Source organism: Lactuca saligna, chromosome 3, assembly GCF_052625555.1.
Source record: "Lactuca saligna cultivar CGN05327 chromosome 3, ASM5262555v1, whole genome shotgun sequence".
Taxonomy (NCBI): Eukaryota; Viridiplantae; Streptophyta; class Magnoliopsida; order Asterales; family Asteraceae; genus Lactuca; species Lactuca saligna.
In genome coordinates this window covers 202,168,022-202,240,110 of record NC_136419.1, presented here as the reverse complement: position 1 = coordinate 202,240,110, position 72,089 = coordinate 202,168,022, and the positions used below count along the sequence as shown (strand labels likewise).

The window sequence follows — 72,089 nt, the reverse complement described above, 5'->3', positions numbered from 1 at the left end:
ACTAAGAATATTTACATATGTTTGGAAGCATAGTTTGTATACATCAAAATTTAACAAAAGATAAAGACCAAACTCCAAATTTCTCCGTGTTCTTTAAAAGCTGGCGAAGGTACCTATCCATTGCTGCGCTGAGAATACAAGCGATTTTGAAAACGTATCAGCATAAAGCTGGTGAGTTCGTAAGCTTCTTTTTGTATTGAAAACTAGTCACTAAATTTGTACAAATCGTTTCTTTTCATTATAAGTTAAATGTTGTTTGTATCGAAAACCATTATTATCAAGGTCTGAAATATGTATGCATGCTTTCCAAGAAAATTCAATATTTTCTAACATGTTTGTTGATTACTGTATGAAACGTATGTTCTGTTTGAAAACCCTAGCTACCACCAGTATGTAGTGTATGTTCTGTTCGAAAACCCTGGCTAGCGCTACTAGTTAATGTATGATCTGTTTGAAAACCCTGGCTACCACCAGTATGTAGTGTATGTTCTATTCGATAACCCTGGCTACCACCAGTATGTAATGTATGATCTGTTTGAAAACCCTGGCTACCACCAGTATATATAGTAGTTTTATTACTTAAAATAAAACCAAAGGTTGGATCCCTAAATTACCCTCCAGTGTAGTAAGTAGGTAGACTTATTAATTAAAATAAAAATATTGAATAAGAAATCCCGTAAACAAAGGTTAGTTGATACTATTGTGAGTTCGTATAACCATGCTAATATGACTGATGAGCTCATTAACGTTTCTCTAAGCGTCGTACGATTATAGAAATTTTCACCCTAGGCGTGCCCGCCTAACTGTAGCTAACAGTTTAGGTGTGGGATTGTCGATCCCGAATAGATCTATTCACAAATTTCACGCTCTCCCTCTAGGAGATTTTGGTTATACTAAAGGTGAGGATTTACTAGTACCCCGATGGGCATAACGAAGATAGGTCTCACAATCCTGTATTAACTAGTTTACGTGTGGTTCGATTGTTCTCGAGTTCGAAATCGTTTGTAACTATGTAGATTATAAATAATTATATGCAAGTTTATGGTCGAAAGGCAGTTTACGACGGTGAACTAGGGTTTACGATCGTAAACTGAGTTTATGGTCCTTGAAAATTTGACCGTAAACGGGTTTACGGTCTGTAAAGACTGGCCGTTTACAGTCTATGAAGATTGACGGTTTACAGTCTATGAAGATTGACCATTTACGGTCTATGAAGATTGACCATAAACTCAAGAACAATGATGTTGGTTTCGATTAAAACATGTTTTAGATGCTCCTACACTACCTCCAGGAGTGTTTCCTATGGTTTTCCAAGAGAAATGGGGGTGTTTCAGAGTTTACGGTCAGCGGTTCTAGAGAGAGGATGAGAGAGTTTCCGGTCCAAAGTGTGCAAATGAGGGTGGGGGTCTCATATTTATAAGGGATTTTGTGGTCGGTGAGTGGGGTGCACCTGACTCCAACCATAAACAGGGTTTACGGTCATAAACGAGTTTACAACCGTAAACTCGTCCTGGTCCGTGAAATCGGCGTTTGTCAAGGAAGTTCAAGTTTTTTCGCGTGATTTCCGATTTATTCCGACTCGTAAAAAATAGATATTATTTATTTAAAACGTAAAGTCTTTCCCAAACTAAGAAATTTGAAGTATTTTAATAAAAACCCAAATTTTATTAACAAAAACTTGGTAAGGATAACGGAAAAAGTTTCGGGTGGTCACATTTGAAAGGGAAGGGACCAGCTTGATCACAATGCATCCACCCATGTTTCCACAACTTTATGAATTTGAAATTGTAAGTTGATAAATATTATTACCTTGATATACTTTTGAAGGATTGAAATTGATAATTGGTGTTTATGGTTGAATTAACAATGAAATTTTTACCTTATAACTTTTTAGACATTATTAGTTGGTATCAAAGCCTTTGTTTGAGGGATTCAAGCAAACTCTTGGGTATGTACGAACTCAAACTAAGGAATTGGTAATCTTTTGAATGAAAATAAGTTTCAAATTTTTTTTCTAAAGAAAATAAGTTTCTGAAAAGATTTTTATAAAGAAAAAAGGGGTGTGATGCATGCAATCAGCCGAGATCAAGTAAGTGATTTCCATAATACGCATACATGTTGATATGATATATGATATGAATGTTTACATGCTAGGATAAGTCTATAGATACTTTCAGGAATTGCAGGATAGATCGGCCTGATACGTGATGTCTTGTAGCTTAGGAGAATTAGATGATATGTTAGATTTGGAATCTATATTAATAAAAGTGATTGCTAAGTGTATGCTTTAAAAATTCTATAGTATTAGGATCATATTACCTATATTTTGTTTAAGTTGCATGCATAAGGCAACCGACAATGAGAGTGGAAGTTCCTAGCATAGGTTGTAGTAAGTGAGCTTGGGATTTTCTTTGTTTGTTCTATGGCTTGGAGTGTTACTGGATGGATTCTACATGCTTTGTGCTTTTTCGAACTCATATTAGTGTGAGCTAATTACTTCATGAATATGTTAACTTCAATGCTGAAAAGGTTAAATAATCTTAGAGTGATAGATTTGACCCTATTAGACAGCTCTTTCCTGAATCCAACCATTCTAGGGTTGAGTACGTTACTCGAAGGATTATCTAAGCATTATGGCATGTGTTCATATTCGTGAGGTAGTTAGCTGAACTTAGTAGGAGTTCTTCAGTAGTTGATGGCAGGGTGAGGTCATAACATAGAAGAGCCTAGGTAGTATTTTAGTGGGTTTAGATGTGCTTTTTAGCGAGTACTTGGAGTACCAATTTGAGAAGTTAACTTACATGATTCAGGATAACTCTTGAGGAAAGTACGGATATGTATTGAAGGTAGTATTGGGCCCGTACTACTGAAAGCACAGGATCCATACTCGAATCGATGAGAGTCATGGAGAATTAAGGAAGCCTCTGGATGAGGATTTTTGGGTATGTTCAGATGTTGTCTGGTTGTTTCTCAATATGGTGATGAGCACTCGTGGCAGAGGATTTGTTTCAGGCTCAAGTACTGCAATTGAGTCAATTAATGAGACGATGCAGGAGTTCATCTCATCGGAGATCACCTGCAGTATTTTGGAGCAGACACATGTGATATTCGTTTCAATCAAAGAGGGGACCATGGAGATTTTAGATGAGCATCTGGGCACGTTCCACACTAAGACTATAACCATTATGGGAGCTATAACTCTTTCCTTCCGCGAGTTCTATGCTTGTGGAGCTTTCGAGATCTTTGGGGAGAAGGACCCCATTTCTAGTAGGAGGTGGTTAGCGGATATGGTGAACGATTTCTGAATGAGTTTATACCTTGAGGGGGTCAAAGGTTAGATTTTCTTTCTGTCTTCTGAAAGGCAGAGCTCAAGATTGGTGGGAGGAGGAAGATTTTGCTTTGGGAGGCGAAACCGTTGAGATGATGACTTAGAATGAGTTTGTTACCCCGTTTAGGGAAAAATTTTCCCCAACCTATAAGGTGAAACAGTTGGCGAGGGAGTTTCAGGACCTTCGCCAAACGACTGAGACTATGGCGGAGATCACCACCAAGTTTAGGGAGAGGGGTCTTGTTGAGCTGGATTTAGATGGTCAGGTAGTTTGTTGTCGGCCATTAATGGAAACAATTTAGCAGTATCGCTTGGAAGATCAGTAGTCAGGTTATCTTGATTATTACAATAACAAAGTCAGAGTTCTGAAGTGTTGAGTCTCTCAGTGCGAATGGCAATCATTTATTAAAGAAAATTTGGGTCCGGTTTACCGTTATAAGCGTAGAAGCGACAGCAAATGGATGATGATGGTGGTTGCATAGGATTGTTTAGGGATTGGAAGTGCTAAAGAAAACTCAAAATTGTATCGGTTGAAGATGGTTAGAATGCATAGATCATTCAGTAAGTGGGATGTTGGGTAGGTGATACGTCAATTCTAGAAAAAGGATTCGTTAATCGTTATTTCCAGTGAGTATGGAAATGAATATATAAATCCACGTGGGGGGAACCGTTCGGATTTCCAGGAATAGAATTAGGTGTGGAACCAGTGAGAGTTCCACAACCAAGACGAGAAGAAAGGCAATTCTAGTGGCAGTTTGGATAGAGGTTGTGTAAGGTTTGGGTTCAGAAACATACAACGATAGGTTGTCTCATTTTTTGTAATGCATTTCAGATGTGAGGTTGGATCTGGATTGTTGGTTGTGTTAGAGTCTCTCTGCATGTTCTTGTCTAATAAAGGCTTTGGGGTTTGAAGCATGGCTCGAACCCCTATTTGGGGTATAGTCGGATGCAGGTTCATATCATGATGATTATGGTTGATATGGTAGTTAGATAGCAAGACCATGAGTCGGGCTCATGGTTGATAGGGGAGTGTTTTAAGACTGTAGGGTAGCCATAACATACACTAGTACAATAGGTTTTCAGGGAAGTTTTGTAACCCTACAATGTAGTCATACCATTCACTATAATGTGGTAGGCCATTGTAGGAATGGTCGTTGGGCTGAAAAAGGATCAATGCATGCCTAGGTCGAGGAGGATAATATTGATGGAGGACTGTTCTTTTATTATTATGAGGATCGTTGGATCCAAGGCAATATTAGGCCAGATAACACCGATTTGGTGAGACCCATAGGCGAGGCTCATTCGATTGTGCAGACTGGGTGAGACCCTTAATCAAGGCTTATATGGTTATGATAAGAGTGGGCGAGACTTGGTAGAAATTGGTTGGGGCATGGTATTAGATTACATGTAGAGTGGGATGACCCTATGGTCAGTGAATTGTATTTATGTGATGTATAGGCTAGGGTAGCCTTATCAGTTAGAATCTTAGAAGGACCCTGGTGGTGGGACTAGGTGTGAAACTGTCAGTCTCCATGGTGGATTGGAAATTTTATATATCAATTTAGTGGAAGGTCGTCGTGGAATCAGAAGATTTCAGATAAAATATTAGTGTAAATTTCTGGATTTTGGGATGTAAGTTATGTTTCGGGATGGAAAATGGATTAGACTCGCATTAGGAGTCGTCTTTATTTGTATAAAGGATCTTTTCATCACCAAGTTATAGTCAAGGATTTTTCCTTCCAAGGGTATCGGTTGGATAATTCAGGATCGAAATGATTTCTTTCAGTTTAGTTTACATTGAGAGGTCCTAGTGATTGTGTTTTGGAATGGTTCAACCTATGTGGAGGTCAGGTCAAGTTTTGGGGGTTTCGGAATTAGTAGTGAACTACTCATTATTCCGTTAACGGATCAATAATATCTCCTCCATTAGGGTGTATGTGTCCTGTTAAGGTTGGGTTTCGATGCTAGCATTAGAAGGTCGTTGTGTGCATGAGTCAACCTTTTCATCAAAGCAGGGTTCAAGAGGAATTAATAGGATCGTCTGTTTGCCATGAAGGTTTATTATTCTCAAAGGGAATGACCCGGCTTGATTCCAGCGCATCCACCCATGTCTGCAACTTTAAGATTTTTAAATTATACTCTGATAAATATTTTTCCCTGATATACTTTTGAATGATTAAAATGGATAATTGGTGTTTACTATTGAGTTAAAAATAAAAACTTTACTTTATAATTTTTGAGACATTCAATTCTTTTAGAATATTTCAGGTATATCTAAAAAACGGTAATTTTTATTTATTTATTTATTTTTCAATAATCTAAATGAAGAAAATAATATTTTAATTTTTTATTCGAAAATTTTCTTTATTTTGCATTTAAATTTTATTTTTTGATCTCCAAAATTAGTTTTTAGAATTCCGTCCCCATGTCTCACAAAATACTTATGGTTTCAAATGAACCTAACATTATATATATATATATATATATATATATATATATATATATATATATATATATATATATATATAAATATGATTATTACTTCAATGATTTCAAAACTACAAAATATAAACCATCAAACACATGAAAGGGTTTTGAAATGATTATAGGCTATGTTTGATATATTAACTAAAAAGATGAGGAATGGAAAAAAAAATATTGACTTATAGGGGATAACTGGCATTGTGAAATTCCTCATTCGTGAGGATTTCTAAGATTGTTTATTTTGGAGTTGTAAAAGAACTGAAATGTAGAAACATATTTTCATCCATGTGTATGAGAGTGGTAATGGAGGTGTTCCGGTCGATCGAGACATAAGGAAACTTAATTGGTAAATGTCATACACATTTTTCAGGTTTTAATTTTGAAATGAAAAATACGATAGTTGGAGCTAGGAGTTATGTGGATTAAGTAGTTTCTTTATTTGTTTGTTAGACTATTTCTGGATCATTTATTGGATGTTCCTATTGACTAAGCTAGGTAGAATAATTATACCCCCATAGAATTTAATATTCTTGGGTGGCGATTTGATTAAGATATGTAGGCCATTTGGGCTAATATGGATCGAAGGGAGTTGATTGGCAATCAACTAGTGGGTTAAATGTGTTGGGTACTAAGAACAACTTGACAAATAAAACATGATAAATAAGATGCAAGTATTAAAAGAAAGAACACAAAGAGATTTAATATGGTTTACTTGATCAAAGTAATAAATTTATGTCCACATGCAAACCAGAGAGATTCTATTAATGATGATGTATTTTATACTATTCTTGTATTTATTACATTTGCGGTTGCTTGTAATTTAATTATCAACACTATATCTAAGGTTACTTACTATATGGTCAAACCTTATAATCTGATGAGTCAAACCTATGTCATGCTTCTTTACTCATCATCCCCATTAGTCGTTGATAAGCATTTGACTATAATGTGACTTTACTTTTGTTACAAATTTCTGATTCATTATCTTTGTGATAGGATCATCTTTAGTATTGTATATATCTTCTATAAATGGTAGTTATCTTTTGTAATTTTATCATTGGTATGCAGGGATTTGATTATAGAATAGTCGTTAACCTAGTATATAAGTTACAGTAGGTTATGATGTGAAAAAATTCTTGGTGCATTATCTCTTTGTGAGAGATACTTAATCGGAATTTGTTTTTGATTAATTTCCCTATTTGTTCTTGTTTCTATTCTATTCTTGTTTATATTATGTTCTAGCTTCTTATTGCTTGATACATTTAGTTTATTTTGATACTTCAATTGGTATCAAAGCAAGTCCCTTGTTATCAAGCAATGTCAACGTCATCTTCCTCTAGATCATAAATCTTTTATGACACTACATTAGGGAACAAGATTCTTCCAAATGATGAAAACAACTCTGTCGTGTGGAAGAGAAAATCCATGGTTGTTCTTCAAACCTTGGATCCCAATATGATGGACATCGTCAATAATGGTATTCAGTAAAAAATATGGTTTATACTTTACTTTTCTAGGAAAATGTATTTTTGTATCATGGACCGTAAACAGCATGGTGTTTACGACTGTCTAGTGTTTACGGTTGTGAACAGGTTTACGGTCGTAAACCCATTCACGACCCATATTCACCATGCCCATGTTTCTCATGTATAAATATATGTGTAAACGGTGATGAGTGATAGAATAAAGGAGCTTAAGTGTGTGCATTAGAAGGTGTTCTAGAGAGAGAGAGAGAGAAGAGTGTGTGTGAATCTTGTATCCGGATCTTCATTCACATCAATACATACAAGATTCATCATCTTCTTCTTCCCCTTCTCTTATATATGATCTAACATCATCCGTTTTGTGACAACCTGAATTTTATTCTGTCACTGTAACCCATTTCCGTTAATAAAACTTGTAAACCGTAAACCCCATTTCCAACGTCATTTCAAGTCCCAATCACTTCCTAAACCCTTGATTCAACCTTAGAACCTTCCCTTGTGCAATATAAGACCATTGAACACCCAAGAACACCCCACTCATGAGTTTACGGCCGTAAACTCATGGGGGATACAGTCTTTGGGCTGTAATCTCCCCTAAGGGTTTACTCTTGAAGAGTAAACTCCCTAGTTGGGCCATACACTCCTTAGATGCAACCCGTATCATTCCTGACACTTGAGATAAGGGGTTTTCGTGCATCAGAGTGTATTATCTTACTTAATTAGTGGTTCAATGTATAATTAGATACAATTATGTATCACTTCATGTTACGTAGGATCCTCGCGTGTGTTCAAGTCCTAAATTGGCACTTAGCATCCTACCTGGCACATTCTCGTCTGGTGAGTTCATACCCCTACACCTTTTTCTGTGTTTTTCATGTTTTCAAGTGGGGGGCATACAAGCAAAAGTACAAGGGAATCTTGTGTTGGATTAGTGTCCAAGTCCATAACCATTTTGGTATGTACTTGACCCGATGGTGCATGGTCCTTTTGGGTTGCCTTCACCAAAGCAACTTGATAGGATGAATTATGGAGAGAAAGGATTAAATATGATTTATTAATATATTATGAGAATAATATATTAAAGGAGAAATCATATTGTTTAATTAATATTAGTCAATAATTAATTGGTAATTAGTTTTGTGACTAAAAGAGATTAATTAAACTTAAGGGACTGGAATTGTAATTATAAGATAATTGCAATTTGGGCCATGGATTGCCATATATTAAGGAGTGGATGAATTCTATGGGGAAACCCATGAGAAATTGTCCAAGGCCTTAAGGAATGAAGTCCATGGGTTGCTTGGGGCTTAAGCATCCAAATTAGGGTTTCCTTGTTAGATAACCCTAATAGCCTAACTATATATACATCCCTTATGACCCAAAAACGTGGCTAAGCATCCTTCTAGGGTTTCACATGTTTTTGGGCAGCCTCCATCCTCTCTCCTCTTCATCCTCTTGCTCTTGGTGTTTGTGAACCATTAGAGGAGTGACATTTGTGACTCTAAGCTTTCTAAAGTCAATACAAGGAGGAATTGGGATTGTTATTGCTACATAACAATCAAGGTAATATCTTAAACCTAATTATATGTTAATATCGATTTCCATATGTTAGGATTAGGGTTTATAGTCTTGGATAACTTCCATGTACAATAGAGAAACCTAGATCCAAGCATTAGGGTTTGTATGAGCACATAGGATGTTCTTATGACCAAAACCCATCAGTGGTATCAGAGCCTAGATTGGTTTCTATTGTATTGATGCCTTGTATGCTGAAAAAATTCGATTTTTGTGGTTCTGCATGATGGACTCGGCGAGTCCCACTGTGGACTCGACGAGTTGCCCCCTACTCGGTGAGTCCATGGGGGTACTCGACGAGTTCGAGCGTCAGATGGAGCTATTTTCTGGATTTCTTGCTATTTATCTTTGAGATACTTGCCTTTATTATATTAGATCAATATAAATCCGATTTGATGATATATATGAGTATATTCTTGATCTAATTCAAGATAATTATCAATTAATAAAATATTTGTTTCCTTATGTGATAATTGATTAATTATTTTGATTAAATTTGGAAATTGTTTTTCAAGAAATCATTAAATAAATCAAATATGGATAATTATGTAATTAAATGTTAATTTAGATTATTTGTTATTTGATCCTTGTGTTATTAAAAGTTTCATATATTCCCCTTTAGGTTTTATAGTTTAAATTTGAACCCAAAAGTTTTGTTGTTTAGAAATTTAAATAGTTAAAACCCTCATGTTTTGAAAAAAGGTTTCAAAACTTGCCCTTAAGTTTTGGAATTTAAATTTTGATTAAAAGTTTAATTTTGATGTATATTTAAATTCTAACCCTAATGTTTTGTAATGTTTCAAAACTTACCCTCAAGTTTTGGAATTTAAAAGTTGATTAAAAGGTTTAATTAGGAATGTTAAATTCTAAAACCCTAGTAATGTTTTGAAAAGTTCAAATCACACCCTTGTAGTTTTATTAATTAATTAAGGTGTATAATTAAAAGAGGTTTAATAAATCCACAAAAGTATAGGTTTACAATTTAATTGAATTAAAAGTATAATTGTTAAATTTGACCACCTAGTATTTTAAAAGTGTAAAATACACCTTATACTATATATAACATTAAAAGTCTAACATTATATATATGAGTAAAAGTCAATCTTACCGTTAGTAGGCCTCATTCACGAAGCTGGTCTATGAGGGGTGTTTAAGGAAATTACCTATAAAATAGCGATTGAATGAGTATACACTCTTAGCCACCGCACTCTTGACTAGTGGAGGGTCGTTAGCCGAACGGGTAGGATAGGACGAAGCCTTCCATTATAAATATAATGAAATACAAAAGTAACTAAATGTTTTTACAAATTCCCAATCTTAGTTACTTAGGCAAAGTGAATTGATGCAATTCCATGAAATTACACTTCGTGCCCTTGCGAAGACGTTAGTCGAGCGTGTGTGGTTTACCGACACACTAAAAGGTTCTAAGCAAAGGTATCAAAGGGTGACTCAATGTTTGTCATAGTTCGGTGGAGCGTGTGTGGTTTACCGACACATCGAATAGGTGACTGTAACATGTGAGGGCACCATGTAAGTTTGCATGGTTATTCACACCCGCTTTGTGATCCTCGGCATCCCAGTCACAAACTAGAGGGGCATATCGAGATTTAAACATGCCATTGAAATGTTCAATGAATCTCAAAGGATCTAGGAGTTTTCATAGATTTAAAACTTAAATTTCTTTTTCGTTTTTCATGATGGAAATTAGTGAATCGTCATTCACTTACCTTCAAATATTCTGCAACTAGATTATGGAATCCCTTTTCTAGGTTGTAGCGTATTGTGTTGGGTCCTAGCCTTGTAATTTCATTTGGGTGATTTACCAAGGACTCAATCAATCAACTAACCTGAATTTGTTTCTCCGATTTTGTAGATGTCAAAGTTCGACAACTATGGTCTTCCCAAATCCTGTGGAACAAGCATTCCACATGGAGATGATATTCCACGATTCGATCAAGGAACAAGAAATCATGCTTCACTTCCTCCTCCTCCTCCAATTGTTCTCCCTAACCCACAAGATCGAAGAATTGAAAGGTTCAATATCACTAAAGCCCTATTGGAAATGAAACATGAAGATGGTAAACTCATGTGTGCCCACGTTCTAGGAATGAAATCACACATTGATAGGTTGATAATGTTGGGTGTGTCATTCCCAGATGAGTTGGCTATGAATTGGGTTTTGCAGTCACTTCCTGAATCATATAATGAGTTCAAAAGAAAGTATTATATGATGGATCATGACGACAACCTCATTGACCTAACTTACATGCTCATTGCTGCTGAATCAGAAATGATTTGGCGAAGCAATGGAGCGTATTTGTTGGGAAAGTCAACCGACCATGCTTCCGAGGATGTTCTAGGAGAACCGACCTGCGTTTGCTGCCAAAAGAAAGGGCGTTGGATACAAGTCTGCCCAAAGAACCTGAAGAGTCTAGAAGATGGGAGAGTCATAGAGTATGGCTGCACTTCAGGTAAAATCCACTATCTAACCCCGTTAAGTTCCTATTCATTGATTCTTAATACATGATGTGATAAGATTGCATTTGAATGTTTTGCAGGATCGGTCAAAAGAAAGGAAGCTTGGTGAAAGAGCAAGATGAATCTAATCACAAGGAATGGATCTTGATCGCATGGACTTAAAGATTAGATTTTGAGCTTAGATAGTTATGATAGAGTTGTTAGAAATTTTCCTTTTGAAATACATAGTTTTCAATGGATTTTCCATTATAAGGACAAATGTTTTCCGCTGCTTTTATAAATAAAATAAATTTTCGTTTGACTTATTTATTTATTTTTTTATTTCCTTGCAATGAAATCCTTATGAAAATTGGTGTTTGCATATTTCTACAACAAATGAATACGATTCTTATTTATGGTTTTTATGGAAAAGTCGAGAATTTACCAAATAAGGAGAGTTTCTCATCGCCCAAGTTTCAATTGGACAGAAATTTGGAATCATGCAACTTGGTTGCACGAAGGATGAGAAATTTCATATTTGGAAATCAGACTAATTCATTGACAAAGTGTTAAGTGAGGGACTAGGAGATCGAGTACACAAAGTTGTGTGTTCGTCAAAGTCCACCATAAGAGTAACAAGATATTCGTCATGGTTTACTAAAAGTTTAGTAAATATGATTATACTCATAAGATTAAGTGTAATTCTGAATTGATTGAAAAAGTTTAAATCAATAGCAAAACGAATAAGAAGAATCAAGTAGGCAGAAAGATAAAAGTTTCTCCATTCTAAGTAGAAGGGAGAGTACCTTTTATGATTTATGATAGGTCTTAATGATTAAGAACCATATCTCAATTGATCCTCTAAGTGAGTCTTAGTACAATTGTATGTCTAAGAAGAGGAATCAAGAATTGAAGAAATGGTTAAATCAAAAGGTCAATCATACTTCGTTCCAATAACAAGTCTTAAAGTTAAGATTGTGGCAATAAGTGACAAGTATTAAGAAGGTTTTTAACATTCATCAAATGTGGAAAGTTGTGATGTCTTGGATAAGACAAAGACCAACTAGGACCATTTTATGAAGTGTTATGATAAAAACTACACTAACTCTTGAATATTTGGTTGTCAAGAAATGTTTATTGACAAGAGAATCTTATATGTCAAGGATTCAGTGGGAGTCTTAATGGTCTTGAAAGGTTTCAAGAACAAATCAAATAAACCTTATCGATCATCACTAGCACACGAATTGAGTTTTACAACTTATCGTGTTGACACTATTTTGTTTTCTATGCCATTCCAATTGAGTTAATTGTGCATATGAGTCCTATGAGTTCTCAGTTAAGTACACAAAAGGCAAGGACATTGATCAATGGAAAGTACTCTGATAGGAAAAGGTGAACTGCTTAACTACTTGGAAGACATTGTGGGCAGCTGTGCTACCATAAGGCAAGAAATCAAGATTAAGAAAGTTCGGTCCATATGTGTTTGAATTTGTCGTAAACTTTGGTTTTAACAAATTCACATGGATAGGAACACATACACCGTTTAAATCTAAGTGTCATAAGATTTCCTCCTTCATGAAAATGATTGTGAGGAAATGCTTTCACTAAGAAAGATTTTAAAAAAGATACTGATTGTAAAATTGCATTCTCAAATTCGATTATGGTTACGGTATCCCTTTCCATGATTTGAGTTGTGAGGTTTGTCAATTAGTCTTAATTGTTTAGATACACATATGAACTATCTAAGGCAAAGGTGTATAAGTTGAAGAAGCTTTAATAAAAGATTATCAAAGTACTAAGTATTAGAAACATGGACTTAAGAAATTCAATAGGTATTGTTTTTCTGAAAGTTAAGATATTTGTGAACACATGTCGAAGCTAGTGGGAGCATAAGTGTTATGTTTTATAATAATCATCATGATAGTGGGAGCATAAATGTTATGATTGTATGATTATTAAGGAAAGTATTGCAAGTTGGCAATATTAATTATAGAAAACAAGAGTCATTCTTTGCAAAGTTGTAAGGATGGAATAGTTGTTTTACTATAATTAAGGGAGAGAATATTATGCTTCATTTTAAATCTAAAGGCTTAGGTTGTGGAATATTAATAAATTTAGTCAAAAGTACATAGTGTGTTCTTAAAATTTCGATTATGATTACGGCATTCCTCTTCACAATTCGAATTTTGAGAACATAGCAAATAAAACATTATGGCAAAAGATTGATAAAGTATCAAATCTTTATGTAAGACATTTTGCATCGTGTCCCAGACGCTTCGGGTACAGGATCGATTGCAAATGCTATAATAATTGACCATTCTAAAATTTTCCAAATGTTTAGCGCATTTAGAGGGAAAAAGGACTAGAATCGATTTTTGACCAAAATAATTAAACAACTATCAAAGGACAATCCAAAGTTCGCTGAGGATTGATCGCTTGTGAGTAGTTGGAAGTAGAGTATTGGAAAATATGGAAATGTTTCCATATTGGATGGACCATATCGACATTATTATAAATAGAAAAGATTCTATTAAGAATGAGTTGTCATATGGAAAATATGGAAACGTGTCCATATTGGGAATTGAATATTGAAAATCTAGATCTATATTAGAAACTTTTATGCAAAAGGATGTTCAAAGGAATGTACTTCAAGTGAGAGACATCATATCTAAGGAATTGTCTTGTAACAATTTTCGATAGAGGACTTTGTAATTTCAGTGACAATAGTCTTTGTGACTTTGGTGCAGTTACATTACGAAAGGATCATTGCATAAAATGTTAGAATCTAGCATATGCTATAAGTAGCAAGAATTTGATATTCTTTCACTTATGGAAAAGGGTTTGGAGTTGTGAAATGAGAATGATTGGAAATGTGTTCAATTTGATCTATTTCACAAAGAAAGAACCATAGGTAAACATTGTGTGCATGCTAGGAGCAAGGGACAAGTGTAATAATTCAAGTAAGAAGTCAATTACCTGAAGCGACAAATAATGAGTAATCAATATGGTGATAAATAAAAGGTGTTTTATTTATGCTCAAAGGTTTGAGGCCATATGGGATTAGTATTATTCTTGTGTTTCACTTTGCATGTTTTGACTTCCTGAATAACTTAATTGATTAAGAACAATCTAGTTATTCGAACGGGCCACAGTCGTTCATATGTTGGAAGTAGATATGAATGAAGATTGTCGTGAATTGGTGTGTGGATTGTCTAAAGAGAATTAGACATAAGCAAATGTTTGCTGCAACGTTCGTGAGTGCTTATGAATAAGATTTGATCATTGGATTAAACCCACACTCACTTGGATCACTCCATGAATTGTATCACGAGTGATTGGTGAGACGATAACATCTTATATTCTTGAAACTGAGATGTGTGAGTTGTATCTTGCTAAACGATTGCACATTGATAATATGTAAACACACTAGTAACTTGGTGTTATAAAACATATTGGTGTGTGTGATTCGGTGAGTGAGTGCAAGCAAGCATTGTATCAAAGTTTATCCGTTCCTTTTATCCAAAGAAGGATAAAAGCGATATCTTTGGGCCCCTCGATGATTTAGTAATGACAAACGTAAATGCTCTGCCGAACTAAGGCTAATTTTATTTGTTCAATTAGTCAGTCGTCATAAATTGGAAGTCGAGAAATAGTACAAAGAGGATGATTTGAAATCATGCCTCATACGATATCAAGAATGGAGGAATATATGATCCCTTATCTAAAGGACACGCGTATCTGATAGGATCAGAGTTGACAGCGGATTTGGAAAGCTACAATTGCAGATCAGGATATGAAGTCATATGCAGAATAGTTATTAGACTTATCCAAGTGGGAGACTGTTGGATTAGTGTCTAAGTCCATAACTATTTTGGTATGTACTTGACCCGATGGTGCATGGTCCTTTTGGGTTGCCTTCACCAAAGCAACTTGATAGGATGAATTATGGAGAGAAAGGATTAAATATGATTTATTAATATATTATGAGAATAATATATTAAATGAGAAATCATATTGTTTAATTAATATTAGTCAAGAATTAATTGGTAATTAGTTTTGTGACTAAAAGAGATTAATTAAACTTAAGGGACTGGAATTGTAATTATAAGATAATTGCAATTTGGGCCATGGATTGCCATATATTAAGGAGTGGACGAATTCTATGGGGAAACCCATGAGAAATTGTCCAAGGCCTTAAGGAATGAATTCCATGGGTTGCTTGGGGCTTAAGCATCCAAATTAGGGTTTCCTTGTTAGATAACCCTAATAGCCTAACTATATATACATCCCTTATGACCCAAAAACGTGGCTAAGCATCCTTCTAGGGTTTCACACGTTTTTGGGCAGCCTCCATCCTCTCTCCTCTTCATCCTCTTGCTCTCGGTGTTTGTGAACCATTAGAGGAGTGACATTTGTGACTCTAAGCTTTCTAAAGTCAATACAAGGAGGAATTGGGATTGTTATTGCTACATAACAATCAAGCTAATATCTTAAACCTAATTATATGTTAATATCGATTTCCATATGTTAGAATTAGGGTTTATAGTCTTGGATAACTTGCATGTACAATAGAGAAACCTAGATCCAAGCATTAGGGTTTGTTTGAGCACATAGGATGTTCTTATGACCAAAACCCATCATCTTGTACTCAAAATTATTATTTCGTTGAAATGTTACATGTTCAGTATGCTTTTAACACAGAAAACCGTATTACCAACCATCTAACTTGTAGAGTTAGTTTTCAAACTAATTGTGAAACTAATTATAAAATGATATATTTTATATTTCACAAAGGATTTCATGACATTCATAAAATAGGATTTTCCATATTATTACTTGTAGATTCGTTATTCTTAAGATTGGAGACACGTCCTCAGTAACACTCCACGAAGATACGCGAGTGGAGGACCGACCCTGTAACCAGAATCTCTTGGAGGGAGAACGTGACTTGAGTGTATAGATCTATACGGGGCTGACTACCCCGCACCTTGCTGCTACCTACAATGGGACTGGTAGGTCTACGGGTGACAAAAGTCATAAAATGATATTGGACTTGTTACGAGCCATATCTAGTTTATTGTATGGTTATAGAACTCGCAAACTTAGATGATGGAGATTTGCATTTAGTAATAATGAACCTAGTGAACTAACCATCAAAGTAATAACTGTTTTGAGTACTAGAGGGTATCGGTAATACCCTTAGGCAATAGTTCACCACCGACTTATTAGTTTTATATACGTGTTAAAACTAATGTACTTTTCAAGGATAACCAAGCTTTCAGAGAAACTTCACTTAACGATACAAGTATGGTAGATACTTGTACACTTCATTCCGGATTGAAAATTAAGGGGGGTTTGTTCTTCACATTTTTCATAAAAACGGGTTTTTAATCAAGTTTTGGAGCAAAAAAGGGTGAAAACTGCTGTTTTTCATGTAATCTGCGACGAGTTTACGGCCGGAGTTGAATCAACCTGCATCTTATTTCATTACTCCTGATTTTAATTCATAAAGACTCACTTTCGCACCTACTTTCGCATTTTTGTCAATTTCAACCCAAAATTCAATTTCTTTTAGTTTTAAATTCCTTTTTCATCCAAAATATAAATAATAATAATAATAATAATAATAATAATAATAATAATAATATAATATAATATAATATAATATAATATAATATAATATAAAAAATAATAATAAAAAAATAAAATATAGTTTTTTAATTTTTGACTTTTATTTTTGATTTTTCTTAAATTTTTTACTTTGACTTTCATGTTTGACCTTTGACTTTAAACTTTGACTTTTTGTTTAATTTTTAAAATTTTTAAATTTAGCTTTTCGGTTTGACTTATAAATTTGACTTTTGAGGTTTATAGTCAAAGGACATTTTTAAATTTTAGTTTGACGTTTAAGTTTTATTTTAGCTTCGAGTTGTGCTTTTAATGGCTTTTGAGATTAACAAGGAATTGAAGACATGAAAGAGAATCGCCAGGATATGTTAAGACAAAATTTCAACAAGTTCAACTACATTCCCGGAGAAACCCTGGAAGCTCAGTTGCAGTGATTTTCCACACTCACTACTGAGATGAATATAGCTGGGATCTTCTTGACCAAATCTAAGATAAACAAAAAGCTACTAAATTCACTTCCGAAATCGTGTGATATGAACGTAGCTGTCATCAAGAAGACAAAAGATCTCAATTGTCTTAGTATTGTTGATGTAATTGAAGAGCTTGATGCTTTGAAGTGTGAAAAAACAATGAGTAACATCCCGGTCAATGAAGTTTCATGCTCTCAATCATGTGAAGCTACGATTAAACTTCTTCGTGAATATAATGATTTGCTAAAAAGGGAATTCGAGGACCTAAAATATAAAGGATATCAACTTAGGAAAGGACAGAAACCCATGAAGGCTGATTTAGAAGCAAAAACCAAAGACTTTAGGAAGCTTCAGGAAGACTATAGTAATAAATCTGAAAATTATGACTATGTTAAGAGACAACTTGCTGAATTAACTACTGAGCTTGACACATTAAAAAGCAAATTTGTAACTGTAGATTTTGATTTTAGAAAATTTGATGTGCCAAGCGAAGTAGTTGCGAACACGATAGATCATTGTTTGAAATTTAAAAATAACCAGCAAAAAGGTCTAGGGTATGATAGTGTTCCTCTATCTTTCAATCATAACTACACATCCATCCCTATGACACAGGAAGAAATTAACAGGGAGGCACATCTTCAATATCGCAAACCAGCTGGATTTGTGTCAGGAGGTATTCAGGTTGAAAATACTAATGCTTCTACTTCATGTGTAGGTAAAGTAGCAGAGGATGAGAACAAGGAGAATACCATTGAATAAACCAACATCTCCTTGAACTCTGAATGTATTGCTTCGAACTCAACTGCTTCTGATCAACCTGTTGTTGAGAAATACAGGCCACCAATTCTAGTGAAACAAAGTGCCTACTGCAATTGTGCTTGTGGGAACAATAAGAGACAAGGCAAGGACACACCACCAGGGGAATGAAGAAAAAATTTCCCAGTGAAGAAAAAGACTTATTTTCACTGTGGAACACCTGGTCACATTGCCCGAAACTATCCAAATCGCGAATATATTCCCTACTACGCACAAGTATGGCAAAACACACCAAGAGGGAGATACTCCAAAAGAAACCCCTCAAGGTCACGTTCAGACAATGGTGACTGGAACGTGCAGAAGGCCAAGAATCAAACCTACAAGGCCATGAATCCGAATCCCAAGGGCAAGAAGGGAATGTAGGCCAAGAAGCCCATTCCAAGAGATACTCCAGTGAAACAAATACCAATTAGGTCAAAGTCATCTCAACGGCCGACATCAAGATCAAAAGAAAGTACTGAGGCACCCATCGGATCGAAAAAGAAATGGGTCAACCCCAATTACAAATGGGTTCCAAAGGTTTAATCTCCCAAATCTCCTAATGATTCTAATATTTTTACATCTTTTGTTTGTGATAAATAGGACATGTCATGGGAGAAAGTATCATGTGTTGATGACAAAGGTCAACCCAGTTTCAATCCAAAAGAAAATAACAGTCATTAGGGCGAGGTAAACGCCAAACCACTCCGGTTGCAAAGATGTCTATGAGTTTCCAAATGTCGGGAATAGGAGATGGCTTTACTCTATCTTTTGATATGGTCATGATTATGCCTGAATTACACATAGATGTCAGTATGATAATAAAACTATATAACATTCACATAATAAGGTAGGCTAAATAAATATGTTTTTGGACACATTAGTACATATGATAGTTGTTTGTAAGTGTTGTCTGAATAAATGATGTTTAAAATATTTTTGATAAAATGATTGTGGTAGACTTGGAGGATTAGAAGGAAAAAAAATAAAGGAAAATATGTTGAAAGTTTGGACTTAATAGGAAAAGTCTCATTTTCCTGGATTTCCCTATTAAGTCAACAATTATGTATTAAGTCAAAAAGAAACATCCATATATTGTTTACCAGATTAATTCATATCCCCATTAAGCTCATTAGTGTACAAACATTGAGGTAAGTGATGCTTGTGTTAACTAAATAAATAAATTTGGTTGGGAATGCATTGGCTTACCGTCGTTAAAAACCACTATAACATGATCCATGAATGGCTGGAAATCGAATAAATCTATGTTTTGTTGAGGAAAACAAAGACTAAGTGTGAGGTATTTTGATGTGTGGCAAATTATACATATTTCAATGGACATTTGATATACTTTTAAAGGTATTTTTGCTATTAGTATAGACAAAAGGTGCTTAATTTTTATACATTTATGTTTTGCAACTGAAAATGACTAATTTATAAATAGAAGCTGAAAAGAGCAATTATGGAGCATAATTTCATGGATTAATGACCAAGGAAGATAGATGGATATTATCATGGAGAATTTAATAAATATTTTAAATATAAATACCAATTTTAAGATATCTCGCCGTGAATATATATTATTGCGCCGCAATTCAAGATGATCATAAAAAGGATATAAATATACCCTTAATTTCGACCAGAAGATATGTCATACCTTACAAAACTCATAGAACAAGAAGAAGTGTAAGAATGTTGAAGAATTACATCAAGGAGACTCACAAAGGAGTACTTGGTTTGTTGTATATTATATTTATGTACTTTTTCTTGTCTTCTTAGTTAGTTAATGGGCTAAGTTTCATTACTTTTATTTAGATGTAGATGATCTGGCTTGATTATTATTTCATTCGTTTGAAAGCATATTTGTAACGACCGTCTTTGAGGTATTATTTTATTTTATATTTTTTAATTATTGTTGGGTTAAATGTAGATAGAAGGATTGAGGAATGGACTTAAGCTAGTAGGCTGAGAAAAATTAGGCCGCCCATAAGTCGTATGATGGGCGTAGCCTTGGCGTACGTGGGGTGTAGAGGCTCATTGGATTCGGGGGACGCAGGCAAATACGCACAATGTATCAAGAGTTACACCCAGCATACGCGAGCAGATGCCAAACCCTAATTTTTAGGGTTTAAGACATATAAATACCGCATTATATCTTCCTTTTGGCCTCCTTAGTCCCTCACCCTCAAAATACCCTAATACACCCTCATACTCCATTGTTGTGTGTTTTTGACTTTTTGAGCTCATTTATGGTGAAGAAAAGCTTGGAAGAAGAGAAGAAGAGTTGGAGAAGAAGAACTTGAGTATCTTCAGCTTAAGGATCTGAGACTATTGCATCTTTTGGCACTCAAAGGAGGTATAAAGTTTCAAACTTTCCTCTTAGAAGCTTAGATCTAGAGTTATGAAGTTTTGGACCTTTTTAGGTCTAAAGGATGGACCTTTATAGTGCAACTTCGATTTTGAGCTTAGGGTTGCCACCCTTGGAGCTCAAAGTATCCCTTTAGCAATAAAGTTTCAACCTTTAAGGCTTTTATGTAGCCATGCATGAGATCTAGCCATTTCTATGGAGATAGTTGCTATTATTCTATGTTTGGGCTCATTTGGTGTGTTGCAAGCCAGCAAGTGATTAACTTCATGGGTTAAGACTAATTATTGGACTCAGATTTGTAGTTTGGACATAGTGTCTTAAGGGATTAAGCAACTTTGATGAAAATGCCTTAACAGGGGAGTACGATGGGGGTACACGCCATTACGTACAACGTACAACCCATACAAGCTGTACGTGTAGCATACAGAAGAGTACGCTCAGCGTGCGCTTAGATTATGGGTTTTACGTTATTGGGCCTTGGTTTGGGCTTAGCAGATGTTGGACCGTGATGGGCCCCCAGGAGTCAGTTAAGGGCCCAAGGACTAGTTTGGGCTTAGGGGGAAAGCCCATTTGAGGAGTTGGGCCCGATTTAGAAAATTGGGTCATTTGAGAACATTAATGGGCCTTAGTGGGTTTGGAAGGACTAGAATAGGATTGGGCCTAGGTCATGGTACAACTTGGATCAAAGGGGGTAAAATAGTAATTTTACCCTTAGAAGGATTCTCAGTTATTGACTAAGTGTTTATTTTGGTCATAATAGTCAGGGAGTAGTTGGAGCAGCGGTCAGAGTTACCTTTGCACAAGTTTCAGCAGCCAGATTGAGAGGTGAGTTTTCCTCCAGTAGGAACGGGTCGAAGGCACCAATGTTCACTCGTTTATGTATGTTAGTATATGTCGGGCTTAGGCCCGATGCCGGGGTTAGCCCAATACAACTTATATATTACGGACTTCGATCCGATGCCGGGGCGGTCCCAAGAAAAGTATATGTATGCTTGATGTCTTTGTGATTCACGCATGTTATGTGTTACGTATGACGGGGTAAGCCCGATGCAGAACTAGCTTATATGTACCGGACTTCAGTCCGATGCTTGGGAAGACCCGAGGAAGTTTATTATGTTTATGTGTTATATGTGTGATATGTGTTATGATATGTATTTCGGACTTCGGTCCGATGTCGGGCGGGGCTTGATGTCGGGTGAGGCTCGTTGCCTGATTAATCCGATGCTGGGCGGGGCCCGATGCCTGATTAGTCCGAGCGGGGCCCGATGTAGTGGGCAAGGCTCAGTGTGTGTTAGTATGTGTTATTGTATGGTATGTGGTAGTTTGGGGGAGCTCACTAAGTTTCGTGCTTACAGTTTTCAATTTTGGTTTTAGGTACTTCGATTAGCAAGGGGAAGGGCTCGGGATGATCGCATGGCACACACCGCAATTTCAGCCTGGGATTGTTTTAGACTCTGATATTTTCTTATTTGATTTCGATGCAGTATTTGGCATGATGTTTGGAGATACATGGTTACTGGTTTTTTTATGTTGATGGATGAATTATGTTTTTATTAATTATTTTAAAAATGAAAATTTTGGACAGTATTTTTGGGATGTTTCAATATTAGTTGTTATTCAAGTTATTTTGAATGCTTGATTAAAGAGTCATGTGTATTGATATCAATAATTTCTATGTTTATGTAACTAAGTACATGATCCATGATTACTGTGGCTGACAATTAATGACCCAAAACTCCATTAGTTGATGTGTGAAATCGTAACTAGAGGAGGGATCCCTAGGTTAGGCATAAAGATATTGATTTAGTGTCCATGACTGCACTATTCATTTAGGTGATTTGAGAAGTTGCCACAGCACTTGGGATTGAACATACCTATTAAGTCTTTCATAATACGAATTAACAAAATAGATCTAGGAAATCTATCTCTACTAGTGGATAACTTACAAACATATGATTAAGGATATTGAGTTTGAATTAATCAATTTAGAAATCAGTGGATATCTACTAATTCCATTGCACTTTGTGTAAATCAATCATAATCAATAAGTGAATCGAAATATAAGAGTAAGTACTTTTATTATTATTTGTTTGACGTATTTAATTTATGTTTTTTAGTTAAGATTAAGCAGTTCATCGAATCCCCTACTTTTATCATTAATTAGTTTAGATCGTATTGGTACTAGCGTTCCCCTTGAGTTGGACACACTTACTTACATTAACTATATTATTCATCATCAAGTACATTATCTTGTAATTGATAGTCTTACTTTGGATTGGCTAGGTTTTATAAATTTAAAAATAGATCTGTATTAGGTTTATTTTAATAGAATTCCTATTTTATATCAAAAAACTTTGTTTTTCTAAGACAACTTTTGTAACCTAAAATTCATGTAAACTTTTGGTCACATAAAATAACAATTTTAAAATGGTCATAGAAAACATATATGAACATTTTTTTGAAAAAAAAAGAAAAAAAAGAAAGGTTAGACATGTTTTCCAAAAACTAAGAGTATCCAAATAATTTTAGATCTAATCATGAATGTAAAGATGGCTATGATACCAATTTTTGGGTTTTAGTATACATTTTTGGGTTCAAAAACTCAAACATAGCAATAAAAACATTTAAAATTTGAACAATATAAAACTAGTTTATAACCTCCATATGATTTTTTTTATAAACATGAAAAGATTAACACAACTTTAGGAAGAAAAGAGTAACAATTTTTGAAGCTTTTGGTTCCTGAAGAGGAGGTTAGATTGTTAATGAATAATGCAACAGCACAAGGGAGAGCCATTGACACCAACAACAATTACCAAGCAACTACAATGGTAGTTCTTCTTAAAAATGGAAACACTTAAGCCTTTAAGACAAAAGACAATTTTGCCTTAAAGGAGAGAACCCGAGTATCTTACTTCTTTCATTTCTTCTTAACACTTTAAGAGACGTGGAAAGAACACATAGAGCATATTGATGGTTTCAACTAGTATAAGAAAGACCCATGTATGAAAGCCTTTATCACATTAACTTAGTCGTTAATCAATATGTCTTAACACTTTAGAACCCATGCTTCATTATGATAAAGTATACATGCTTCTAAAGTATGGTTGACTTAATAAACTAATAAACAAGGACATTTCCTTTTGCCCTCTCTAGCTCTCGATTTTATGAAGAAGAGAAGAGATTTTATAAAAACTTTATCATTCTTTATAAGTTATAAAATCTTAATCATTTAACTAAAAGACAAAAGTTTTTCTTATCTAAAAGGATATACATGACTTTATATATCATACCTTATGATATATTATGATATTTTTCGTTGAAAATTAATATTTTTATCAAATAAATAATTTCTAATTAATTGCAAGAATTATAGATATTCATTAAGAATCAACTTCTTATAAATAATCTATTTATGTTTACTTGTTATTGGTGTGATGCTCTAAGATCATATGTTATTAGTAATATCATACTGAAATGATTTTTGAACATACGATCTTTCATATCATTCTTAAAGTAAGTTGCAATCTAATTATAGTACATTCTATACAATAACACAATAAAAGAAACCAGATCAAATCCCATGGCATAAATGTTGGGGGTATAAGATTTTGTAATACAAATCTTAGCTATAGCCGACATTAACAACATTCTTGTTAACAAATTTATTTTTTGGAGCATTATTTACACAATTCGTTCCAAACAGCTAAGCTTGAGCTCGATATCAATCCTTTTAAAGAATAAAAAAATTTGACGAGTCATGAAACCAATCTAAATAAAATGATTAATTCTAGTTATGCAAACAATTAAATGACAAAGTTCCTTCAAGATATATTTCTCCATCTTCTTTGTGAGTGGAAGCATTATAACCAAAGAATAACACTAAGAAAATCCAACAAATTATGAAAAACATACAAATTTAACAATACATTGGTGAACTTAAATTAGTTTAATTCTCACAGAGGAGATGTATTTAGGGTTCTTCACTCCAGTATCAAAAAAAAAAAAAAAAAAAAAAAAAAAAAAATTAAGAGTAGAATAGGCTCTGATCAAACTGTGTAGTGTTGGTTCATTGCATCAATGTCTAATCCTCTTAGCTTCGCAAAAGACTCAACCTTGCCCTTTAGTGTATGGAGTTCTCTCAACCTACATTAATAAAATTAATAAGTAAATTTTATCGAAAAGAAGAAAAAGATCTTAAAGCATCCATAGATGATAGATCGTCGACCTCAAATATAACGTTTTTGCTTGACACATCATTTCCCACTAGCCTTATCAAAGAAGAACCTATAACTTAAACTCTCATTGATCATTTTGAAAAACTTCTTTTTCTATAACTAAGTAAGTTATCCCCATTCATGTGGTATGTATTATAAAAACCCCCTCATCTAAATTTGTCATTTCTACATGACCGCCAATTTTTTTAAAATAAAATATTACACAACAAAAATATTTAATTAACTTCAAATTTTTTTTTTTAAAATGACACATTACATGACAAAAATATTTAATTAAAATTAAATATTAAAATACATAATTTTTGACAATTAAAATTAAACTTTTTTGGTTTTTTCCTGAAACATGAAAAAAGATAAGTTCTTACGTATAGTTATAAAAAATACCAAAAATATTATATTATAACTAAGAATTTAATATTTGATATCAAACATTAAAATAAAATATGATTTAATATTTATTAAAAGAAATTAATTATTTAATAAATAACAAGAATTTAAAGTTTAACTATAATTAGGAAGTAAAATGAAATATTATTGATTAAAGAAGGGCTTAGTTGTATTAAAGAATAACTAAAAAAAAGCATTTAGTTAGACTATGTTTGGCGTACTAGCTGAAATGCTAGCTGTTAAATAAAAAGCTAAGCTGATAGTTGAAAAGCTAGCTGATAAAAAATAATGTTTGGTAAAACTAGCTGAAAAACTAGCTGAAATATATAAAATTACATAAAAAAAACATGTAGAAGTATGTGTTTTTATACTTAATTATGGGGTGTATTTAGAAAATTTTAAAAATGCTTCTAAAAAGCTAGTCTAAGTAGTTTTTAAAAAAGCTAGCTTATAAGTTAGCTTATAAGCTACTTTTTGGCTTACCAAATACGACAACATTAAAAAACTCGAAAAATAAGCTAGCTGTGACGCGCCAAACACAACCTTAATATCGAGTGGTTGAATTATTCGACCAAGAAAGGCATGGTAAAAGCTAGTTTTATGGTTGATTCTAAATCTTCGATTTCTTCATCGACATTCCATTAGTGATGCTCTTAGTTGTTATTTTGTTGGTCCATATTCATTAATGTGACCCATAAAATGAATGTTATTATGTGAGTCCTGTGTTAAATAAGCCCTACAAGCATACCTTGAAATTTCAGCTCGTCGTCTAGCTTCATCTGCCATTAGACTAATCTCCCGAAATGTTCCTTGCTCAGAAAACATTCTTGGTTCTATAGGCTGGAGTCCGTGCAACGTTCGTTGCTCTGTTGCCCAAGCCGCCTCACGAGCTTCCCTCCCGAAGTCCTTCTTTGTTGTGAAGGCCGTCTGAAAACAAAGAATGGTGAATCATATAGAAACACAAAAAGAACGGATTGTAACATCTCCCTTCAATTTATTCTTATAAAAATATTGTATTCAAAAAATCTACTCGGTTGTTTAATATCTTAGTAAGAAAACTAAAAATACAATTCTAATAGATATTTTTTAGAGCTCAATGCCAAAAATATTGAAACTATAATGTTGTAATATAAATAAATGCAAATAGTGTTGTAATAAACAATTAAATATACTATTTCTTGTAGGTAGCCATTTAATTATTATTTAATAGGTTTAATTGAGACATAAGTGAACTATATATGGTGTTTCTTTTTTACTTCATCCAAAAAGACTGATCTTACTAAATAATGTCCAAGAAAGTCAAATTTTCTCCGGTAAGTTCCAACCTCTTACAAATTTACTTTCACCTATATTTTTCTTTTCATATCCCTAACCATATGTCTTTTCTCAAATATTTACTAAATATCATTTATATACACTAACACTTAATCCAGACACCCTTGTGGAGAATAGAAACTTACCCTTTTCTCCACAACCAACCCCCAAGCCCTTCCACTTAACCCATACTGAACAGCAAATTTGATAGGATCAAGAAGCATGTAAGTCAATATATTGAACAACCAGATCACCCCAGTCCACCCCCACCCAATCTCCCTAATTCCAGCAAGTTTCCACGTCACAGTCGCCGATATCACCGACGCCACCTGAAAAAAAATTCCAAAACCCTAAAAAACCCCGAAAATATCCACCCTAAACTTCATCAAAATCAATGGAATTTAGTTTTACCAGTTGAGCAATAGCAAATGCAATCACAAGCAATAAACCCGGTCTCTCAGTAAAAGACCACCCCCGAGACCTTGTCACAAAGATCAACGCCTGGCTAATGGTGCTAACTTGAAGATAAACGGCTGACGCCATCATCTCATTTAAGGGTTTTGATTCCGCTTCTACAGACATGTCACGATGATGCGAATTAAAGTCCTTCACACCAAATGTGTTCTACAATAGAAACAAGAAAGGTAATTCTAAGAGATACCAACAACAACCCCTGACGTAAATGCATGATGTGAGATTTAAATCAAGTACGTAGCAAAGGGTAAAATGGTAAATTTACTGGTTGGGAAAGGGGGTATACCGGGAAAAAGTTAGTTTCGTATGCTATCCAGAAGAAAATAACGGTCATTAGGGCTAGGTAAGCACCAAGAACCACTCCGGTTGCAAAGATTTCTGTGAGCTTCCAACTGTCGGGAATGGGAGATGGCTTTACTCTATCTTTTGATATCGTCATGATTGTGCCTGAATTACACATAGATGTATTAAGTCAACAATTATGTATTAAGTCAAAAAGAAACATCCATATATAGTTTACAAGATTAATTCATATCCCCATTAAGCTCATTAGTGTAGAAACATTGAGGTAAGTGATGCTTGTGTTTAACTAATAAAAAAAGTTTGTTGGGAATGCATTGACTTACCATCGTTAAGAACGGCTATAACAAGAACCATGAAAGGCGGGAAATCGAATTTCCAGAAAACACACAGCATCATAAAACCTAGCTGTAATGCAGGCGAAAAAAAAAGTCAAACGTTGGAGTCAAAGTCTACAGAAGTAATTTTGACTTTTGAGGTCAAACATGATTCTTTTAATATAAAGTCGAATCAGTAAAGATTATGCTATATATTACGTAGAAAGGAACGGCTATAACACTTACCACAATTCGGATTGTGATAGAAACGGCATATATCTGTAGAAAGGAAAAAAAAAAAAATTATTGGGACCCACAAAATGATAAATAATTGTCGTGATTATCTCAAACGTGAAAATTCGCAATGTACTTTTAATTATTTATGTAATATAGCAACCTATATCCATTTCTTTACATTACAATGATTACATTACAACATTCTATTCTCAATTTTTTCTCATTGCACTTAGGAAAATCTACGCATTTATAGCATTGTACTTTCATATTCTTTTATTTGTATATTTCAACATTATACTTTGAAAAATATACCCGATTATAGCAATGAAACTTGCTTTTTTTTTATGGTTGGTATAATTCTTCAATGTTCAATGTTGTAATAGGAAGAAATGAAAGTAGGAATCTATAGTAAATAATTTAATGAAAGTATGTTGCTATTTTTTGCAATTAACTACTAATTACCGTGTAATTCTTCATTCTTTGGAATATGGAACGGCTTGTTAAGACGGCACTAATAATGACACTTAATCCGGGCTCGGTTAGAACAATATCGGAAGCACTACGGGCAGCATCAGTGGAATCAGCAACCGCGATTCCGATGTCTGCTTTTTTCAAGGCGGGTGCATCATTCACACCATCACCTGTCATTCCACATATGTGGTTTCGAGCTTGTAGCCTTCTAACTATCTCATATTTATGTTCTGAAATATGAAATAAATGATGTCAAACAAAAAAAAATAATTGGGAAGATGAGTGCACACTTTGGAAAATGAAAGTAAAAAATAATAAATGAGTGCAAAATTTGTAAAATGTTAGGACGTATTGGGGAAGTTCTGCTCTCTTTGACTTTCTTTATTATGTATGTTCTTTCTACATTAATTAGTCAAAATGAAACATTCATATATAGTTGTTTCTTTTTGACTTAATGGGTGTAATAGGTTGAGCACTTAATCGGGACACCAATATATAACTGTTTCCTTTGACTTAATATGGATAGAATGACTTAATGGGTTAAACCAAAAAAAACATAAGTTAATGTATAAAGAGACTAACCCTTTACCTATATGTTCTTCTTTTTACCTTCCAAGTTCCAACTCCTCTCACGTTAAAACTAATATCGTTGATATATATATATATATATATATATATATATATATATATATATATATATATATATATATATATATATATATATTTATCAATTTAAGGATAAAATGGTCATTTAGTCTCACGTAGACGATTTTTTCGGTCTAGAAAAGAAACATACCTTATCTATACTATATTTTATCAAGACACACATCTTAATGAAAAGCAAAAAAAAAAAGAAACAATCCTTAGGTCATATTCTCATTAAGTCCATTTTATAGTTTGTCCTTCAACGTGTTTGATACAACGTCTATACAAATCAAAAGCCTCTGAACGGCTGAACAATTAAGGAACCCTAACTTTTCTTAACCATTAAGAGGTTAGAATCTGTTAACACTAAATGATTCACTTTTATCAAATAACCCCTAAGTTAAAAAAAAAAAAAAAAAAAAAAAAAAAAAAAAAAAGGCGATATCATTTTCTCTTATGATAATAATTTGTGTTAAGTTACAAAAATGTCTTACTCACCGGGAAATACACCGGCAAAACCATCGGCTTTTTCAATTAGCTCATCAATCGGTAAAGCTCCAAAACCATCTTTACCATCACCCAGCAAAGCTGAAGATGGGTACATGTTTGTCCCCATTCCTAGCCTTCTTCCAGTTTCCTTTCCAATTGCCAATTGATCACCTACAATTAATCATAATTCATCCATACAATTCAGTCAAAGATGCAGCAACACATTCAATCTATCGCTAAAAACCAAACCAATAGCGACAGATTTTAACCAATATGTCACTAACATGAATCAAGAAAGCTTTAAAATATGTAACAATATCAGAAGTTGCAAAAAAAATGAGATAAGTACCTGTTATCATCTTAACACTCACACCAAGATCTAAAGCTCGCCGGATTGTTTCAGCACTATCATGTCGTGGTGGATCAAAGAGTGGAAGAAGGCCGACAAACTCCCATGGGCCACCAGAGCTCTCTTTGTTTCCAGCTGGTACTTCCTGAAGAAGATATGAATAAGAAGAAGAAGAAATTCGCAAAACAATTTCACTTTCCATAAATGGAAAGATGCTTGACAATGAGGTGTCAAGTTACCTGACGAGCAACTCCAAGGGATCGAAGACCACGTTCTGCAAACTTGTCGATTATCGAATGTACTCTTTTTTCGATTTCTGATTTGTTATGTGCAAGATTGAGGATCTACACAATGATTTTAAATGATTTAGTGGTTCATATGAAAGGGATAAATGCAAGGAACAACAATGGTTTTTTATTATATTACAACTTCCTACTATAATATCTTTGTCTTAGAGTGTTATACTTTTATTTTTTTATTAGGATATTATACTTTGATAAATATACCCAATTATATCATTGTACTTTCAAATTTTACCTTATTAAAACATTAAAATTATACTTGCTTTCAATTTTTTGTTATACTTTTAAAAATATACCCATTTGTAACATTTCAGTTTCAAAATTTTCTACATTGAAAAATCTTCCCATAGTAGTGAAAAATGTTGTGTTCAGATGACAACACTATACGTGGTTAAAATTTATAAGTACAATGTGAAATAACAAGAAATGAAAGTAGGGATTCTATAATAAATAAACCAATGAAAGTGCACTGTCATTTCTTTAATTTAACCGTATATGAAATTGTGATGCAATATGTTTTAGATATTTAGATGGATTTTTACCTGCTCAGGTGCACCTTTGCTCACTCTATGCATTCTACCGATTTTATCTGTGTATGTAAGCGCTGTCCTTTTGTCAGTTGGATTAAACGGTAGAAAATGGACCTCTTGAATCCCAGCTCGGGCCTAATTTCATCGAGTCATTACAAAAATTAAACATGGATCAAAATCAATAACCAAAATCATATGCATACTTACATAATACAACAAATTTGTTTAAAAAAATTAACAATGGATTCAAAGAAACAATAATACCTCCTTGGGGTCTCCGAGCATTGCAACGATAGCAGCATCGATGGCATCTTGGTTCTCTAGCCGTGATGCCCTTGCAGCCATTAAGACGACCATATCCTTATCAACCCCTTTTGCAAAGACCTAATATTTATAATTTTTGAAATTAAGATTCAAATCTAGTACATTCTTAAAATCCCAAAACAAAGTTTACAAACCTCAATCATATTTTTGTCAACTGTAAGCTTGTTGAGTGTCAATGTACCGGTTTTGTCGCTACACAACACATCCATTCCCGCCATTTCTTCGATTGCAGTCATTCTTTTCGTAATCGCACCCTATTCGAATCATGTTCAAGCATATAAGTTCAAGTATATAAGCAATGTACTTCATAATAGTAGCATGCTTACATTTTCTTACCCCTAACAATAATGTACTTACACTTTGTTACCAATAGTAGCAATATGTAAAAAATAATGACAACACACTTACATTTCTTTAGTCATAATAGCGACATACTAATATATATATTTTTTTACTGAGAATAGCAATTTACTTGCATTTATTTACCAATCATAGTAATATGATACAAAATAAAGTAAATTTCCCATATTGATAGTGAAATGCACGTATGTTGCTATTATCGGTAAACGACTTTATACATATGTTGCTAATATGGGTAAAAGTAAAATATTTTGGCCATATTGGTAACAAAACTAATGTATGATGGTATTTTAAATACTCTAAACTGATGGTTGTTACTTCAGTTGAGTTGAGCTTACCTGTTGAGACAAGCGATGTGAACCAATGGCCATGGTAACCGAAAGAACAGTAGGCATAGCAATCGGTATCCCTCCAATGAGTAGCACAAGAAGGTTATCAATTCCAACACGATATTCCCTTTGGTGAATACCATATATCACAATGATCTCAATTATCATACCAACAACAATCGAGCAAATGCAAAAATTCCCGATTGAAGTTAACACCTTTTAAAAACAAAAAGAAAATCATAAGAAGTCATATGTATTAACTCTGAAACTCATAATAGAGGTGCACAAATTGACCAGATGCCAGTTCATGATAGGCTGACCCGGTCCAGAATCGGGTCAGCCTAATTAAGAACCAGGTTGGCCCAGTTAATGAACTGGGCCAACCTAGTTTGTATGCAGCTATATGGATAAGAACTATGATTGAGAAACAAACCTTTTGGAAATGTCCAACATGAGTTGTGTTTTCAACAAGATGAGCTGCTTTCCCGAAAAAAGTATGAACTCCAGTTGCAATCACAATGCCTTCGATCTCTCCTTGTTTACATGTAGAACCCGAGTAAACTCCATCTCCTGGATTCTTAGTCACCGGAAGTGATTCTCCGGTGAGTGCAGACTATAAATATGTTAAAACAAATTGTTACAAAAAATCTAAAAATTTAGTGTGAATGAGATTATTGTTTTAGAATGGAAAGATACCTGATCAATCTTCAGAGGATCGCCTTCTAGAAGACGGGCATCAGCAGGAACAATGTCTCCAAGTTTGATACTGATAATATCACCGGGAACCAAAACACAAGCATCCTCTTCACTCCATTTTCCATCACGAAGAACCTACAAGATATCAGAAACCGAATCGCGATTGATATTTTATAAATTAAAAAAAAAAAAAAAAAAAAAAAAAAACAATAAAAATGGATAAGTTCTAAATTCAAGAAACATCAATTTACTTTCATATATTTGTAAGGTATAGCATTGTACTTTCATTTCTTTCTATTACACCATTTCACTTCCAATCTTTCTTTTGGCGCATTGTATTTTCAATTTTTTTTCTCATTAGGACATTATACTTTAAAATTTTAGCCGAATATGGAGGTGATAATTGTTTTGTATATAGATTTCATTGCTATAATCATGTAGATATATTAGGAAGAAATGAAAGCAAGATGCTATAATAGATAAATTAATAAAATTAGTACATTGCTAAAAAAAAATTTCATTTAACTAATGAGTAATCGAGTGGAGATGAACCTTTGCTTTTGGAGCTAAACGAGCCATGAGAGCAGCAGCTGCATTTCCAGCATTGTTTTCCTCAATGAAACTTATCGTTGAATTAATAATAAGCAAAACAATGATCCCCACAAAATCATGATAATCAGCTGGCTTGTTCTGAATTATAAATCAAGAGTCATATGATTATTTAACAAGAAAAAGAAAGAACTACAATCGAATAATAAAATGAAAGAATAAAAAAAAGACAGATTTACCCCTCCACGTGCAAGGGCAATAGACATAATAGCTGCGGCTTCCATCACCCATGAGAGTGGATTCCACATAAAACCCAAAAACTTCAAGATTTTACTTTCCTGTTGAGAGAATTTAAAAAAAAAAAAAAAAAAAAAGACATAAAAATCTAATCCTTTTTGGCAAGAAACCCGCTTATAAAAAATCTTTAAAATACCTTTTTTTCTTCAAGTTTATTGTAACCAAAAAGATCTAAACGTTCTTGAACTTCATTTGAGTTTAAACCTTCTCTTGTGCATTTCAGATGTTGAAACACTTCTTCTAATGGTGCATTCTCCTGAAAAAAAAAATAAACAAAATGTTTGAATATTTTCTGTGATCAAAGCATAGAAATATAGGCGAAATGCAAGAAACAACAATATACTTCCATTTAAATGTTTAATATAGCATCCCACATTATAATTTCAACTTCTTTTTTTCTTTTCAATCAATTGTACTTTGAAAAATCTATCCAATTGTAGCGTTTTATTTCAATTTTTATTCTTTTAAAGAAATAGTACTTTGAAAAAAGAGTAAATTACTGAAACGGTCCCTATGGTTTGGTCAAAATTACACGTTTGGTCCCTAACTTTTTTTTGCACTCGGATCGTCCCTGTGGTTTGATTTTGTTGCGTTTTTCGTACCTTAGATAAATAAAGTTAGGGACCAAACGTGCAATTTTGACCAAACCATAGGGATGAAAAACGCAATAAAATCAACCACATGGACGATCCGAGTGCAAAAAAAAAGTTAGGGACCAAACGTGTAATTTTGAGTAAACCATAGGGACCGTTTCAGTAATTTACTCTTGAAAAAATTACCAATTATAGCACTGAAAAATTGTTTCGTTTTGGATGATATTGCTATAGTTTTGTTTTGGATGATATTGCTATAATTTTGTTGATATTTCAAAGTACAATGTTTGTAAATTGTAATAAAAGTAAATGAAAGTAGGATGCTATAATAAACAAATAAATATCAAGTTTTCATGTGCTAAAAGCTTAGAAATACCAAATCAATGGCTTCTCGGATAACTGCACTAAGAGCAATCGACTTGTCATCCATTTTTCAGCTTTGATCCTTCACCAATGAATCTGCATTATTGTGCAAAAAAGCTTTAGAAATCTATTCGTTTTCTTTTTATATATAAACTCTTGATAATTTATCTAACTTTTGTGGGATAATGATCAAAAAGATATATCCAACCCAAAAGAAGTTGAATCTCTTTATATCATTGTTAACAAATTCTTAAACCATTGTTTGATTTTGTGGTTATATTTTTAAATTTGTGTGTTTTTCTGGATAGATTAGAAATTCCGTACACTATTTGTCCATTTCACAAGATAATAATTAATAAAATTTACCTAGATGAAGACAGCTAAGATCTTTTGTCTTTAATAAAAACTTAAATCATGTTCTGCTTTTTTGTGTTAAAATTTTTGGATCTTGTGTTTTCTGGATAAATTCATGAAATTTTATCATATGATAATAATAGAAAACGTTAATAGCTTGATGAACATAAGCCTTGAATCATTGCCTACTTTACATGATAATTATCTACATAATATAGCAAAATGACTTGAATCTATTTATTATCATAGTTTCAACTCCTCATTTAACCTTTCTAATCACCCATTAAATAACCCACATTAGTTACATTTATACGTTTACGAGTCAAATTTGTGATATTTTGAACCTCAAAATCGAAGACATTCATTGTTTGAATTAAAAAAAATCAATAACCATATTAACCTACAAGATTAAATATCATTAACATAAATAAGAAGAACAATGTCATTAAGCCAATGAAATTACATCAACTCTTATTCGCTATTTGTGTTAGGATAAAAGAAATAATGTAACAAAAAACATAAATATGATTACAAAGAAAGACAGAAAGAGACCTGAGAAGCTTAGTAGATGAGGCTTTTTGACATGGAAATCGTTACAAAAACTTGAAATGTTTTGTAGTCTTGAAGTGGGAATGAATGAATGAATATGTGTTATGTTTGTTTTGAAGCAGGTGAACTATATATACACCCATATGTTTCTTGTTTCCATCCCAATAATTGAATTTAATAAAAAAAACATATATCTTATTCTGTATAATGTTTTAAATCTTGACAACAAAATCACTAATTATAATATATATAATATTAATAACCGGCTTTAACTTTCATAGTTTCATCAATTAATCGTATAATTTTTATTCTTTTAACCAAATTATGCGACATAAATGTTAGATAATGTATTTTTTTTACATTGCTTAAGATTGACCATATTATACATAAAGATTTGTTATCTAAAGTGATTACTATATGTATGCATCTAACCATTTTTAGTAACATTTTCAAAAGAAAAAAATTACTAAAACCTCAATAATTATATATTCCTAATTTATGCTAGTTAAGTAAATATAATATAACTAATATAACTTTATGTACTGATAATTTCTTTAGAAAATATATTTTATATGAAATATATTCATTTTTGTTTTTGTTTTTGTATTTTATATAGAGTGAATAGCGACAGATGGCCGTACATGTACTTTATTTTAAGAGGGAATCCAAGTTCCGGTCTTCCGGAAAGCCGGCTTAACTATTAAAAAAAACAGTAACGACCGGTTCGGGAAATGCCGGTTTTTGTATTTGGCGCCATATGACAACGCTTAGAATGTAACGATTCTTTCGGAGATTACAATGCTTTTCTTTTTTTGGCCCCACATTATTATAATTGGTCAAATATGGCCCTCTAACTTCATTAGTTTTGTTATTTTTTTGTTATTAGTAATTTTTAGTATACGTTTCTTGACATTATTCGTTTGGTCATTAGTTATATGAAAATGCTTTCGGTTTTATTTTTGGGAATATTATGTTTTAAGAAAATAGAATTTAGTTTAGTCACATGTGATTGTTTGATATGATTTGAAAGAACTATAGAAGGATTATTCTTTTAGTGGTATGTTTTTTTATGATTGTAACTAAGCTCAACAATTAATGGATATTTCGGCTAGAAAATATTAAACATCTTGATATGAAAATGATGGGTTTTTACAGCAAAATACAATTTGAAAGAGTGTAGTGTTAGAATGTTTTTTTTGGTGGTAATCAACTATTTAGAAGAAATCAACAGGATGAAAAAAAAAAAACTAAATTGTTTAAATAAGTAATAAACCTTTTAGAAACCTGTCATTGAAAATGATCTAATACTTGTGCTTAAAATTTTAAAGCTAAGCTGTAGTTTTTAAACATCAACAAAAAGTTTATAATGATTTTAAAAATAATAATTAAAACGACATAGTACTACTCGCATACAACATTTGTTCATTTCCTAAATATTCTTTGCATATATACTTACTATTAATACTTAACAAAAATTAATATTGAGATTTTAGATTTCTATAAAAATTCCAATCACTTGTTCTAATCTTCTTCATGTCAGACAACATAAAAAAGTATTTATTAGGTAATACAAAACAAAGATAAATAGAAGTAGGGGTGTCAAAAAAACCTGAACCCGATTAACCCGATTCAATCCTAACCCGAATAAGGTAATTAGGGTCGGGTTTAATAGGGTTAAAATTCCAAATCAGGTTATTCGGTTAACCCGGCAAACCCGATTTATAGTTAGGGTCGGATTTAGGGTTGATTTTTACAAAAAAAATTCGAGTTTCGGGTCATCCTGAATAACCCGATTAGGAATTCACAGCCTCTACATATTCTTACCGTTCTCCACTCGAGTTGTACAAAAAAGGCTATGAACCCTTTGAAAGTGTAAACCTTTCTGACTCTAGAAGTATACTTGATTTATATTTGTAAATGACTCACCTTGTTAATGTTTATTCACTAGGAAACATAGATTGTTAGGAGAAACGTGGTTTTTTTTTTTTAATTTTTTCCGATCTGTTTTAACCTGGATATGGAATAGTTTTCTTATAATTTTTTTTGTCAAGGTGTACTATATCATGTTTATTTTTTTATTTACCAATGTTCTTATCTAGTAATTACAATATATTATTATATGTGTTTTGAATTTTGAATGGTCAAGTAACTTGAAGTCGAAGTCCAAAAAGATATAGAACCTCTGCATCTGAAAAGTACTAGAGGGCTGAAAAAGGAAAGACTTCTACTTATTTTCAATTTAAACTAACTATAAACACAAATACATTACATGACGTTGGTCATTAACTAGACAATTGAAAATTCAACCATTTAATACTGATAATGGAAGAACTTTTTTGGTTACTGTGGTATGCATGCTTTCTTGTAATAACCATAACATTATATTTTTATTTTATTTCAATTTCTATGGATTCTTGGTGTTAATAAAAGAGTAAAAAATAAATAGTTGACCTATATAAAATTGTACTGATATAGAGGTATGTAGAGATTGAGTACAATCCTACTTTCATAATACAATCTTTAATAAATCAAGTCAAAGGAAATAATCTTTTAAATATGTCCAAATTAAGTTCTTAATGTATTAACCGACTAACCCGGGCAACCCGACCCTATCTACCCGATACCCATTTAACACGAACCCGATTAACTCATACCTTAATAGCCCTAAATAGAAGATTAAGTGATACAACTTATCTAATTTTGTTTTTTCGAATACAAATCAAACTTGAAATTCATACTTTTGAAAATTCCAATTAGTACACAAGGAAAAAAAACAGTTTAGAAATTAAGGATCTTTTCAATAGTTTCAAACTTTCATGTTCAGTTGAAATGTTGAATCATTCAAATGTACATGCATTTTGATGTCTTTTGTTTTTGGAATATATTAAAGTTTTTAAACATATTGGAATCTTAATTGTCAATCTCTATTAGTAACATATATTTTACAATAAAAAAAATTAAAACAAAAAAAGGAGAGAGAAAGCAGTTAAAGGACCATTGAGTCAACGACCAAAAAGAGAGAGGGTTATTGCAAAATGTTTATAATGATTTTTCAGATAATTTAAAAGGATATAATTTTTTTTCTTGTAGAGTATTTGTTAATTTTGTAAATATTCATTATCTTGTTATTTATACTTAAACAAAATAAATGTTTAGATTTTAGATTTCTATAATATATCTCAATGACTTTAATTAAATTTAAATGGATATTACAATATACTCATAGAATATTTGTTCTTTTATCTACTTTTGAACTTAGTATAGTTTATGTCTCATACGCATATCATCACACTTGTGGCCTTTACATAAATGCATCCCATTAAGAGACATTGAAAAGTTCAAAATTGACCAATAATTATTAAAAGAAATACAAAAAAAAAAAAAAAAAAAAAAAAAAAACATGATCAATTTTTAGAGATATGATGATTAGATATAAAAAAAGTAAATTACTGAAATCGTCCCTATGGTTTGATCAAAATTGCATTTTTGGTCCATAACTTTTTTTTTGCACTCCGATCGTCCCTGTGGTTTGATTTTGTTGCGTTTTTTGTCCTTGTGGTTTAATTTTGTTGCATTTTTCGTCCCTTACATACATAAAGTTAGGGATCAAACATGCAATTTTTACCAAACCATAGGGACGAAAAACACAACAAAATCAAACCATTGGGACGATCCGAGTGCCAAAAAAAAATTAGGGACCAAACATGCAATTTTGACCAAACCACAAGGACAATTTCAGTAATTTACTCTAAAAAAAATTACAAAAACATGCATAAATTCACAAAATAAACTTCATAACTTTCAACAAATTCATTATTGATGTAACATTTAGGATCACATTATAAATATATTCACAAATCACCTATCTCCACCTTTACACAAGTCAAGTCACTAATCTAATACATAGTCCAACTGACATTGTAAGAGTTTCATTTCCAATATGGATTGGTCCTCATACCTGATTTAGATTTAAATCACATGATACTAAACACATTCGGAAAATCTAAGGTTTATGGTTTAAGGTTTTAGTAGAGTCAACTTATATCCATTTTTTCAATTACTTCAAAATGCATTTGCATATTCGCGTGCTTATTCGCAAAATAAAACCTTTCGCAAACCATCAACTTTTCTTCACTTTTTTTACACACATCATTTAGCAGACGAATCATCGTGTCTTTTTCATTCCCAATCCAAACCCTCATACTATCACACCACTGCCTCGGTGTCCCATGAAGAACAAAACGTAAACGTGGGCCCACTTCCAACACACGTTTAGAGATTTTTTTAATCACATCTTGATCATTAATGTATGCTCCATTAGAGTTTAAACCAACATCTATATAATGGATTTCGGTTATACTATTTAGAAGGGTTTCTTTTGAAGTTGGTATGATTTCATTCTTGTTTTGGGAATGAGAGGGGATTGTGACTTGTGAGAATGCAAGTTCGGTGACTAGTTGGTTAATTACCGTTCCGCCCTTGCTAAATCCAAAAAGATATGTTTTTGGTTGTGAAAAAGATGAAATTGGAGGTTCTGTTGAAATTGGTTCTACAACTTTACTTGAAAGAATATTTTTCGCCTGAGAATAAGGAGAAAAAATAGTGATCCTCTGAAGTACAAAAATAAATCTGATATGACATGACATGACAGATTGTATATTGTTTGATGTGCATTGGACTGAAACTTAGACTAGTGCTAATGTTAATGGGACAAATATTGTAATATTTTGTCTATAAAAAAAACATAAATGCCCTTGTCATCCAAATCATCGAAGATAGCCCTAGAAAACTTGTGTAGGAATGAAAATATGAAATGACAGAGGAATTGAATGGGCCGAGTAAAATTATAAGGAGTGTAATGGAATGAGTTATTACATTCCATAAATATTTTTTTACAATTTTTTTTTTTTTTTTTGGTTATATGTATATATATGGTATAGTTTTGAATCTACTCTATATGGTTATTATAGTTGATGAAAGAAATAAAATACAAACATAATAAAATATCCTTTAACCCAAATTAGATTAAAGGTTATAAGGAAAAATATATAGTTAACTTTAGAAAATAAAATTGTAATTTACTTTGAATGATAAAAAAATGCTGAAAAACTTTCATGGCCTTTAAGTTTAATTCATAAAAAAGGGTTTATATACAATAAATTCTCATTAAACCCTAATAAGTAATAAGATTATAAGTTATAACAAAAAAATAGATAGTTAACTTTAGAAAATAAAATTTTAATTTAATTAAAACGATAGAAATTTGAGAAAAAGTTTCATGGCCTTTAAGCTTTAATACATAAAAAAGGATTTATATACAATTTTTCATTCCATTCCATTATGGAATAGAAAAAGGGAAAAAATCCTCTCAACAAAATGTAAGGAAAAGAATGGTCAATTCCATTCCATCAAGCAAAACAAGCAGCTTTTCTCATTCCAACGGAATGAACCATTCCATTCCCTCTCCAATCCCACCATAACTAACTCTACTTTTCATTATCATTAACCACAACAAAAATAAAAAATATAAATACTTTTAAAAGTTATTATTACCTCTATGAGACAACTTTGCAGGAGTGAAACAAGGGAATTAGAAGCAGGAGATCCAGTTGGATCATATGATGTTGGTTCTCCCCATTTGTTCACTGAAGGAATAAAATCTTTATAAACAGCAAAAGGTCCATTAAACTTTGAAGCTTCAATAACCCAAACATTAACATTTTCACCAAGTTTTGAAACCATAATTTCACCAATCTTTTCAAGATCTGAAAGCCTTTCAATCACTGGATTCCCAGTGCCTTTCACTCTATCCCCATTGAAAAATATAGCATTCATTGAAGGCACCTGCATATGCCACATCAGCAAAAACAAAATTGAAGTTTAATTCACATTTTGAACAAGCATACTAGAGATTTTTCATTGCAATCAAACCATTTTCCTCTAGAAAGTGTGTTAGTAATAGTATGCAAAAAAAAGGGTAATTTTGGAAATTCTGAAATGTGAAAATGTAAGTGAGATTATAAGTTTGTGGTGTTTTGGATTTTGATAGACTTACAATTGGGATTTGGGAAGAAGATGAAATACAAAGAGATGCTGCAACTTTGTAGAGACCTCTGCTTCCTTTGAACAAAGGAACCTTTAATATTCCACTCCATCGCTCCATAACAGTTTGACTTTGACCTACAAGATGATATTAGTAAAAAAAATTAGAGGTTTTTATAAATTTTGATAAAAAGGAAGATAAATTATAAAGTTTTGATAGTTTTACTAATTGCATAATCCCATAATCTCAGAAACTAAAGCCACTCATATGAAACCAAAGAGACCATGAGAAGGTAGATTTTTTAAAAGAAGCACAAAAAAAAAATGGTAAATTTACAGTGTTCTTGGCTAATAAGAACTTTTCACCTTTTGAAACAATGAAATTGTTAAGCAATCCTAGTTTTGTTATCTATTAAAGTGAAATAGATCCATAAAGTTCCAAATGTAACTTTTAAAAGTCAAATCTTAATTCAACATATGAACCAGTGAGCATGATCTTCTTGGATTAAGATTAAGTAATTTTATGAAAAGTAAAACCACAGAAAAAGTTGATCACGAGATCCCAAAATTCAAAACTTTTTAACAAACTTGTTGATTTTAACACATGTTCTTCAAACTAATGCGAATTGAGTAGTCTTTCATGATTAAGTTCTAGAAGACGAAATTTATCAATCATAAGTCTGAATACACTTCAGAGTAACAGTAAAACACAGAGACAATAAACAATTCCTCTAATTGATTATAACATCATTCAGTAGTGATCACCAATGGGGATGATAAATTAAAGACAATTCCTTCGAGTTAAACGATATTCGCTACTGTAGTAAAGAAACACAATTAAGAAGCAGGTGAATGTTAAATCAACAATAAGATCGGGGTTCAAATTCACAAACGAGTGTCGAGTTAACCCTAAGCACAATGAGCTAGAAAGATACGGAAGGGGAGATGATTACCAGAGCAGGTTGAGAAGAAGACAACGTCGGGTCGGATCGATGTGCACCTGAATAACAAAAATCGGTTGCTTAAACCAAGATCTTCAGAAACTGAGAATTGACCCTGCATCCCCCTTTTTTGCCCCACCTTCTGTTCGATTTGGAAGGACTGTAGTTTTGCACTTTACTTTTGGCCCATCAAGTTTAAAAGTTTTCAGTTCGACCACCATGGCTTCCATATCTAACGGGAGAAACTTGGAAAATATCACAGAAACCTTGAAAAAAAAAAAAAGGTTAACAAATTCAAAAAAGAAGACTAAATTTCAGAAATAGTTTGTGTGGTTTAGCAAATATCGCAATTTTTGTCTAAAATTTGATTTGTATCAATTTTGTTTTCATGGTTTCTAGTCAATTCAATGTTGGTCCTGCCCACCAACCCCTTCTAAATTGAACTGTCAACAGAGCACATGTTTTGCACAAGAGGGTATTTTTATTCGAATTGTTTTTTTTTCTCCTTAGGGTTGTATTTTACCACCATTACAGTCTTAGTTATGGTCTACGTTTGCATTATTTACACCAAAATGATAGTTAACAAAATCCAAGAAACCTTTTATCTCTTTTATTACCTTAAGAGGTTCATTAACCCTAACACGTTCATGCTTCCAAAATGATCAAAATATGAAGAAGAATAAGTGAGACACAAACATAATGGATCCCAAAGTTGTTTGTGTAAGTAAATATAGTATTTGGTTTATGATTATAAAACATGATATACAACATTTTCTAATTCATCAGTTTCTTTAACAAATTTTTAACATGATATAGTATTTGGTTTATGATTATAAAACATGATATACCATGCTTATACATTATGGGGAAGCTCACTAACATTTCATGGAGGAGAAACGTCAATAGTAGGACTACTATGGGGATTGTGTATATATAGATGAATTTTCAATACATGAGTTAGATGCTATAGGGAAATTTAGGGTTTGTGGTGGAAATATGGATACCAACTTGGATCATGATATCACTTTCCGAACTGATATTTCTACCCTATGTCTCGGTTACATGAAATTCAGCCTAGGATAATACAAGTGGACACTTACGATTCTAGGCACAAAAATCGTAAGCCAATATGCTAGAGGATTCTGTGAAAGTATGATGAAAAACGAGAGCTTAAGATCGTAACCCTCTTCTGAAGAGGAAGGATTGTTTATATATTAAACGAGACTAGGGTTTCATTAGGGTTGGTCTGTCATTAGTTGCTTTGGAAGCAAGTCATGATAATCCATATTTAATGAGTATTTAGGGTTACCAAAACTAACGAATTTCATTAGTTTTACCATTATCACCCTAAAAAAAAAGAATTTTCCATTATGTTCCCAAAATGAACCAGATCAGGGTTTCATTAGAGCGGGACCCCAGCCAAGGGCTCTGTCCCTTGGACCTCGCTAGGGGTACTGTCCCTTTGGAAACCCCGGATCCAGGGGCGCTACCCCCGGACCCCCGACTAGTCGTCAAACCGGCTTCTAATTCGATCTTATACATGCATGCACTTCACACAAACTTTGTACATATATTAGAGTACAAATTATGAAGCCCCTTAGCTCACATGTTAGTTCCGGTTACTTAAAATGACATGGTGACACTAAAATCACCAACAATCCTCCCCCATTTTAGTGTAACCCTTGAACAAACATAACCTTATCAAACAAACCAAACTAGTACATAATGAAAATATCGAAACAATTGAATTTCCACTTAGTATCATACATTTGAAAATACTTGAGAATCAGTGTGTTCTAAGAATTGAACCCATCAACCCATTTGAATACTAGAAAGTAAAATACATACTAGATTATTGAATTTCTAGCAAAATACAACTTGACACTATTATAAAATCCGTGTGTCCTAATCATCTTGTGATCGTATCAAGGTCAAGTCCACAACCTCTTGAAATGCGGCTACACTTCACAATCACGTAGGTAACTCCTTTCCATGTATCTGCACATACATTTATCAAAGGAATTATTAAGAAGTTAAACTTCAACCTGGCTAACTTGCAGAATCGAACACATACTTGGGATGAATACTTCATGTGTTTCAATTTATAAGTATGAGCTTTCCACATTGAATTCAACTCCTAACATTATAGTAGGAGGGAATTGGGTGTCTCATCATTATAGAATTAAATGGACTTTAATCTCATCCCGGTTACAGACTTGTGCACTAAGTCTCTTGTCAGACCTTTAGTCAAGTGATCTGCCAAATTTTGTTGCAATTTCACAAACTCAACCGAAATCACACCATTCATCATTAGTTCTCTAATCATACTATGCCTATCACCTAGGTGTCTAGACTTGCCATTATAAACCTGGCTATATGCCTTAGCTAAAGTGACAACACTATCACAAAGGATAGAAATAGGTGTTATCAATTTAGACCACAAAGGAATCTCATAGACTAAATTCCTTAGCTACTCTGCTTCTTTACCAACAGTTGCTAATACAACATACTCAGATTCCATTGTCGAGTTTGTAATGCAAAATTGCCTCTTGGAAGCCCAAGAAATGGCACCTCCCGCAAGCAAGAATACCTAACCAGAAGTTGAGGAATGGTCCTCCATGTTAGTTATCTAACTTGCATCCGAATGACCTTTTAAAAACGAAGGACTTCCCAAATAACTCAAGACATAATCCATGATTCCCTTGAGATACTTGAGCACTCTATTCACTGCTTGTCAATGTTGAGCACTAGGATTACTACTATACCTGCTCAACTTACCCACAACAAAGCAATATCAGGTTTGGTACTTTTCATGGAATACATTAAGCTACCAATAACCTTAGAGTACTCCAATTGTGAAATAGGAACGCCATTATTTGGCATTAATTTCACACTTGGATCAATAGGAGTACCCATAGGAGAACAATCGGTAAAATTAAATTGCTTGAGAATTTTCTCAATATAATGACTTTGAGTCATCACCAATCCTTTGTTCATCCTCTTAATTCTTATTCAAAGAATTACATCAACCTCTCCTAAATCTTTCATGGAAAACTTGGATGATAACAATTTCTTTGTTTTATCCACTTGATTTTGGTCGGTACCAAAAATCAACATGTCATCTACATACAAGCAAATGATCACTCTAGCTCTAGTAGCATCATCAAATCTACTATAAAAACATTTTTCACATTGGTTTGTCTTGAAACCAAAAGATAAAATCACCTCATCAAATTTTTGATGCCATTGTTTAGGCGCTTGTTTCAGCCTATACAAAGATTTGACAAGTTTACAAACCATATGCTCTTTACCGGGCATAATGAAACCTTCTGGTTGTTTCATGTAAACTTCCTCATCAACATCACCATTTAAAAAGGTTGTTTTCAAATCCATTTGGTGAATAACCAGATTGTGGATACTTGCCAAGGCAACCAACAATCTAATAGACAAATACGTGCAACTGGAGCATACATATCAAAATAGTCAATACCGGGGTTTTGTCTAAAACCTTTAATGAATAAGCGGGCTTTGAATTTCTCAATATTCCAACTAACATTCATTTTCTTTTTGAAAATCCATTTGCAACCAAGAGTTTTAGAACTAGGAGGCAAATCAGACTACACCCATGTGTTGTTCTCAAGAATTGATGACATTTCATCATCAATTGCTTCCTTCCAAAAGGCACTATCATGAATCTCTATGGCCTCTTGATATGTCTTAGGATCATCTTCAATACTATATCAATAAGAGTATTCAATATTAATTTCATCTCTTGAACCTTCTACCAAATATAGTTGAAAGTCGGATCCGAAATTTTTCGCAATTTAGCCTCTTTTGCTTCTATGAATATCTTGTTGTTCTTGCACGATACCACCATCTAGACTTTCTGAATTTTTCTCTTTATTAGCACCAAAAGTCAGATCCTTAGGCCTTTGAATCGATGAAAACAGAATCTCATCAAAAATTGCATCCCGCGATTCGATAACAGTGTTAATTGAAACTGAATCATTAGGTTCTATTACATAAAACCTATATGCCTTGGAATGTTCAGCATATCCAATGAATATAAAATCAACTCCACGTTCTCCCAAAATTTTCTTTTTGGGCTCGGTAAGTTTTACAATTGCCCGAAATCCCCAAACCCAAAAATAACTCAAATTCGGCTTTTTCTTGAACCAAAGTTCATATGGGACTGCTTTGTTCCTTTTATTTGGAACCCTATTTAACAAATTGCAGGCCTTAACATGGCCTCTCCCCAAAATCCTTCACTCAATCTCGAGTATGATAACATCAAGTTTACCATTTCCTTTAAAATCTGATTTTTGCGTTCATCAATACCATTATGTTGGGGTGTGTAAGGTGTCGTGGTCTCATGAATGATACCCACTGATTGAATTTATCTAAGGCTTCATCCTTAGAATATAACAAATACACATAGCTAAACCGAGTGCAGTCATCAATAAAGGTGACTACATACTTTTTATTTCCCAAAGAAGGAGTGGAATGAAAATCACACAGGTCACTATGTACAAGTTCCAAAATAGCTGAATTTCTAGTGACATTAGGAAATGGTTGTTTTGTTACCTTTGTAAGCATGCATGTTTTACATTTATCCGATGTCATATCAAAGGCTGGAATTAATCCATCTTTTGACATCTCATGCCTCCTTCTAAATTTGACATGACCTAATCGTACATTTTAAAGCATAGATTTATCAACATTAGAAGCAGAAGATACAAATGCAGAATTTTGAACATGTAATCATTTGTCAACAATATTCAAACGAAACATTCTATTATTTAAATATCCAAAGCCAAAAAACATTCCACCCTTAGAAAAAACAAACTTATCCGACTCAATAACTTGTTTAAAACCATCGGAATTCAAACAACTAGAGCTAACAAGATTCTTGCAAAACTTGGCAACAAACAAAACATCAAATAATCTAATTGTCTTTCTAGAAGTAAATTCAAGACACACGACACCTAAACCACAAATAGGAATAAAATAATTGTCTCCCATTTTCAGCATCGACCCATCTTCAAGCGGAGTTAATGTTTCAAACATCCGTTTATCCTTGCATACATGGTTCGTTGCTCCAGATTCGATCCACCAAGCAACATCATCATCCTACACATAAAATGATTCAAGGATAAATGAAACATAGTAAACATATTTCTGATTAGAATTATCAAAGTTAGTCAAAAATTGACCTCCTTTAACTTGGGCCGAAGACCCATTCACTTTCTCATTGGTTCCACTATTTCCAGCACCATTGTTGCCTAAATTCACATGAAAATCATGCTTGCAATTCCCAACAAACCAGATCCTTTCTCTTTTTGTTGGATTTGCTTGGGACATGTTCCTTCTTGCGTTTTCCATGTCCTTTGTGGTTCTGGATCCTTGGTTTACTTTCAACCATATGAACCGAGGGCTGTCCAGATTCAACCTTTCCCTTGGTTTTTTTTTTTCATCATTCAGATTTGTCACTTTCCTTCGCACAAAGAGATTCTTCAATACGAATGTGACTCGCAAGTTCAACCAAGGACAGTTCATCCTTTTGATATTTCAAGTTACGTTTGAAGTCTTTCCAGGATAGAGGTGGTTTGTCAATGATGGTGGACACAACAATGGATTCATCCATATTCATACGGTGCAGTTTAAACTGACATTATATGCCAAGGAGTTCATTGTATTGTTTAGTGACAGACCTTGAATCTTCCATCTTATAATTATTAAAGTCACTGACCAAAAACTTCTTGCTAGAAGCATCCCCAGTATTGTATTTCAGGTCAAGGGTGTCCCACAACTCCTTGGCACACAAGGCTTCACTATGGATATCAAATAAAGCATCAAACATACCATTCATAATGTGACCTTTATAGATGTAGCCATCATTGTCCCATTTATGTCTCCTTCTTGTCTCTTCATCCGTCTCAACAACACCTTCCACAGGCTCTGCTGGTCTTGGAGTAGTCAGCACGCATGGTGCTTTCAGAGTGGTCAACATGAAGTGCATCTTTTTCTTCCAACGCCTAAAGTCGACGCCTTCAAACTTCTCTAGCTTAGCAAACTTAGTGGTCATCTCGCGGATTGAGCCACCCATCTCCAGAAACATGATATTAGTTTAGGGTTTGTGGTGGAGATCTAGATACCAACTTGGATTGTGATATCACTTTTCCAAACCGATAGATCTACTCTTTACCTGGGTTACAAGAAATTCAACCTAGGATAATCCAAGTGGACACTTACAATTCTAGGCACATAAATTATAAGCCAATATGCTAAAGGATTCTGTGAAAGTATGATGAAAAACGAGAGCTTAATATCGTAACCCTCTTCTGAAGAGGAAGGAGTGTTTATATATTAAACGAGATTAGGGTTTCATTAAGGTTGGGCTGTCATTGGTTGTTTTGGAAGCAAGTCATGATAATCATGATTTAATGAGGATTTAGGGTTACCAAAACTAACGAGATTAGGTTTCATTAGAGCGGGACCCCAGCCAGGGGCTCTGCCCCTTGGACCCCGCTAGGGGAACTACCCCTAAACCCCGCCAAAGGGGTGTTGCCCCTTTGGAAACCCTGGATCCAAGGGCGTTGTCCCCGGACCCCCGACTAGTCGTCAAACCAACTTCTAATTCGATCTTATACATGTGTGCACTCCACACAACCCCGTACATATATTAGAGTACAAATTATGAAGCCCCTTAGCTCACATGTTAGTTTCAGTTACTTAAAATGACATGGTGACACTAAAAGCAGCAACAGATGCATAGTATAGGAATTAGGTTATGCACATGTAAGTTTGAATGATATACTACTACTTTCTCATACCTAATATTCAGATAGATTATCTTACTCCCACTAGGTAATCATTAGTATGCCATTGTTTTGCCAAAGTTATGTTGTTTATAACAAGGAAATATGTGTATACTTCAACTTGGAAGCACCATTATGCAAGTATATTTTATGTCTCCAAGTAAAGTCATTCTATATGAAATACAAGTTCAAGATCACTACATATTGAGCAAATGGTAACCCCACAATGGTCTAGATCACTAAAGAAACATTAGAAACGAAAATAAAACAATTTTGATTAATTTTTTTTTTTAGCTCCATGAACAAAATCCTAGATCGAAAATTAAATGGCAATGGAAGTAGTTATGCCTTATAAGATCCATGTTGAAACCATAGCTCCATCTTCACCCATTTAACCTTAGATCTTCATTTAGTCCACTAAATTTGTCAATTCTCTCAATCTCCACAATTAGGGCGTGTTTGACATGTAGCATTTGAAAGCTTCTAGCTTCTAACATCTGAAAAACGTTTCGTTTTGAACAGAAAGACTTGTTTGGTACTACAAGCTTCTAGAGTTTAGTTTAAACAAACGTTTCAAATCTAAATGCTACGTCATGTAGCGTTTAATAAATCGCTACAAACTACAAGCTACCCGCTACCAGCTAATTTTACCGAACACGCTCATTATATTCGATTTGGAGAAAATGAGGGGAGAGAAAAAAGGTGTCAAGCTTCTTATCATTCATCATCTGTCACAAATAACCCCCAAGTTTCCTCCATTATACTTAGATCACCATAATATATTAGGACTTTTAGTGAAAATATTGAGATTCACAATTAAGCACAAAACTCATACCCTTGAATTAAACGGTGATGGTGATTCATCAGGTCAAAACTACCTTTATAAGTTTTACAATATGACAACTTTATTTACCTGCTCTATAATTTCTTCAAAAATCCAACCATTTATTCTAATCTTATTATGTCATCATAAAATCTTCATATAACTATTATTTATTTTATATTGATCATTTTTATTATCAATGTATATTTTTTTTGGTTTTTTTTTTTTGGTTTTTTTCTAATTTAAGTTTTTCTTAAAATGGCTAAAATTTAAATTTTTCTTAAAATGGCTAAAAGTTGTAGGCCCAATTTCAAGATGCTACACTGAGGTGGCCGCATGGTGGGTGGGACGTATACCTCACAGCGTAAGATAACTTGTCTAGTATGCATTTACAAGTGTTTACTTTTTTACAAATGTGTTAAACAATTTTTGAGAAATTTAATTATTTTTCTTGAGAATTTACAAAAATTAAAGAGAAAAATAGCATTTTTTTTTCTAAATTAACCATATACTTCCTAGGGCATCCTACAAAATTAGGAATTAATGTGCATATGTGTTTCACCATATTTAAGCCAAAAAAAATTAGGCTGAGTTTATTTTTCCTTTTTTAATTTCATATAAGTGAAAAAATGTCCTCGTGATATCTGAATACTACAAAAGGCATGATAAACATATTTGAGTAAGTTTTTGTTAGACAAAATTGCAAGAATGGTCCTTATGGTATGTCAAAACTAGCAACTTTGATCCAAAATGGGTTTGGCTCGCAAGGATGGTCCAATAGTTTCATTTCCTAGCAAGTTTAGTCCAATTTGGTTTGAATTTTTTTTTTGTAAAGACGATTTTTCCCTTATTCTTTAATTTTTCATTTTTGTTTTATTACATGTAATTAAAAAACAATTAAAAATATAAAAAAAAATAAAATACCTCTCTCTCTCTGTCTCTCTCTCCCTCTCTCTCTCTCTCCAAGAATCAACCTATTCATCTTCTTCCTACACTTCCATTTTCTCTCAGATCTGGTCAATCTTTATTCACCGGAAAATTGCATATCCACCGGAGACACGTCTCTTACGCTCAAATCTTCCATCTTCGTCTTCTCAGTTGACCACCAAGCACTCATTACCCTCAAATCTGTCATCTCTATCGAAGCTTTCCTAAACAATCAAGGTGAAATCCATATTTGTTCATCCGACGAAGACGATGGTGCTGTCCACCACTAGAGACATCCCTCCGCCTTCTCCGACGAAGGGTTTTCTCATTGCTCCATATTTGTTCGATCTACGTTTATGAAGAGTTGTAGCTCCAATATCCGATCTACATTTCTGTCTCTTTTCATCTTCAATTGTGTCTCTTCAAATCCCTTAACTGACTTCAGGTGGTGGTGGTTATGCTTCAGGCGGCGATTTCTAGAGCCATAACTCTCCTTATGGATTTCATTGACTGTTCATCTCTCTCCTAAGCTTTCTCATTCTAAGAGGGTAAGAAATCCCCAACTTTGTTTGTCCAGTGGCTATCTTGAGTGAATGTGTCACAGAAAACAACTGAAATCGTGATCTAGGGTTGAGATTTGTTATTGTTATGTTTGTTATGTTTCTTTCCTTCTTCTTCTATCTAAATTGTTGTTGTTGGGTTTGTTTGAAAATTTTCTTGATTTCGATTCAGGTGGTGGTGAAGGGTAGTTCATCAGATCAAGAAAAATGATTTATGGGTTTGTGAATGATTTATGGGTCTGTGAATGTGATGTTCTTGTTCTTGAACTCGGGAAAAATGAGTGTTCTTGAGATTCATATTCATATTTATGTGTGTACATTTTTAGTTCTAATCGACTTCACAACTAATGATATTGAGCTTTGTTTCCGTTGTTTAAATCAAATTAATCTTGATGTATGTGTAACTATGTATGTGTGTGTTTAGAGTCTGGAAGATTTGTAAAGTTAATATAATAAATTGAACAAAATCAATAAAGTGAAGGTTCTTCGTTTTGCAAATCCACTTCTAGAAATTTGTTAATTTTGTTTGTGTTTTATTTTAGATCCAAAATCAAGAACGAAGAACATCCATTGTGGATTTGGATTTGGGATGTTGAATGGTGGTGGGTCATGATATGGGAATCGGAGAAGCTGCCACAGTCAACTGTGGTGGCTCTCTTCGCCAGAGAAGTGAGAAACGAGGGAGATAGACGAGTTGGAGAGAGAGAGAGACAGAGAGAGAGAGATTTTTTTTTCTTTTTCATTTTTTGATTTCTTTAATAAAAAATTGAAAAAGGGAAAGTACCAAGGGCAAATTTGTCATTATAAAAAGTTTTAAAAATTTTGGACTAAACTCACAACAAAATGAAACTATTTGACCATCCTTGCGAGCCAAACCCATTTTGGATCAAAGTTGCTAGTTTTGACATACCACAAGGACCATTCTTGCAATTTTGTCTTTTTGTTATGTAAATAATTTAAATTTGCATTGATTGTTTGTGTTTTTAAGGGTTATAAACATTTGTGGAGTTAAGGATGTTAAGCTCGAAACAATACACTAATAAGTTGTTGAATTAAAAGCAGGGCCTGTCCGTTGTTTTTTGATACCCAGGGCGAAATAAAAATTTTATGCCCTTATACATATACTGTACAATGGACAAAATGTATACATAAAAAATGTATATAAACAAAAAAGAAATAACTTTAAAATCAAACAAAACTTAGTGTCTTGTTTTATCAATATCAAACTTGATAATTAGCAGATGGGGTTTCTAAAAAATTCAAATGAGTTAGTGTTCTAAAGAACAATATGTTGCTATTTTATGATCTCAATCGAAGAATAAGAGACTAACCACAGACTTCTACTTTGCAATTTTTTTAGGATTATAATATAACAACCTATGTCTTGCTTTATATATAACTAATCAATCCACCAAAATCAAACAAAGTTGTTTTTAAAATAAAACAATCCTGCATAGAATTTAGATTACACCAAAGCAAACATTGACAACAAATACAAGCAACCAGGATCCCAAGCACTGCCGCTTCAACTTTCTTTTATTAATTGGATACCCATGAAACAAGTCCTCTACAATCAAACACGCTGAAGGTTTTGAGAGTGAGCCAGATAGACTAAAGGCCTGGTGAGGGCGGTCCAATCATACTGAAGAGTCTATATGCAGGGCCGGTCCAATATTTTTTCATGCCCCAGGCGAAACAACATAATAATGCCCCATTATTATGACTTTGATCCACTTTAAACCATTACAATATATATATATATATATATATATATATATATATATATATATATATATATATATATATATAATGTAGCAAAACCTTTTAATGGACCCGGTATCTATACAAACTAAGAGATACAAACTTCTTTTAAAGGAATAACATTTCTTAAACAAAAGTGACAACCATTATGTAATATTTGACACAAACTAAAACTATTTTACAACTGTAAAAGTTGCCAAACTGTGAGACATCTTTTGGGGTCATTATACATAAACTCACATCTTCCCAAGGATGCTTCCATAACATGTAGCAGTAAACCAAATTTAATATGAAAGCAAACATTTGATAACACCTACATCTTTGTGAATGGATGTCCCAGAATAAAATCCCCTCCTTACAAAGAAACCAGAAACAACAAATCATAATTTATCTTATAGCACGAAACAACAAATAATGAATCCCGATACTTATGTTACAAAATATTAAACAATGAACACTACTTCTACCAAAGGATTCAACAAAAAGATGGTATGATTGAAATACTCAATTGTCAATTGACTTTGAAACTAAAGTATGCTAAAAAACAAAGATAAAAACACTAAAAATCAGACCTGGATATTCAAACTTTAGAACGAATTTTTGATATTTCGAACTCCTAATCCTAGAGCAAAGCTGTAACATAAAAATCAGGCCTACAAGCAAACTCTTGAATCAAAAGACATAAATATGATAACAAAGATATAAATTTCGATAAGAAAAATACTTTCTTAAACACAAAATCAAATGTCGAACTCTAACTCATACAAACAAATCGCTTATTAACAGTCAACAAGATAAGTACGACAACATCCGTAACCCGTTGGAGATGTGATACCAATTTCAAAAGAAGAATATGACTGCAAGAGGAGAGGTGATGCCAGTCGATTTAGAAAGGAGGAGTCGACTTCTACATCAAATTTTTTCTTGCTTGGATTGTAAAAGAGAAATCAGAAACTTATTATAATAACTAGGGATTACCGATTTGGATTAAAGATACAGTCGACTCCTCAATTCCATATTATATGTTTTCTAGGCGTCGATTGGGATTGAGCCAATCACAAATTGCGATTATAGCTGCTTCAAGTAATTTGATTTTGTGCATCATGTACGTCTAGATTTCTCCAGTCGGCATAATATAGGAGACATACAGAAAGAAAATTATGGGCCAAAAATTATATATAGAATTAATTAATGGGTTAAATGTATGCCCCCATATAGTTGCTGCCCTGGGCCTTAGCCAATCCTGCACAGGTATCAGGTCGGACCTGTCTATTTGCATGTTGTTTGTTTGATATGATATGGTTATGGTTTGTATGTCATTGGTATTATAGGGGAACTCACTAAGCTTCGGGCTTACAGTTTTGGATTTTGTTTTAGGTACTTTGGATGATCACGGGAAGGCGAAGGCTTGATCGTGTACCTCGTACCATTTTATGATTTTGATTTATGGGATACTCTGATATGATACTATTTTGAAAACCTTTTATAATAAATAATGGTTTTTGGATGTTTGAAAAAGTTTTAAACTTTCATGAATTTTATGGATGTTACAATTTTGGCAGAGAAGCTAGTAGATATCTACATCCGGGAGGTTGTGGCATGACATGGGGTGACAGTTTTTGTGGTATCTGCTAGGAATGTTCAATTTACTTCCAGGTTCTGGAAGAGGTTCCATAAGGATTTGGGTACTCGTCTGCATTTTAGTATGACTTTCCACCTCCAAACTAATGGTTAATGTGAGGGGACTATCCATACAGTTAAGCACATGCTGCAGGCATGTGTATTGGAATTTAGTAGAAGTTAGGATACATATCTTCCTTTGGCAAAAATTTTGATAACAACAGTTATTATGCCAACATTGATCGACCTCCTTTTGAGATGCTCTACGGGAGGAAGTGCAGGACCCCAATATATTAGAGAGAGGTCGGTTAATGGGTCATGAGGAGTACCGAAGTGGTACTCAATACAATGGAATTAATTTAGCAAATCCGCGACAGACTTCAAATAACACAAAGTTGAAAGAAGAGGTACGTAAATAGATACCAGTCAGACTTGGTGTTCCAGGTTGGAGATATTGTACTCCTGAAGGTGTCACCTTGGAAATGCGTCATCCAGTTCAGGAAGCGGGGTAAGATAGGCCCCATATATATTAGTCCTTTCAGGGTATTAGATTGGGTGGGAAGGGTTACAAATCGTTTGGATTTGTCGGAGGAGCTCAGTTAGATTCATAGCACTTTTCATGTCTCTCAGTAGCGAAAGTGCTTGGTTGATGATTCAGGAGTGGCTCCATTGGAGGACATTCAGGTGGATAATTGCCTGAATTATATAGAAAGACCAGTTGCAATCCTTGACATGATGACGAAGACTCTACAAAAGAAGGTTGTAGATCTCATGATGGTGTAGTAATAGCATCGAATGGGTTCAAAATGGACGTTGGAGTCGGAAGTCGAGATGAGAGAGCATTATCCCGAGTTATTTGTGGAAGCAGACTTCGAGGATGAAGTCAGATTCTAGTGGAGGAGAATGTAACATCCGAATCATGGAGGTACTTAATTTCTTGAATTTCTAACCTTTTGGAAGAGGGTCACGATGTAAGATATGGTGGTCACATCGTCAGTGACCATTGACTTTTTGAGCCGCGTTTTCGAATCTCACGATGTGAGGTATGAAGCGTCACAACGTGAGAACGACCTGATAATCCAAAACACTAATTCTTGAGTATTTAATTGAATGAGAGGGCTAGGTTACCCATCCTCAGCCTCCTTTACTCTCTAGCCTCCTGAATACCCTAATCATGACTTGCTTGACGTCCTTATCCATTTTTGGTGACCTTGAAGAACTTATTTGGTAGTCTCTGACTCACTGAAGTGGAAGAAGACTTTTATGGAGCATTCTCTTAGCAATCCAGCTTCTACATCACCTACTTGTAGAGCTTTTGGACCTTTGTAAGTCATAAAGCTCTGGCTTTTTTACCTCTTACATGCTAGATCTAGGTTTTTAAGCTCCTTTTTGCATGGTTGAGTTAGATAGCATACATGGGATCCATAAGGTTAGCAATTTTATGGATCATTGAGACAACTTATGTATTATGAGCTTTGGATCTGAGTTCTGGAGTTGGTTTTAGACTCCAATCATGAGTCTTGATCTCATTTTCCCTCTTTTGACCTAGTGAGTGTTTAAGTGATGCATTTGACATGCATGACTAAAAAGCTATGATTTTTGTTATCCTTTGGGTGAGGGAATTCCCTCTAGAAAGTCCTAAGTAGTGGCTTAAAGGAATAAGAGCTTAATGCTCAAATTTGTCCAAGGCAACGCTCATGATGTGAGGATTAGCCAACCACATCGTGAGAATGCATGCCATCCATGACCGTGACTGTTTTTTTCGGTTTATGTCATGACATGAACTAGGAGTGGCCTTGACGAGAAGATGATTGGAATCGAGAATGGCCGAGTTGATTGGCTGAGTTGGGACCGGGTCGAGTTCATGCTCACGATGTAACCATGATCTAGTCATGACACGATGGTCAGCTGTTGAAGCTTGGACCATTGATTTTGGGCATTTTGGAACTTTCGGGCCTATATTAGGCCTTAGGGATCTCTAGTTTCTCTTGGGCCATTAGTGGTCCTAGTTTGGTCGTGGGCCATTATTAGGCCTTATGATTATGGGCTTAACCTTAGATAGTAACTAGGGTTGGTATTGATTGTGTTGTAACATCCAAAATTCCAAACCAATTTAAACTTTTTAAAACATGTCAAGTTCATCAAAACATTACAACTTTGTTTTCAAAATATTAATTATCAGAGTTTTTTTCCCAGAAACATAAAAATAATAGGAGGAGCTGTACGATCATGCCTTTGCCTTGTCGCGGTCCCCTGATGTACCTGAAACAATAAACTGAAACTGTAAGCCCGAATGCTTAGTGATTTACCCCAAAAATACCGATACACATACAATCCACATAACCATGTCACGATAACATATCATCACAATTGAACATAAAGACACATAACGGGTCCACAACCCTACATACTGTAATACCCACGAGCCCACAGTACAAGTCTCCCTTAGCCCGTAACTGGAATGCTCCCGAGCCCACAATACGAGTCTCCCTTAGCTCGTAATGGGAATGCTCCTAGGGATTGTTGGCTACCGTACAAAGCAGTACAACCTCAACCCATCGCATATAACAAATACATAAATCATAAGAATCGAGGATGCAATAATCACATAACATCACAAGTAGTCCTACAGACCTACCTAAAAGGCATAACCACTAACATGTGACAATAAATCATACTTAGCATCTATCACAGTTCAAGGTAACACATTAAATGGGCTGGCCCTGGTGCCTTAGACCCCTTAGTATAGTGAGGATAACTCACCTCGTAGATATCAGCTCGGTAGATAAATCACAACTCTTCGATCACTTGCCAAGGACTCCACCACCTATTTCCATAGTATGAACATACTCATAAGTCTTCATCCTCAAAGAGTACTGCATAACATAACTAGTTAACTCCAGTCAAAGTCAAAGTCCTTAGTCAAGGTCAACAGTCCATGTTGACCATAACTCGTCGAGTACCCTTGGCTACTCACCGAGTTCCTTGAAGTCCTTACCCACTCACCGAGTCACCGGGGTGACTCGTCGAGTTCTTACGATTCTCGATTGAGACCCTAAGGCCACCCGTCGAGTTTCCTTCTAGCAACACATCAATACACATGCATTTCTAACTTGGGGAAAACTCATCCGACTCACCAAGTTGTTCATACAACTCATCGAGTCTATGGCAATCTTCATCGGACTCGTCGAGTTGTTCATCCACCTCGTCGAGTTCGCGGATATCTTCATATGACTTGCTGAGTTGACCTTGCGACTCGCCAATTTCCTTCAGTCCTTAAGCCATACAGACTCATTTAAGCCATGCAATGACACAAAATTACAGATCCAAGATTCCAGGGCATGCCTTTCACGTAAAGTTGCAAACTTTACGTGCATGCATGGATAAAAGGTTCTTAATGCCAAATCTAAGCTCTTAATGGGGTTTCGTACATAAGGGGGGGCCCCATCCACGAACAAGACAGGAACTTTATGATTCTAGAACTTGGGAAGGGTCTAGATCTGAAGTTACATCTTCAGATCTAGCTCATGTCTTGCAATATCACCTTATTCAAACCATAAAAACCTTAGATCTCCACCATATGAGGTTTAGAAGGAAAAGAAATAAAGATGTCGACTTGATACCTTCAATGGATGCTAACTGAGGTAGATATCGAATTTCCACTCCTTCCTTGCTCCTATCCTCTTGTTTCTCCAAGTTCTTCCTCCCACAAAGCCTTCCTTCCAAGCTTACAATGCACAAGAATGGCACAACACACGAGTTAGGGTTTCTATGAGCTCCCAAGGACTGCAAGGAGGCCAAATGAGGCTTATGCCTCCTTAAATAGAGTGTAGAACCCCGAGATTTAGGGTTTCATATGCCAGATCCTACTCGTCGAGTCCTTTTATGGACTCGGCGAGTAGGTCACTAAATGTGCGATCCCACCTTGTTGCTACTCGACGAGTAGGGCACCCTTAACTCGTTGAGTAGGACTTAAAACCAAAGAGATTCTTACTTAAATCCATACCTGAGATTCGGGGTGTTACAATTCTCCCCCACTTGAACTAGACTTCGTCCTCGAACTCTTCTGGAATAAACAACGTCGGGTAGTGCTCACGCATCTCTGCCTCCGGCTCCCATGTCCACTCGGATCTCCTCCAATGTTCCCACTGTACTTTCACCAAAGGTATCTCCATGTTCCGCAAAATCTTTTTCTTCTTCTCCAAGATGGCCACAAGCCTCTCCATGTAGTTCAGGCGCTCATCGACCTGAATATCATCCAACGATACAACCGCCTCCTGGTCCATGATGCACTTCCGTAACTGCGAGACATGGAACGTGCTGTGAATCCGGCTAAGCTCCTTCAGAAGCTCAAGCCTATAGGCCACCTTGCCAACCTTGGCAATAACCCTGAATGGCCCAATATATCGAGGGCCTAATTTTTCCCTCTTCCTGAAGTGGATCACACCCTTCCAGGGCGAGACCTTCAGGAGTACCATATCACCCACCTGAAATTCCAACTCAGATTGGCGTCTGTCAGCATAACTCTTCAGCCGACTTTGAGCGGTCTGCAGTTGCTACCTGATCTGCTGAATCTTCTCGGTAGTCTGCAAGACCACCTCCGTCTAACACATCACCTTGTGACCAACCTCACCCCAACAAACTGGGGTGCGACACCTCTACCCGTACACCAGCTCAAATGGTGGGCGCCAAGACTAGAATGATAGTTGTTGTTGTAGGCGAACTCCGAGAGCGGTAGGTGAGAATCCCAACTTCCACTGAAGTCAATGACACACGCCCTCAACATATCCTCGAGGTTCTGAATAGTCTGCTCGCTCTGGCCGTCTGTCTGTGGGTGGAATGTTGTGCTGAAAGTACAATCGTGTGCCCAACTCATTGTGAAATTTTTTCCAGAAGCGGGAGGTAAACCTGACATCCTAATCTGAGATAATGGAAACAGGAATCCCATGGCGAGACACGATCTCGTGAACGTATACTTCGGCCAACTTTTCGGCCGATGAACTCTCTCGTATGGCTAAGAAATGGGCACTCTTGGTCAATCGATCCACGATGACCCAAATGGCATCAAACCCCTTCGCCGTCCTTGGTAGCTTGGTGATAAAGTCTATCGTGATCTGTTCCCATTTCCACATGGGAATGTCCAGGGGCTGTAGCTTGCCATGCGGTCTTTGATGCTCGGTCTTGACCATCCTACAGGTAAAGCACCTCTCGACGTACCAAACAATCTCGTGCTTCATACACGGCCACCAGTAGCTCAAATTCAAATCTCATACATCTTGGTGGCCCCGGGTGAATAGAGAAGTGAGACTTATGAGCCTCCTCCAAAACCATCTTACTAACCCCACCAGTCATCAGAACCCAAACCCGACCGCCTCGGGTCTACAATCCCCGACTATCCTACACGAACTTGGTATTCTCAGCCTTGATCCTCTTCAGCTTCCAATTCTCCGGTCGTATGCCCTTTATCTGAGCATCTCTGATCAAACTCACAAGCGGGGAATCCACCGCTATCCTCATACATGTCATGGGGGTGGAAGACCCAGCCGACTTGCGGCTCAAAGCATCCGCAACCACATTCGCTTTACCAGGGTGGTAAAGGATCTCATAATCGTAGTCCTTGACTACATCCAGCCACCTGCGCTGCCTCATGTTCAAGTTCGGTTGATCCATGATATGTCTCAAGCTCTTGTGATCGTGTAAATGGTACAACGTACCCCATAAAGGTAATGTATCCATATCTTGAGGGCGAACACCACCACCCCCCATCTCCAAGTCATGCATAGGGTATCTTGCCTCATGCGGCTTCAGCTGCCGCGATGCGTAGGCTATAACTCGTCCTCTCTGCATGAGGACTGCCCCTAAAACTGTGATGGATGCATCATAGAACACCACAAAATCCTCAACTCCCTCTGGGAGTGTCAAGACTGGTGTCACACAAACGCTGGCGGAGGGTCTCACACGCCCTTTGTTGCTTGGGGCCCCACTAGAAATCCACCCCTTTCCTCTTCAGACGAGTGAGGGGTACTGCAATATTGGAGAAATCCCGTATGAATCTCCGGTAGTATCCTGCCAACCCCAGAAAAATCCTAATATTCGAGGGAGATTTTGGGACCTCCCACTGCATAACTGCCTTGATTTTGGCCGGATCGACCAAAATCCCCTCCTGGTTGATGAGATGTCCGAGGAACTGGACCTCTCGCAACCAAAACTCGCATTTCAAGAATTTTGAGTACAACCGTTCTTATCTCAGGACTCCCAATAACTCTCGCAGATGCTCCTCATGATGATATCGGGTCTTAGAATACACCAAGATATGATCTATAAACACTATGACTGAGCAGTCAAGTATCGGTCTGCAAACCCAATTCATCAGGTCCATAAACACTGCTGGCGCGTTGGTGAGCCCAAACGGCATCACCACAAACTCGTAATGTCCATAACGAGTTCGGAACGCGGTCTTCTCCACGTCATCCTCTCTGACCCTAACCTGATGATACACAAACCTCAAATCAGCGGTCTTAGACCGCTTCGGCACCGGCTGCGACTGTGCCAGGGCTGACCGCTGCACCCTCAGCTACAACTCAATCTCTAACTCCCGCCGTTTGACGGCCTCCTGCAACTCCAGAAGAGTATCACATCGCTGGGTAGATACAAACTGTCGGATATCAATCTTGAGCATACTCAGATAGTGGGTCATCTGAGACTGCTCGGAAGCAAACTCTGGGCAGAACATCACCCGCTCAGTGAACATACGGGTGATCTCCGTCACCGACTCCCCATCCTGTCTCAAACTCAAAAACTCCTGTGCCAAACGTTTCGCTCAACCCGCGGAATGTAACGGTCGCAGAACATATCCCTGAACTGCTCCCAAGTAACAACAACTCTCTGATCGTCAGTGTATGCCCCAGTCGCAAGTCTCCACCAGTCCTTGGCCCCAAACCTAAGCAGGTTCAGAGCACACCTGACCTTTTGGTCAGTAGGACATGAGCAGGTGAAGAAACACCCCTCTACATCTGAAATCCATCTCATAGCCTTGATGGGATCCTTCGTCCCATCAAAAGTAGGGGGCTTCGTGTTATCGAAGTCCCTGTACTGAAAACCCCTACCAACTCCTCCTCCCGCTGTAGATACAGCTGATGCAGCTGCTGCGACGATTGTCTCTGCAAGGGCTGCGTAGCGCTCATTGAAATACTCCATCATGGCGGTCTTAATCGACCCGAACATTTACGAAAATTTGGCCCAGAACAACGCAGAAACCTCATCGTGCAGGATCTCTCGGATCCTGTCATCCATCTCATCTGGCCTTATTTGGCCGATAGCCGATAGTCTCGGGCGCTGTTAGCTCCCCCTGTCCGCCCTCTCCGGATCCTGACCCTGATCCCGAACCGGATCCATTCACAAAGTGCCTGGTCGTCACCATTCTGAAACCTAACACAAGGTATCAGATAACTCATACAAATAACTGGAAACCAACTCCTGACAAAATCCTAGGGGTTGAGACTTCCTTGTTACGCGTATGGGTCCTTTGCTTTCAGTAGTATGGGCCCATACTACCTTTCACACCTACCCATATTTGTCCCAAGTATCATCACAACACCCTAACAATACACATGATCATATCGGGCACTCATGCCCCACTCCTAAAGGAAGGATAATGCCTCGAAGTCGGCGGATTCGTCCCATACAACCTATTCACCCACGAAACTTCCACCAACCTTGCAGCACTCATGTATGCTAGTCATACATAACGCTGGACCCTATAGACTTTCGAATATTTAATCCTACTCTAAGCTCCCAATCAAACAAGAACAAAACATAAGGAAAAATCAAACATTCTCAGGCTATAAGATCTTAATTATGTATAACCGTGATGCCTACACTAGATAACTACAGTAATGATGTCAATTTCATATAAGGGAAACCCTAGACTAGCAAGCATCATGTATCAGGCAATTCTACCATGCAATTCCTGAAGATCCCTATCCTAGTAATAGCATGTTGTTCTATCATATCACATAATCAAAGAACTGTATGGTATTTTGGGGTCTACTTACTGGCTTCGGCTGATCGTACACCTTGAATCCTCCTTTACTTATTTTGGAAACCATTTTGAAAATATTTCCTTGATTTGAGACTGGAGTCACACGAATGTTTCTCCAATTCACTCAAACTAAGGCTCTGATACCAACTTGTAACATCCAAAATTCCAAACCAATTTAAACTTTTTAAAACATGTCAAGTTCATCAAAACATTACAACTTTGTTTTCAAAATATTAATTATCAGAGTTTTTTTTTCCCAGAAACATAAACATAACAGGAGGAGCTGTACGATCATGCCTTTGCCTTGTCACGATCCCCTTATGTACCTGAAACAATAAACTGAAACTGTAAGCCCGAAATCTTAGTAAGTTACCCACAAAATACCGATACACGTACAATCCAGATAACCATGTCACGATAACATATCATCACAACTGAACAGAACAACACATAATGGGTCCACATCCCTACAGACTGTAATACCCACAAGCCCACAGTACGAGTCTCCCTTAGCCCGTAACTGGAATGCTCCTGAGCCCACAATACGAGTCTCCCTTATCCTATAACTGGAATGCTCCTAGGATTTGTTGGCTACCACACAAAGTAGTACAACCTCAACCCATCCCATATAACAAACACATAAATCATAAGAATTGAGCATGCAATAATCACATAATATCACAGGTAGTCCTACAGACATACCTAACAGACATAACCACTAACATGCGACACTAAATCATACTCAACATGTATCAAAGTTTAAGGTAACACATTAAATGGGTTGGCCTTGGTGCCTTAGACCCCTTAGTATAGTGAGGATAACTCACCTCGTAGATGTCAGCTCGATAGATAAATCACAACTCTCCGATCACTCGCCAAGGACTCCACCGCCTATTTCCATAGTACAAACATGCTCACAAGTCTTCATCCTCATAGAGTACTCCATAACCCAAATAGTTAACCCCGGTTAAAGTTAAAGTCCTCAGTCAAGGTCAACAGTCCATGTTGACCTTAACTCGTCGAGTACCCTCGGCTACTCGCCGAGTTCCTTGAAGTCCTTACCCACTCGTCGAGTCACTGGGGTGACTCGTCGAGTTCTTACGATTCTCGATTGAGACCCTAAAGCCACCCATCGAGTTTCCTTCTAGCAACACGTCAATACACACGCATTTCTAACTTGGGGAAAACTCATCCGACTCACTGAGTTGTTCATACAACTCGTCGAGTCTATGGCAATCTTCATTGGACTCGTCGAGTTTGTCATCCAACTCGTCGAGTTCGCGGATATCTTCGTACGACTTGCTGAGTTGACCTTGCGACTCGCCAATTTCCTTCAGTCCTTAAGCCATACAGACTCATTTAAGCCATGCAATGACACAAAATTACAGATCCAAGCTTCCAGGGCATGCCTTTCACGTAAAGTTGCAAACTTTACGTGCATGCATGGATAAAAGGTTCTTAATGCCAAATCTAAGCTCTTAATGGGGTTTCGTACATAAGGGGGGGCCCCATCCACGAACAAGACAGGAACTTTATGATTCTAGAACTTGGGAAGGGTCTAGATCTGAAGTTACATCTTCAGATCTAGCTCATGTCTTGCAATATCACCTTATTCAAACCATAAAAACCTTAGATCTCCACCATATGAGGTTTAGAAGGAAAAGAAATAAAGATGTCGACTTGATACCTTCAATGGATGCTAACTGAGGTAGATATCGAATTTCCACTCCTTCCTTGCTCCTATCCTCTTGTTTCTCCAAGTTCTTCCTCCCACAAAGCCTTCCTTCCAAGCTTACAATGCACAAGAATGGCACAACACACGAGTTAGGGTTTCTATGAGCTCCCAAGGACTGCAAGGAGGCCAAATGAGGCTTATGCCTCCTTAAATAGAGTGTAGAACCCCGAGATTTAGGGTTTCATATGCCAGATCCTACTCGTCGAGTCCTTTTATGGACTCGGCGAGTAGGTCACTAAATGTGCGATCCCACCTTGTTGCTACTCGACGAGTAGGGCACCCTTAACTCGTTGAGTAGGACTTAAAACCAAAGAGATTCTTACTTAAATCCATACCTGAGATTCGGGGTGTTACAATTCTCCCCCACTTGAACTAGACTTCGTCCTCGAACTCTTCTGGAATAAACAACGTCGGGTAGTGCTCACGCATCTCTGCCTCCGGCTCCCATGTCCACTCGGATCTCCTCCAATGTTCCCACTGTACTTTCACCAAAGGTATCTCCATGTTCCGCAAAATCTTTTTCTTCTTCTCCAAGATGGCCACAAGCCTCTCCATGTAGTTCAGGCGCTCATCGACCTGAATATCATCCAACGATACAACCGCCTCCTGGTCCATGATGCACTTCCGTAACTGCGAGACATGGAACGTGCTGTGAATCCGGCTAAGCTCCTTCAGAAGCTCAAGCCTATAGGCCACCTTGCCAACCTTGGCAATAACCCTGAATGGCCCAATATATCGAGGGCCTAATTTTTCCCTCTTCCTGAAGTGGATCACACCCTTCCAGGGCGAGACCTTCAGGAGTACCATATCACCCACCTGAAATTCCAACTCAGATTGGCGTCTGTCAGCATAACTCTTCAGCCGACTTTGAGCGGTCTGCAGTTGCTACCTGATCTGCTGAATCTTCTCGGTAGTCTGCAAGACCACCTCCGTCTAACACATCACCTTGTGACCAACCTCACCCCAACAAACTGGGGTGCGACACCTCTACCCGTACACCAGCTCAAATGGTGGGCGCCAAGACTAGAATGATAGTTGTTGTTGTAGGCGAACTCCGAGAGCGGTAGGTGAGAATCCCAACTTCCACTGAAGTCAATGACACACGCCCTCAACATATCCTCGAGGTTCTGAATAGTCTGCTCGCTCTGGCCGTCTGTCTGTGGGTGGAATGTTGTGCTGAAAGTACAATCGTGTGCCCAACTCATTGTGAAATTTTTTCCAGAAGCGGGAGGTAAACCTGACATCCTAATCTGAGATAATGGAAACAGGAATCCCATGGCGAGACACGATCTCGTGAACGTATACTTCGGCCAACTTTTCGGCCGATGAACTCTCTCGTATGGCTAAGAAATGGGCACTCTTGGTCAATCGATCCACGATGACCCAAATGGCATCAAACCCCTTCGCCGTCCTTGGTAGCTTGGTGATAAAGTCTATCGTGATCTGTTCCCATTTCCACATGGGAATGTCCAGGGGCTGTAGCTTGCCATGCGGTCTTTGATGCTCGGTCTTGACCATCCTACAGGTAAAGCACCTCTCGACGTACCAAACAATCTCGTGCTTCATACACGGCCACCAGTAGCTCAAATTCAAATCTCATACATCTTGGTGGCCCCGGGTGAATAGAGAAGTGAGACTTATGAGCCTCCTCCAAAACCATCTTACTAACCCCACCAGTCATCAGAACCCAAACCCGACCGCCTCGGGTCTACAATCCCCGACTATCCTACACGAACTTGGTATTCTCAGCCTTGATCCTCTTCAGCTTCCAATTCTCCGGTCGTATGCCCTTTATCTGAGCATCTCTGATCAAACTCACAAGCGGGGAATCCACCGCTATCCTCATACATGTCATGGGGGTGGAAGACCCAGCCGACTTGCGGCTCAAAGCATCCGCAACCACATTCGCTTTACCAGGGTGGTAAAGGATCTCATAATCGTAGTCCTTGACTACATCCAGCCACCTGCGCTGCCTCATGTTCAAGTTCGGTTGATCCATGATATGTCTCAAGCTCTTGTGATCGTGTAAATGGTACAACGTACCCCATAAAGGTAATGTATCCATATCTTGAGGGCGAACACCACCACCCCCCATCTCCAAGTCATGCATAGGGTATCTTGCCTCATGCGGCTTCAGCTGCCGCGATGCGTAGGCTATAACTCGTCCTCTCTGCATGAGGACTGCCCCTAAAACTGTGATGGATGCATCATAGAACACCACAAAATCCTCAACTCCCTCTGGGAGTGTCAAGACTGGTGTCACACAAACGCTGGCGGAGGGTCTCACACGCCCTTTGTTGCTTGGGGCCCCACTAGAAATCCACCCCTTTCCTCTTCAGACGAGTGAGGGGTACTGCAATATTGGAGAAATCCCGTATGAATCTCCGGTAGTATCCTGCCAACCCCAGAAAAATCCTAATATTCGAGGGAGATTTTGGGACCTCCCACTGCATAACTGCCTTGATTTTGGCCGGATCGACCAAAATCCCCTCCTGGTTGATGAGATGTCCGAGGAACTGGACCTCTCGCAACCAAAACTCGCATTTCAAGAATTTTGAGTACAACCGTTCTTATCTCAGGACTCCCAATAACTCTCGCAGATGCTCCTCATGATGATATCGGGTCTTAGAATACACCAAGATATGATCTATAAACACTATGACTGAGCAGTCAAGTATCGGTCTGCAAACCCAATTCATCAGGTCCATAAACACTGCTGGCGCGTTGGTGAGCCCAAACGGCATCACCACAAACTCGTAATGTCCATAACGAGTTCGGAACGCGGTCTTCTCCACGTCATCCTCTCTGACCCTAACCTGATGATACACAAACCTCAAATCAGCGGTCTTAGACCGCTTCGGCACCGGCTGCGACTGTGCCAGGGCTGACCGCTGCACCCTCAGCTACAACTCAATCTCTAACTCCCGCCGTTTGACGGCCTCCTGCAACTCCAGAAGAGTATCACATCGCTGGGTAGATACAAACTGTCGGATATCAATCTTGAGCATACTCAGATAGTGGGTCATCTGAGACTGCTCGGAAGCAAACTCTGGGCAGAACATCACCCGCTCAGTGAACATACGGGTGATCTCCGTCACCGACTCCCCATCCTGTCTCAAACTCAAAAACTCCTGTGCCAAACGTTTCGCTCAACCCGCGGAATGTAACGGTCGCAGAACATATCCCTGAACTGCTCCCAAGTAACAACAACTCTCTGATCGTCAGTGTATGCCCCAGTCGCAAGTCTCCACCAGTCCTTGGCCCCAAACCTAAGCAGGTTCAGAGCACACCTGACCTTTTGGTCAGTAGGACATGAGCAGGTGAAGAAACACCCCTCTACATCTGAAATCCATCTCATAGCCTTGATGGGATCCTTCGTCCCATCAAAAGTAGGGGGCTTCGTGTTATCGAAGTCCCTGTACTGAAAACCCCTACCAACTCCTCCTCCCGCTGTAGATACAGCTGATGCAGCTGCTGCGACGATTGTCTCTGCAAGGGCTGCGTAGCGCTCATTGAAATACTCCATCATGGCGGTCTTAATCGACCCGAACATTTACGAAAATTTGGCCCAGAACAACGCAGAAACCTCATCGTGCAGGATCTCTCGGATCCTGTCATCCATCTCATCTGGCCTTATTTGGCCGATAGCCGATAGTCTCGGGCGCTGTTAGCTCCCCCTGTCCGCCCTCTCCGGATCCTGACCCTGATCCCGAACCGGATCCATTCACAAAGTGCCTGGTCGTCACCATTCTGAAACCTAACACAAGGTATCAGATAACTCATACAAATAACTGGAAACCAACTCCTGACAAAATCCTAGGGGTTGAGACTTCCTTGTTACGCGTATGGGTCCTTTGCTTTCAGTAGTATGGGCCCATACTACCTTTCACACCTACCCATATTTGTCCCAAGTATCATCACAACACCCTAACAATACACATGATCATATCGGGCACTCATGCCCCACTCCTAAAGGAAGGATAATGCCTCGAAGTCGGCGGATTCGTCCCATACAACCTATTCACCCACGAAACTTCCACCAACCTTGCAGCACTCATGTATGCTAGTCATACATAACGCTGGACCCTATAGACTTTCGAATATTTAATCCTACTCTAAGCTCCCAATCAAACAAGAACAAAACATAAGGAAAAATCAAACATTCTCAGGCTATAAGATCTTAATTATGTATAACCGTGATGCCTACACTAGATAACTACAGTAATGATGTCAATTTCATATAAGGGAAACCCTAGACTAGCAAGCATCATGTATCAGGCAATTCTACCATGCAATTCCTGAAGATCCCTATCCTAGTAATAGCATGTTGTTCTATCATATCACATAATCAAAGAACTGTATGGTATTTTGGGGTCTACTTACTGGCTTCGGCTGATCGTACACCTTGAATCCTCCTTTACTTATTTTGGAAACCATTTTGAAAATATTTCCTTGATTTGAGACTGGAGTCACACGAATGTTTCTCCAATTCACTCAAACTAAGGCTCTGATACCAACTTGTAACATCCAAAATTCCAAACCAATTTAAACTTTTTAAAACATGTCAAGTTCATCAAAACATTACAACTTTGTTTTCAAAATATTAATTATCAGAGTTTTTTTTTTCCCAGAAACATAAACATAACAGGAGGAGCTGTACGATCATGCCTTTGCCTTGTCACGATCCCCTTATGTACCTGAAACAATAAACTGAAACTGTAAGCCCGAAATCTTAGTAAGTTACCCACAAAATACCGATACACGTACAATCCAGATAACCATGTCACGATAACATATCATCACAACTGAACAGAACAACACATAACGGGTCCACATCCCTACAGACTGTAATACCCACAAGCCCACAGTACGAGTCTCCCTTAGCCCGTAACTGGAATGCTCCTGAGCCCACAATACGAGTCTCCCTTATCCTATAACTGGAATGCTCCTAGGATTTGTTGGCTACCACACAAAGTAGTACAACCTCAACCCATCCCATATAACAAACACATAAATCATAAGAATTGAGCATGCAATAATCACATAATATCACAGGTAGTCCTACAGACATACCTAACAGACATAACCACTAACATGCGACACTAAATCATACTCAGCATGTATCACAGTTCAAGGTAACACATTAAATGGGTTGGCCTTGGTGCCTTAGACCCCTTAGTATAGTGAGGATAACTCACCTCGTAGATGTCAGCTCGATAGATAAATCACAACTCTCCGATCACTCGCCAAGGACTCCACCGCCTATTTCCATAGTACAAACATGCTCACAAGTCTTCATCCTCATAGAGTACTCCATAACCCAAATAGTTAACCCCGGTTAAAGTTAAAGTCCTTAGTCAAGGTCAACAGTCCATGTTGACCATAACTCGTCGAGTACCCTCGGCTACTCGCCGAGTTCCTTGAAGTCCTTACCCACTCACCAAGTCACCGGGGTGACTCGTCGAGTTCTTACGATTCTCGATTGAGACCCTAAGGCCACCCGTCGAGTTTCCTTCTAGCAACACATCAATACACATGCATTTCTAACTTGGGGAAAACTCATCCGACTCACCAAGTTGTTCATACAACTCATCGAGTTTATGGCAATCTTCATCGGACTCGTCGAGTTGTTCATCCAACTCGTCGAGTTTGCGGATATCTTCGTACGACTTGCTGAGTTGACATTGCGACTCGCCAATTTCCTTCAGTCCTTAAGCCATACAGACTCATTTAAGCCATGCAATGACACAAAATTACAGATCCAAGCTTCCAGGGCATGCCTTTCACGTAAAGTTGCAAACTTTACGTGCATGCATGGATAAAAGGTTCTTAATGCCAAATCTAAGCTCTTAATGGGGTTTCGTACATAAGGGGGGGCCCCATCCACGACCAAGACAGGAACTTTATGATTCTAGAACTTGGGAAGGGTCCAGATCTGAAGTTACATCTTCAGATCTAGCTCATGTCTTGCAATATCACCTTATTCAAACCATAAAAACCTTAGATCTCCACCATATGAGGTTTAGAAGGAAAAGAAATAAAGATGTCGACTTGATACCTTCAATGGATGCTAACTGAGGTAGATCTCGAATTTCCAGTCCTTCCTTGCTCCTATCCTCTTGTTTCTCCAAGTTCTTCCTCCCACAAAGCCTTCCTTCCAAGCTTACAATGCACAAGAATGACACAACACACGAGTTAGGGTTTCTATGAGCTCCCAAGGACTGCAAGGAGGCCAAATGAGGCTTATGCCTCCTTAAATAGAGTGTAGAACCCCGAGATTTAGGGTTTCATTTTCCAGCTCCTACTCGTCGAGTCCCTTTATGGACTCGGCGAGTAGGTCACTAAATGTGCGATCCCACCTCACTGGTACTCGACGAGTAAGGCACCCTTAACTTGTCGAGTAGGACTTAAAACCAAAGAGATTCTTACTTAAATCCATACCTGAGAGTCGGGGCATTACATGTGTTTAGTGTGACGAGTCATTTGTATAGCAGACTCGGGTGTGAGATGATCTATTTTTTTTTAACGAGATGAGTCTTCTCATATTACTTGCAGGTCGAAGGCACCAATGTTGGCCCATTTGATTATGTTATAGTATGCTAGATGTTTTTATGACTCTTACATGTATTATATGTGTTCATATGTATACCGGGTGGGACCCGATGGTAGGCAGGGCCTATTTTATGTATGGTATGTGGTATTTTGGGGAACTCACTAAGCTTTTTGTTTATGGTTTTCAGTTTATGTTTTAGGTACTCTCGGTTTGAAGGGGAAGAGTTCGGGATAATCGCATCGCACATACACCATGATTTTTCCGCTTTGTTGACTTTGATTTATTTTGGATGATTATTGATACTCTATGACTTTCTTATTGGTTTGAAGAGCATGTTTTGTGAAAGTTTATTTAATATAAAAACAAACTTTTTGGTTATGGGTTTTTAGGATGTTATAGTTAATGCCTTTTAAATAGGACACCAAGCCTAAAATCTAGGGTTTTGAACCCAGTTGCCACCACATCATGGCCAAGACCTTGCCACATCGTGGTGCCTCGTTAATGCGTGTTCCTCAACTGAAGATGTCATGGTGTTCTTCCTTCATCACACCGTCGTGGCCAAGCCAAAACCATAAAAATATAGATTTAAAAGATTTTAACTCAAAAGAAGCATAGTTGAAAAGCGGATGTTACAAAATGGGTTTGATGATGATATGAAAATGATGTTTTCAATGTATGAGTTTTCATTGAAGCAATATCGAGAAGCATATACAATGTTTCGATTGGTCAAAATTTGAAAAATAAGGCCAAACCAATTTATTGACCATCATTGATATCTTATTTTCATTTTATCCAAGTTTCAGTTTATTGCTTCTTGGTTTTCACATCAATTTCTTAAAGCAAAATTATGATCAAACGAATTCACCTGGTCAAAAATGGTGTGAGAATTATACATTATTGACTTTTGCAATTAAAAAAATATTGACATTCATGATAATGTGCTCTACTACTTTCGCATTTATTGGGATGTATTTTAAGAAAATTACATTTAAGCCTCTCCAAAGGTGAAAGGAAAAAATGCCCTCGATGTGGGAGTTTCAAACCGCTAAACAACTAACAAGTTATGAGAGGGATTGGATGGGTAACAAATTAAAATTTCAAGGATGATCCGAGTTAAAATGAAATTTCTAGAGACCGGACGTATAAATAACCCATAAACGCAGGGACTATCCATGGAATTTTCTCTTAAAAGATACATATGTTATCTAGTTA

At 36.1% G+C, this 72,089-nt stretch overlaps 2 protein-coding genes across 2 annotated transcripts; both read right to left on the bottom strand.

Moving 5' to 3' along the window:
• Positions 1-24,464: 24,464 nt before the first annotated feature.
• Positions 24,465-35,149, bottom strand: LOC145037751 (plasma membrane ATPase 1-like). Its single transcript, XM_078986455.1, has 22 exons — positions 35,060-35,149; positions 34,167-34,249; positions 33,334-33,453; positions 33,140-33,238; positions 32,904-33,041; positions 32,352-32,486; positions 32,089-32,268; positions 31,665-31,871; positions 31,101-31,220; positions 30,907-31,026; positions 30,655-30,777; positions 30,050-30,154; positions 29,811-29,955; positions 29,471-29,632; positions 28,319-28,557; positions 27,866-27,898; positions 27,629-27,710; positions 27,289-27,449; positions 26,940-27,152; positions 26,675-26,857; positions 25,963-26,141; positions 24,465-24,735 (listed from the first exon to the last, which is right to left on the bottom strand). Exons 2-22 carry the CDS (start codon positions 34,218-34,220, stop codon positions 24,639-24,641), a joined length of 2,895 nt encoding a protein of 964 aa, XP_078842581.1. The 5' UTR covers positions 34,221-34,249; positions 35,060-35,149; the 3' UTR covers positions 24,465-24,638.
• A 3,684-nt stretch (positions 35,150-38,833) lies between these two features.
• Positions 38,834-42,200, bottom strand: LOC145037749 (uncharacterized). The gene is made up of 4 exons (XM_078986454.1): positions 42,052-42,200; positions 41,112-41,236; positions 40,610-40,900; positions 38,834-39,636 (listed from the first exon to the last, which is right to left on the bottom strand). The coding sequence occupies exons 1-4, from the start codon at positions 42,158-42,160 to the stop codon at positions 39,091-39,093; spliced, it is 1,071 nt and encodes a 356-aa protein (XP_078842580.1). The 5' UTR covers positions 42,161-42,200; the 3' UTR covers positions 38,834-39,090.
• Between the last annotated feature and the right edge of the window lie 29,889 nt (positions 42,201-72,089).

Excerpts from the sequence above, each read along its gene's own strand:
- LOC145037751 (XM_078986455.1), bottom strand. The coding sequence starts at position 34,220 with ATGGATGACAAGTCGATTGCTCTTAGTGCAGTTATCCGAGAAGCCATT. Across the intron at positions 33,454-34,166 it reads TCCGAGAAGCCATTGATTTG|GAGAATGCACCATTAGAAGA; the intron begins GTATTTCTAAGC and ends TTTTTTTTTCAG. Across the intron at positions 29,956-30,049 it reads CCCTTGGAGTTGCTCGTCAG|GAAGTACCAGCTGGAAACAA; the intron begins GTAACTTGACAC and ends TATCTTCTTCAG.
- LOC145037749 (XM_078986454.1), bottom strand. The coding sequence starts at position 42,160 with ATGCAGGGTCAATTCTCAGTTTCTGAAGATCTTGGTTTAAGCAACCGA. Across the intron at positions 41,237-42,051 it reads CTTCTTCTCAACCTGCTCTG|GTCAAAGTCAAACTGTTATG; the intron begins GTAATCATCTCC and ends ATCATCTTGTAG. Across the intron at positions 40,901-41,111 it reads CTTCTTCCCAAATCCCAATT|GTGCCTTCAATGAATGCTAT; the intron begins GTAAGTCTATCA and ends TGGCATATGCAG.